Source organism: Silene latifolia, chromosome Y (genome assembly GCF_048544455.1).
Source record: "Silene latifolia isolate original U9 population chromosome Y, ASM4854445v1, whole genome shotgun sequence".
NCBI classification, from domain to species: domain Eukaryota; kingdom Viridiplantae; phylum Streptophyta; class Magnoliopsida; order Caryophyllales; family Caryophyllaceae; genus Silene; species Silene latifolia.
In genome coordinates, this window is record NC_133538.1 from 112,111,742 (window position 1) to 112,183,830 (window position 72,089).

General features: G+C 38.6%; 2 protein-coding genes across 2 annotated transcripts; both read left to right on the forward strand.

The window, feature by feature from the left end:
* Positions 1–15,218: 15,218 nt before the first annotated feature.
* On the forward strand, positions 15,219–41,665 carry LOC141628745 (protein FAR1-RELATED SEQUENCE 5-like). The gene is made up of 4 exons (XM_074441843.1): positions 15,219–15,349; positions 39,882–39,967; positions 40,278–40,888; positions 41,366–41,665. Exons 1-4 carry the CDS (start codon positions 15,219–15,221, stop codon positions 41,663–41,665), a joined length of 1,128 nt encoding a protein of 375 aa, XP_074297944.1.
* Positions 41,666–41,755: 90 nt separating this feature from the next.
* Positions 41,756–42,481, forward strand: LOC141628747 (uncharacterized). Its single transcript, XM_074441844.1, has one exon. It carries the CDS (start codon positions 41,756–41,758, stop codon positions 42,479–42,481), a length of 726 nt encoding a protein of 241 aa, XP_074297945.1.
* The last annotated feature ends 29,608 nt before the right edge of the window (positions 42,482–72,089 follow it).

The following is a 72,089-nucleotide window of genomic DNA, read 5'->3' on the forward strand; positions in this document are numbered from 1 at the left end:
CCCCAGTTTGCTGTATATTTCCCTTTTTGGTTGTATATATGACGGCTTGAGTGCCTTTGCTGCTGGGCTGCGTTGCTTGTACCTGCAGGTTAGCTTTGAACAGATTTGGTAGATGACGGTTTACGCCGTCATGCTGCCGAAATTTACATAGAAATCACGCAAAGCATACGTTTGTATATACATATGGCCTGAATTAGCGCAAAACGAACGACTCAAAGGAATGCAAAAATGCAAAAAGTAAATGCAAAAATGCAAAATTTTTGCCGGAAATGACCGGACGGTAGGGAGGGTTACCCCCTAAAAAAAGAAAAATAGAACCTTATAAGTTAGAAATGAAATGATTAAAAAGAATTGAAAGAAATATATAAATGAAAGAAATATATAAATTTTGAAATGAATTAAATTGGAATTGAAAATTATTTCCAAAAATGAAAAAGTACAAGTGTGGTAAAATGACGAAAATGTTGATATCGCCTCGAGATGCGTGCCCGCGGAATTAGGAAACACGAAATATGGTAATTTCCACGTATTTACCAAAACAATAACCCGTAGGAATAGGAAATTATTCGTCACGGAATTTAGTAAAGATCCAACGCGGAAAATCACAGAAACCATGGTGAGGAAGAGGCGCAGCATGAGCTGCGTCCCTTTGAAGAGGCGCAGCAGGTGCTGCGCCTGTTCCCAGGTGCGTCTGCTCTGGCAGATTTTAGGAAACAGAAATTAGTATAAATAGAGACGTCGGTCAAGCTTTTATTCACACAATTCTTCCGTCTCTTCTTCGACTTATTACATAAAATTCTCAATACAAGCACTCATCATGAATACTTTGGAGATTCGCCTAAAAGAGTGGACCAACGAGTTTTCCAACATGGAGAAATACGACATGGGCGCCTATAATCTTGGATCATTGTTGAGTTTGAAGCTCATCAAGGTTGTCAAACCATTCTTGGATGCTTGTCTTGATTACTGGGACCCGAATTATCATGTTTTTGCGTTCCCTGGAAGCGATATTTGCCCATTCCTTGAATAAATTGCTGCGATTGGTGGGTGGGACCCGGAACACTTGCCCGCCATTCCTTCTACTTCGCAAGGGTATAAGAGCAAATTTAGAGACTTGCTTGGATTGACTAGACTTGAGGTGGACCGCTTAGTGACCTCGAAAGGAGTGCGAATGTTGGACTTCATTGACCGATTCATTAACAGGGCCGACCCCACCGTTTCTTATGTTGCTAGGCGAAGGGCATTTGTATTTTGCTTGTTGCATGTGTATGTCTTCCAAGGGTATGTTGATGAAGACTTGAGAGGTGATCCTCGTCTTTTGGGCCTTGTTGAGCAAATGGAGCTGCGCAGGAGCCCAGCTTGTTTATGCTTAGGAGAGATCCTGTTGGGCTTGGATAATAGGAAAGTCAACCGTGACCTACCTTACTTGGGAAGTCCCGTTATCTTGCAGGTAAAAGAACATTTTCTTCTTCTTTTTTTCTTTTTTGTTTTTGTTTTTCGTTTTTCGTTTTTTTTGTTTTTTTGTTTTTTTTTTGTTTTTCGTTTTTTTTTCGTTTTTTTTTTGTTTTTTTTTGTTTTTTTATGTCTAATACCCGCTTTTGGTAGGTCTGGCTTATGGAACGGCTTCGATTGATCGAGCCCCCAGTTCATGTTCCTTCTTATCATGCTCGTTCGATTGCAATGAGGACCAGGTTGTACATGGTGGACTTCACTCGAGTCTGCGATTACTGGAAGAATAAACTGAAGAGTGATGATGGCCCCTTGATTAGGTTGATTGTACCATGGTGGCACCTCAAATATGTCACTGGAGTGTCTTCTTTGGATCCTACCCGATCTGTGCGCATTCCTGGCTTGGAATTCATGGTGTGCATCTTCCCGGAAAGGCTAATGAGACAGGTTGGACTAAAACAGACGATCCCGAAGCTTGATACCGTCCCGTAGACTGCCATGGCGCTTACTACTGAGAGTCGAAGGGAGTGGGCCATTAAATGGGCCCAAAGGAACATATGGTTCTTGAACTCTTCTGCTAATTCCTTATGGGTGTCGGATTCTTATCTGTGATGGAGGAAAGCTACTACTCCGGAAGAGCGCGAGAGATTGAGGAAGCGCGAGCCTGTTGATTATAAGGTGCGCGAGGTGGAAAAAGAGAAAGAGAAGCATTTGACTGAGGGAGAAGAAGAAGCCGGGTTTCGAGTTGTTCATCCTTCGAAGAAACCGAAGACTTCTCCTGCCGTGGAAATAGTGATTGACAAGAATGGTAAGGCTAGGCCTCGAGAAAGACCATTGGTGATTAGGTCTGAAGCGGCGCAAGACCGCCCGGCTCGAGGTCGTGACAAGAAATATGACAAGAATGACAAGGGCAAGGGGAAAATGGAGGAATAGCCCTAGTCTTTATTATTATTATTATTGTTGTAATAAAAAGGTGGGGTTTTTAGAATCCTAGCCTATTTTTTTTATTATGTAGCGTATTATTATTAGAAAATGAATGAAATAAAAAAGGTTAAATGTTTATGAAACCGTTGTGATTTTCTATTTATTATTCTTGTCGAATTCCAAATGCAATGCAAATGTCCTTCTATTTACATTTTTAAAATAATGGGTTGTATCCCGTGAAGGATTGCCTACGTATTCATTAAAAAATGAAAACAAACCCTTGCGCGTAGTTCGAATAAATGTAAAAGAATAATTGTTCTAAGCAAGAGCTTGTAATGAACTTAGAAAATAAGCATGAGCTTTTGCTTACTCTGAAGGTGCAGTTTAGTTTATTTGATGATATGAGGATGACAAATTTTTCAAAATGCAAGAGCAGAGTGACATTAGCTTATTTCAGCTTGGCCAGGGGCCGTTTATTTAGTGTCACAAGAGCGACATGTGAGGTTACGCGAGGCGCGTTTTTTGTTCCTATTCTAGGCATAGTACCGTTTTAGTTGGTCGAGGTTTGTCGGGTTGGAAAACTCATTGCCATCTAGGTCTATGATCCTAACCGCACCCCCTGGAAGCATTGATTTGACTAGAAATGGCCCGAACCTAATTAGGTTTGAATTTTTCCCGTGGATCGACAGGTAAAAGAGCTCTAACCGATTTGAGTACTAAGTCTCCTTCCTTGATGTTTCTTGGCCTAATCCTTTTGTTGAAGGCTCGTTTGATACGTGCTTGATATGTTTGGACATTGTGCAAGGCGCGTAGCTTACGTTCATCCAGGAGGATGAGTTCTTCATATCTATCCCTCTTCCAGTCGGCTTCTGAGATTTGACTTTCGAGTAAGATACGCAAGGATGGTATCTCTAACTCGACTGGTTGTACAGCTTCCACGCCGTAAGTCAAATAGAAAGGGGTGGCCCCAATGGGCGTCCTAACAGATGTGCGATATCCCCACAAAGCAAAGGGTATCTTGCTCGGCCAATCTAGATAGTTGTCAATCATTTTCTTGAGAATTATGACAACGTTCTTGTTTGCTGCCTCTACCGCGCCATTAGTTTGTGGTCTATATGGCGAAGAGTGGTGATGCCTAATTTTGTACTTGGCTAGCAATTGCTCCGTCTCAGCTTGGAAATGTGATCCGTTATCACTAATGATCTCATGTGGGCAACCGTATCGACAGATGTTGTTTTGTATGAACTTTGCCACGTTTTTAGCCGTGAGACTAGTGTAGGAAGCCGCTTCTACCCATTTGGTGAAATAGTCAATTGCCACTTGGATGAAACAGTGACCTCCTGTTCCGGCTGGCGTTATCTTCCTGATTATGTCGATTCCCCAGGCAGAAAAAGGCCAAGGAGATGTCATCGTGTAGAGCAATGAAGGAGGGACATGTTGTACATTCCCGAAGATTTGGCAATTGTGGCAATGTCTTATGTATTTGATGCAATCGGATTCCATTGTTGTCCAATAATACCCCAAACGTGTGATTTTCTTTGCCATCATGGGCCCACTCATGTGAGGACCGCATTCTCCATCGTGGACTTCTTCCATCACTTTCCGTGCCTGTGAATGATCAAGGCAACGTAGGATTACGCCAAGAGGTGTTCTTTTATATAACTCTCCTTGCATGAGAATTTATTGGGAAGCTAGCAGGCGTATAGCGCGTTGTCCCCTCTTGTCCATATCCGGTGGATAGATACCGTTGAGCTTGAAATTTAGGATTGCTTGGAACAAGGGTTCCTGTGCGATTTCCTCTTCATTGGTGATTTGATGGACATAAGCCGGCTCTAACCGTCGTTCGATACATAAAGGCATTTCCACCATGTCGTCTGGCATATTAATCAAAGATGCAAGTTTTGCAAGAGCATCTGCAAATTTATTTTCCTCCCGAGGTAGGTGTAAATAGGTCATGTGATCAAAGAACTGGGCAACTTGGTCTATTCTGGCTTGGTAAGGTGCTAAGCTTTCGCTTCGGATTTTTCAAGATCCCGTAATTTGATTGATGATCAGGGATGAATCCCCATGTACTCGGAGGTTTTTAATGCCTAAGCTCACTGCCGCTTGTAGTCCAATGAGACAAGCTTCGTATTCTGCAGCGTTATTTATCACCTCGAAGTCGAGTTTGACAGAGATTGGTGTATGCTCACCTTCAGGAGAAATGAGCAACACTCCTATTCCAAATCCCCTTAAGTTTGATGCCCCGTCAAAGTAAAGGTCCCAGGAGTCTACATCAGTTTGGAGTATATCCTCGTCCGGAAATGACCAAGTATCTATTGTTTATGCATCTTTGATGGGATTTTCTGCAAAGAATTCGACAACGGTGCGCCCTTTCATAACTTTCAGGGGCAAGTACTTAAGATCGAACTCTGGGAGCATCAAAGTCCATCTTGCTAGACGTCCGTTGAGGACGGGTTTTTCGAAGAGGTATTTGACTGGATCTATTTTGGAGTATATTTTGATGGAGTAGCTAAGCATGTAATGGCGTAGCTTCTTCGTCGCCTACATAAGAGCGAGGCATGTCTTTTCGAGTTGTGAGTATTTGCACTCGTACTCCAAGAACTTCTTACTAAGGTAGTAGATAGCCCTTTCTTCGCTTCCTACAGTTTGAGCTAGCATGGCACCCATGGCTGTTTCGGTTACTGTGAGATATAAACCAAGAGGTTGATCTCGTTGAGGTGGCATGAGCACTGGTGGTTTAGACAATATCTCCTTTATTCGATCAAATGCCTTTTGACAATCATCATCCCACATGGTGTGATCCGTTTTCTTGAGCTTCTTGAAGATAGGCTTACAAATCATGGTGAGTTTCGATATGAATCGACTTATATATTGCACTTTTCCCAGGAATCCTCTGACTTCTTTTTCAGTTTGAGGTTGTGGCATTTCGATCAGAGCCTTGATCTTAGAAGGGTCTATTTCTATACCTCGTTGGCTAACGACGTATCCCAGGAGTTTGCCAGATGTTACTCCGAATGCGCACTTCTGAGGATTGAGCCTCATGTTGTACTTTCGTAGCCTTGTGAAAAATTTGCGAAGGTTCGCAATATGCCCTTCTCTGTCCTTGGACTTGACAATCATGTCGTCTACGTATACCTCAACTTCCTTGTGCATCATGTCATGTAAGAGTGTAGTTGTGGTGCGTTGATATGTAGCTCCGACGTTGATTAACCCAAACGGCATTACCGTATAGCAATAGGTTCCCCATTGAGTGACAAAAGCGGTCTTATGCATGTCTTCTATGGCCATCTTGATTTGGTTATAACCCGCATACCCATCCATGAAGGATAGTAATGCGTGGTCTGCAGTATTGTCCACCAATATGTCGATATGTGGTAGAGGGAAGTCATCCTTAGGACTTGCTTTGTTTAAATCTCTAAAATCAACACAAACACGGATTCTCCCATCCTTTTTGGGTACAGGTACTATGTTGGCTACCCAGTCAGAATACTCGGAAACTTTGATGAACCCGGCTTTGAATTGCTTATCGACTTCTTCCTTAATCTTGAGAGCCCATTCTGTTCTCATTCGGCGAAGTTTCTGTTTTACAGGCTTGAAACCTGGCTTAATGAGAATTCTATGCTCGGCGATATACCTGTCGATCCCTGGCATGTCTTTGTAGGACCATGCGAAGACGTCTTTGAACTCGTGTAGGAGGTCTATGAAGTCGGCCCTTTCGGTAGAGCTCAAGGTAGTCCCTATCCTAAGTTCTTGGGGTTCTAGTTCGGTTCCTACATTGATGGGTTCGGTGTCCTCTATTACTGGCCCCTCTTCCCCTTCCTGTAGTATTTATTTGGCTACGTAGGGAGGTATCTCGATTGGGTCTGAGTCTTAGTCATCCTCAGTATCATCGTAAACAGAATTGCACTCAAGATAACACAAAGAGTAAGCAGAACCTGATTTATTCATATTAAAGTTTGAGAAAAGTTGAAACAAAGAAGCCATCTGATCTGTGGTCAGTGGCGGTAAAGGGACAGTGGTTGGGACATTTCCCAAACTACTGTTACTACTCGAGGCTAAGCTAGGAGAAACAAAGGGAATGAGGATGACGACAGGAGGAGACTCCCTAGTGACTTCTCTAGACTCTGACTCTGACTCCGACTCCGACTCCGACTCAAATTCATCGTCTTCTGGTTCTCCTTTGAACATCTCTCCTTCTCCAGTGGTGAGCTTGAAGAGTCTCCCTTGATTGTTGGTCCACTTGATTGATTTTCTCCATCCTTTCTGCTGATTCACATTTGTTTCTGTGATTAACGCGGTAGGGTTGAAGTGATCGTCTTGTAGTATCATGGTAATGATCACATCCTGCGCGGCTCTAACAAATCGATCCTCTCCAAATAATAGACTAACAGCTTGTTCGTCTAAGCAAGGTGCTTGACAGGCTTTGACGGTAAGAACCGTTTCTGGAGGGATGAAGTAGCAATCGTGAAAGATCTCGATTTCGGCTAGCTTCCTCTCGAGATAATGCCAAGGCTCGGGAAATCCGTGAAAGAGTTCTAGACTTCCTTCCTTAACGAAGTACCCATTTAGGGTAGGGAGATAGGGTCGCATTTGGACTCCTACGTACTTACGCTTTTGAACTTGAGCAAGCATCTCGAGAACTTCCTCTTTGGTGGGTTTGTATGTACCCTAGTCCAAGGGGTATCCTTTTAGAGTTGCCTTCCTTGTATGGTGCGAAGGTGTTTCTTCGGATAGGGTTTAAAGGCATTCCAGGGAAGTATCCCTGGGCTTTCAGTATGTGGTTGACCACCAAGTTGGAGTAGGGATCGTAGTATAAGGGTGCTAATTCACTTTCTATGACGCTTATGCTTTAGAAGCCCCCAAGCTCATATACTGGATCCGCAAGGACTTGATTGTTCGACTTCTTTTCGATTATTGCCTTGATGGGTGACAAAGTGATCGTCACTACTTTGCCATTTAGTGGGATCTTGATCTTTTGATGAAGGGTGGATGTCACTGCTTTGGAAGCGTGAATCCAAGGTCTTCCTAGAAGTATGTTGAAGGAAGCTTCAATGTCCACTATTTGGAAGTTAACCTTTCGTTCAATTGGCCCTGTGGCTATGGTTAGGTTAACGAGTCCTACGACCTTTCGTCGTGTACCATCATATGCGCGAACACCTTGATTGGTAGGGGTCCAATCCGACTCTTTCATGCCTAATTTGTATGTCGTTTTGAGGGGTATGACGTTGACCGTGGAGCCATCATCTACCAAGGTCATTGGCACATTCTTCTTTAGAAAAATGACAGTGATGTAAAGAGCCAAGTTGTAACTAGCGCCAAAAGGTGGAAAATCTTCGTCTGAGAAAGTAATAGGATTACTTAGCTTTGGTGATTCTTGGAAGACCAAGTTGACTACATCTTCGGGTGTGGAGTTATGTGCTACATTTAGTTTGGCCAAGGCTTGCAGTAAAGCTTGGCGATGTGGGAATGAGCTTGCTACCAATTGCCGATCGAAAGATCGCCTTTGTCTTTGTCTCAGTAATTGCTTGAGCAAATGATCCGTGGAGTCATCTTCGTTATCATTTGGTGTGACAACGTTGGTTGGACCATTTTGAGTAGTGCTTTGATATGGACGGCCCGAACGAGTTAGGTGGTCCACATCTTGGTCTTCACCATTCTGGACTATTTCTTTGACTAGGGAGTTTTCAATGAGATACTCGTCCTCGTCGTCATCGGCCCATACTCCGTTGACTGTAGCTAATCCCCTCATTCTCATGATTTCATCCTCCAATTGTGTGATTTGGTCGACTAGTTTATCAACCACGGCGATTATTTCTTGCATAGTAGCGTTTTGAGAGAAGATTAGTGGCACATGCTCCTTAGGTGTTGCGTTGGGGTCATATAAGGTTGTCACCACATTTTCCAATTCCCAAACTTGCCTATCCACAATCCTTGCCCATGTGATGAAGTCGGAAATGGTAGGGGAGATAGTAGAGTAGAACCCTTCATTCTCAATCGCGTGGATCTCATCTTCAATTGGAGAAATGAGGTGTGAACAATCTAAGGTAGATTCTTCACATGTGATCACTAGAATCCCAAGAGGGTTCTGAGTGTTGTTGGGTTTACCTCCCGGTGGTATTGGTAGTCGGCCATCTTCAATCATGTCTTGAAGCACATTTTTCTGTGTCATGCCCCTTGCCCCTATGGTATTCACAGTACGAATTCTCGTCCCAGAACTTGGATTTCTTTTCGGGTTCGGGAGTAGGTCCTATGGGTTGGAGTTTGCCTTGCTTCATTAACCTCTTAAGAGCGTTGGAGTAAGTGTCCCCAAGATTTGTGAATTTCCTTGGTGGGGTACTTTTCTTTGATGGCTCAAGAAGGTTAACTTCATCGGTCTTGCTAGTGGAGCCGTATGAACGACTTGTTGAGCCTTGATATCCTCGACCTACCGTTTTGGACAAGAGCCCTTTACGGATGTCATCTTCAATCCTTGTTCCTAGTACGGTTAAGTCCTTGAAAGTTTTGATGTTTTGGTATCTCAAATGATTGGCATAGATGGGTTTGAGATTGTCCACGAATTTCTCCACAAGGGTAGCCTCATCCGGGCGTTCAACAAGTTGAGTACTAGTCTTCCTCCACCTACTTAGGAAGTCGGTGAATCCTTCTTTGTCATTTTGGGTAAGAACCTCTAGAGTGCGCATGTTAACTTGGATCTCGGCATTATCCGCATATTGCTTAGCAAACTCGATCGCGGCATCTTCCCAAGAAGCGATCTTCTTGTGTTCTAAAGAGTAGAACCATTGCTTTGGGATGGTGTCAAGAGATGAAGGAAATATCCTTAATAACATCTCGGGTTTGATGCCTTTGATAGACATATAATCCTTGAAGGCACGGATATGGTTCAAAGGGTTCTCGTGCCCCTTGAATTTAGGGATATCCGTCATATTGAAGTTGGTTGGCAATTTGGAATTGACGGCCTCATACTTGCGGTTGTTCTCCCTATAAATGTCATCTCCTTTAAGGTACATCAATTTCTCCTCTAAGTATTGGAGTCTTTTCTCGGCTACACCCATTCCCATGGGAGGATTTTCATCTTTGGATTTACTCGCGAAGTCACCTACTACTTCACTTTCTTGAGGAGGCAACCTCCTCTCTACGGCGTAGATCCGACCCTCGATGGTGTCAAGGCGATCATACACTTGGTCTTGAGTAACTTGGATTTGAGCTAGTGCGGCTAGGATTCGATCATTACCATCTTGAAGTTGATTGAAGTTAGCGTCACTTTCAGGCATCTTGAAAACTGGATAAGAGATCGACGATGAATCAAAACACGATCGACCATTCTAACACACTTGCAAAGAGAAGAAATGTTTTGACTCTTGAAGTGGGTGTGTGACACTTGTGTTGAGTGAGCTTTGAAAAAAAGACGAAGTTTTGAAAATGTGTATCCTAGTCAACTATAGTGTAGTTGTAGGAGTGGACTCAGAGTGAGGTTTTGGAATGGGCTTGGGCCCGAATTTTGACTCGACAAACGGACAGAGTTTTGACTGGGTTTTGCGCTAATCAAAGGCCTTTTTCGAAATTTCTGTTTAAAAAAATGGTTTTGATTTTTACAAAAATCGTCATGGTTTCGTTTAGAAATGGTGATCACGTAAGGTACAAACATTCATACAAGCATTATAACGGGATGCTGAGTGCATAAAAAGGGTTTTGGTTTAAAGGGTGGGTTGCCATACCGAACAATCAAACCCGAAGTCTGTGGAGAGGCTCGTACCAAACAAGAGTAAGGCCGATTCCTAGTCCATTTCCTCAAGTAGTGAAGGTCCTTGATACAAACAAGAGTAAGCATCATGGTATGGTTGACGTCAATCGCTATCCATCCTGAGGCCCAAATAAGAATTAGGACCGTTTAGACGGGACGATTGGTCGAATGGGTTGGGTTGGGCCTAGGAAGGCCGAATAAAACGGTCTAGGAAGACCGAGTTATGAAAACCGACAATTGTCTTGTACAAATTATTCCCTAACCTTGTTCAAGTTTTACCCTTGGCTACACGTAAGTGTATTTTCCCCAGCGGAGTCGCCAAACTGTGGACAACGGGGCCCACGGGGGCGCTTGGGAGAGAGAACAAGCGTTTACATTTTGTGGAGTCGCCACCAATTTTTATGGGAAATTGGAACCGTTCGAATACCTCGTGACATGTCAAGAAACAAAGTAGAGACATGAACACCAAGAACTCGTTACCCTTAGCATTCTATGTCTAGAATGACTCTCGTGGATGCCAATGAACACGGATGTTCACAGAGATCTGGAGTAAGGTGTGAGGGTACGTATTAGGAAGCTCTTTTGATCGAACACCTAATCCTGCCCGCCTCGATAGCGGCCTCTACTAATGATTAGGGACATCATCTATACTCGATATATCGTCGATTATATGCATGCAATGCAACATCCAAGTTTTAATCCTAACATGTGAGAATTAACTAAGTCGGTTAACAATTAATTTAGCATACAATTGGGTCGAAGTAGGGATTTAGATTCAATTACATGTGAAAACACGTAAATAAATCATACAAATGCGATAAATATTACAATGATAGAAAATTACAATAAAAAATTACAATAATTACATCGGGTTTCATTGATTTATGTCGAAAATACCTTTGAAATGGATAATTTGAGAAAAAGAATAAGAGAAAGAATTAACGAACGAATTAACGAACAGATCAGTGGGCGATAATACGAGTAATAGTCAATTATACGTAAGCTAATTAAACTAGGTCAAACAACAACGGAGTTCAGAGACAGAACTCAACCTGGAACAGGCGCAGCAGGACTGCGCCCTCCGGAAGAGGCGCAGCAGATGCTGCGTCTGTTCTAAGGGTGAGTTCTGGCTGTGAAGCCGGAACTGCAAATCGTTAATGTAAATTGGTGATTTTAATGGATAATTAATATATTTACTCGAATGAAAGTGATTAATAGGTTGTTTACATGTGATTAATGGCCATAAAAGCAATAAAACATGGATGAGACGGATGCAAACGGATTATTTACATGAATGAACGATTGATTAGTGAGATAGGTGAACAAAATAGGTTAAACAAGATGAATTAATGACAAATTAATGACGAATACGACAAAAGACAAATGAAAATATATCAAAGATAGAATTCCAGAAACCCGATATGAACAAATCGAATTCCTACAATCCGGGTTGAATTTAAGGACGAAAACCCGCAAATACGAGATTATAAGGGATTTAAGTCGGATTTAATGATGAATTATACGTGTGAATGAATGATAAATAATATACATGAAATTATTAGACTATTGTATCGAAGAATTAAAGGAAACAAATGAAACAAACAAAGATTGACGAATTACAGAGGACGAAGGAAGAAGAAAGGAAGCAGGAACTGCGGCAGCCTCACGAAGAGGTGCAGCAGGAAATGTGCTCCTTCGAAGAGGCGCAGCAGTTGCTGCGTCCTTTCTCGACGGTTTGTCTTCTGGAAATCCGTAAAAAGAGGTTTTAAAGCACGGTTTTAGAAATCGGTTTTAACAAGTATTTTCGACATAAACCTTACATTAATGATGATACAAAAGTAAAGAACAATAAATAAAGAAGGATTTACACCCTCGGACTTACATGTTTGACAAAACGAGATGAACTAAGTTATCGATTAGTGATGCTCGACTCGAATGTAGACGAAAGTGCTCTCGTAAGAGGAAAAACGATTAGATTAATTAAGTTGATTGATGTGGAGTTGGTCAAATTGGTCGGTCATGCAAACGAGGCTGGTACTCAGAAGGATCCGAGCTTACGTGGTGGAATGTTCAAGCACGTAGAAAGAATGCAAAGGGAGAAGAGAAAGGCGGACACTCGCGTGAGAAATACGAGGAGCGAAGGCTCCTATTTATACTACTCACACGGAGGAATAGGGTTTTTCGGAGAAACTTTGGAAGTGAATCTCGGAAAGATATGAAAAAGATACGAAAAATATGCAGAAAAGGACCTGGGAAAAGGCGCAGCAGTCACTGCGTCTGTTCCCAAGTTGTTTCCTCCTGCGGAAGAAAGATTTCCGTGTTTAAGTTATGGAAGGACGGAATAATTTGGTTTTCCTTAATATTTTGTATGAATATTACGGGAAATTGTTTACCAAAGAATAAAGATTGTGAAATAATTATAAAATACGGAATAGAAATATCCGGAACATTCCAGAACATTCTGACTCGGGATTTTACGGTTATCAGAAAATGGAGACGGTTTTAGGCCCGGACTCCAAATGTACTCTAATTACTGTCAAAACGACCGTATCGGCACGTAGATGACAATTAAGAGGTAGACATTAGTGTTTAAGCAATCACTTGACGATAAACTTATGAACTGTCACAAATCATTCCGCGTACCAAACATGCGGCCCAATCATCACCGGGTGGTTTGCGAGAGGTGCAGAAATGAGGTATCTACAATGCTAGATTGGTGCAGCTCCCACCATCAATGATCAAGTTGCATACCCCACCCTGAATAGTACATCTACTCCTGAAAATAAGGGATCTTTGACCCTCCTCCAAAGGTGCCTGTTGAGAGTGCATTACCCTCCATAAAACCAGACTATGGCCTGTATTAGGATGAGCCAAGACCATTTCCTGGCTGGGTTCCTCCTCAAGGGTTGTCTTCTCATTCACTGGCTCCTACTCATACTCAACTGAACCCTCTCTTTCCCACTCCTCTACTTCCATTGCTGTCAATGCTCTCTTGGAAGGAAAATCCTTCCTGAAAAATGGCCATACCCTTGGCATTGGAAGCATTTAATCTTTTCTTTGGTCAGAGGTGGGTTGGACTTAGGGAATATGGGTGCTTTCCCCTTGTCTCCTCCTGTTTGGGACACTGGTTTAGGTGCCTCAGCAATTTTAACACCAGTGTAGGGTATATAGACAGGTTTAGGTTTAGGTGTGGCAGGTTTAGACTTTCCCATTTTCTCCACTCTGAGTGCTAAGTTGACAACATCATCATATGATCACAATGGTTGCATTCTAACCTTAGTAGCAATTTTTTTATCAAGCCCTTCTAAGAACCTAGCAATCCTTTGCTCAGGCTTCTGATTTATCTCACACTATAAGGTTAGCTGCTCAAACTCCCTTAAATAGGTCTCAAGGGGTCTCTCATCCTGCCTAAGCTTAGACAACTTAATGAACAGATCCTGGGTATAATCTTTGGTAACAACCTTATCCAACAATTTCTTTTTAAGCTTGAACCAAGATTTAATAGATTCCTTCCCTTCCCTTAACCTCTGATGTTTAAGGTTATCATACCATAGTGATGCATATCCCTTTAATTTTAACAGAGCAACTTTACAAGTCTTAGCATCATTGTAATTCTTAAACTCAAATATCTTTTCAACATCCCTAATCCATTCTAGTAAGTCATCAGGGTTAAGACTACCAGAAAAATCAGGAATTTCTACCTTTAGATGCTTGTCTGCTTGTTCAAGAGCCTCCTCTTGTGTTTCGATTCTCTCCTCTGATTATGATTCATATCCATGTGGTGGTTGTCCTCTCCTTGCTCCCATAAAGAAGCATGTACCTCTACCTCTTCCCCTGACAGGTGGTTGTCTTCTTGGGTCATGGTTTGGAAACCTCTCAATCACTACATGAACAACATTGAGCATTGTATCTACATTTCCTGCAAGAGTTTCTATTCTGGTTTCAATTCTAGCAAGTCTCTCTTCACTCATGATTGTTTTTGTGTTTTTGTTGTAGGTAGGGATAATGAACTGACAGCTTCTCTCAACCCAAGACTAACACAAAGGTGGAATTGTGTTAAGCCTGGCTCTGATACCAAAAAGAAATATAAAACCTAGGGACATGCAATAATGCAGTCTGGGTTGCAGGACACTTTAAAAATATCAAATGACTTTGGAAAATTCTGAATTTTTGTGACAAATAAGTTTTAACATTGATCTAAAACTGTACCAAATTTCATGAATTTAGAAGGAATCTAGATATTTTTAGTATTGACTGAAACAGCCTGAAATCCTGAGATTGCAGACAAAGACTCAATTTGAGTTTAGAACCTGTTTTGTGTAATGAAAAGATATAGTCAAGGCCTTAAATTCCCACAGATGATTCACAGGAACTTCAAGACATTAACTTAACAAATTTCAGACTCAAATCCACAGTGAACAAAGGATTAAATTTTGAACTTTGCTCAACACAACTAAACTGAACCATAGATAGGCACAAGTTTAACTTAATGGTGCCAAACTGACTTTGATCAATTAACCACAAAGATCATAGGTTAATTATCAGGCTAGGTTTCCAAACTACAGTTTAACACAAGTTTGAAAGAAATGAGATAAGTCTCAAGGCTAATTTTTCATTCAAAATTAATCTGCTTTCATCAGTTGAGACATAGGTCCTTATATAGGTCTTGTCTTTGAGTTACAACTCGAAACCTAACAATCCAAGGGCCAAGATTCAATCTAAGATGAGTAAAAACTGTCTTAAATATATTACAAGATGGAAATAAAATTACTAGGTGAAAATTAAAACAACAATGGGTAAAAACAGACTGAATAAAGCACGGAATGTTGTCCTTGTCAGTTGTCTCCTTATGCACAGGTTACTGTTGCATTGGCTGCTAGCAAAGTCAAGGCTTTTTGTATCGTTTCCACGAAGGCTTTTGAGGAGAAAAGGAGCAGTGGTCTTTCCAAGACAGTCCTACAATTCCCTCACCAAAAATGGAAAGTTTGCTTTATGCTTTATCAACTCTTCTCAGCAACATGTGACTGATTCCTTGGTTGTTTTTCTGTGCTGTTTTTCCTTTGCTTTTCCTTGGTTGATCTTGGATGTTTGAGACTCTTTGATGGAATTAGTTGAGGCCTCCTCCAGCTGGCCATATAGACAGCTGAAAGCTGGACCTGGTGAACCTTTTGACTGGTTGAGTTGGGGGTGGATCAGTGGATGTTGCTTGGACTTAGTTTGTGGCTTGGTCAGGTTTGGGAGCCCCTGATCCAGCTCCTGCTGCAGTAACAACTTAAAATTTATTGCTGAAAGGTGCCGAGGATTGATACGGGAAGATCACTGGAGAGTTAAGTTGGAACACACTTATAGAGAAGCTAATAGAGCGGCTGATCACTTAGCTAATCAAGGCGTATATACGAGAACCATTCCTGCCCATTTAGATAGTCCGACGAACGAGCAGCGATCCATCCTTAGGGAGGATATTTTTGAGGTTGCTATTCCCCGTGTAATAGCTAGTAGTTAACTTTTCGGGGCTTCGCCCCTCATTCGTACCAAAAAAAAATAAGAAATGAAGAATTAGGAGAGAGAATGAAGGATGAAGAAATAAAAGATAAGAAAGAAAAGATAAAGAAGGAACCAAAAGAATAAAAAAGGGTGCCCTGTTGGGATTAAAAGGTCAATTGTGGCCTGAGTTCAATACAAGTTAAATGACGTCAAAGATGAGATTTATCTCAGTTAAACACTAGGATAGATTAATATGAGAATAGAGGGCTTAAGTTGAATTATTCACATGAAATAACCGTTTCTACTAATGTTATTATTATTATTGTTGTTGTTGTTGTTGTTGTTGTTGTTGTTGTTGTTGTTGTTGTTGTTGTTGTTGTTGTTGTTGTTGTTGTTGTTGTTGTTGTTGTTGTTGTTGTTGTTGTTGTTGTATTTAGGGTATTTTTATATTTCTTTCTTTATACATTTAGATTAATCGATTAACCCTTAATCAAAATCGGTTAAAACTTAGTCAAAATTGATTAATCAAACTCGATTAATCAATTGGATGAACCCTAATTCAATTCGTCAAAATCAATTAAGCCTAATTTCTTTCAATTAATCAAAACCTAATTCAATTCTATTAATCAAATTGATGAACCCTAATTCAATTAATCAAAATCGTAAACGTATTTTTAATTCGATTAATGAAATCCTACTCTTAAACAAACTCTTCATTTCGCTTAATAAAAATCAAATTTTATATGAAACTTAATCAAAATCAATCAATCAATTCTAGTTGAAGGAAAAGTAGATCTATATACTTACATATTCATATATGTTATAATTTAATTTGTCATAAAATTAATGATTGATCTTATGCATGCAAACATTAAAACAAAATAAGGAAGAAACATTGTTTTTACATTGTGATTTTCGGTTTAATGGGCACAAGAGAGATCACCTTTCTCTCTTGTTCTTGAGCTTTCCCTTTTGGATGAACTAAGACCCAAGTGTAGGATCTCTCCCAAGGATTTATACCCAAAACTTTCTCTTAATTAAAATTAATATTATAGATACTAGTACAATATTAATCTTGTAGAAAAATGACCCAAAACAATTTGGTTTTAATCTCCCAAAAACCGGTTGGGAGAGAATAGGAGAGGAAGTATTTTCTCTTTCTAAAATCTTAATTTTTGATAAGTTAGAATGAATGAATAATGCACACTCATGCATGTAGTGTATATCAAAAAATATAAGACAAAAACCCTTTGCCTTTTCTTTGGTAAAACCGTGTAGGAGGGAAGAGGAGGGAAGAAAGGAGACCCAATGCATGCTCTTGTTTGCCTTCACAATGCAAACTAGGGTTGCATGGGTAGGCTATTAGTGAATGATTATGTTTTCCACTAATTTAAACAACACAATTTTAGCCAAAACCTCCCCTTAATTTCGGTACATACATAAAATGAAATCCATTTTATTTTTGTCAATTTTGTCTTATGTCACATGTCATATGTTACATAAATTAGTTATGTATTTTTAACATATTAAAAATCAACGTATTAATAAAAATACGTCATATACAAAAATCGACTTAGTAATTCATAATTACTTGTACCAAAATATTTTACCAATTTACAAATCACAATAAATTGTATTTATAATAATTCATTCAATTTTAATTATTTCTTTAAACATAATTTCATCTGAGTAATGATACAATTCAAATACTCAGACCGTATCTCATTTTATTCAATTTCAATGTGATACGTAAATTTTACTTCCAAAATCGTCTGTCAATTTTCAAGTAATTTAATTAACTCGTAACGTTATACGATTAATTAAATGATCAATTAAGAGTGTTGCCCTATAGGTATGACCTAGGGGATCAATCGATCACCACCGTAAATGCACGACGAATAATGTCAAACTCTAGTCACCAATCATTACCGATATATGTTGATCAGTTGACAGTAAAATATTACTTCCCAATTGTATTCTTTATAATGAGACTTAAACATGTGATCATCATGATCAACAGTCGTGATCGCATTATTGTCGGAGGACACATATTCCAACACTAGTAACCCTAATTCAAACGTAATTCATTTATATTAATCCTAAATTATAGCCTTAATATGAGCCACTAATTACTTTCCTTCATTATCCTAATTGGATTAAAATTGAACCCCTCATTCGAAAATACTTGACCTTAATTCGTCAATCAGTAACCCTAATTTGAATAAGGTCCCTTATTCGAAAATAAGTTATCCTATTTCAATTAAAATTGAACCCTAATCGAATATGAATCGGTTACCTTTATTGAAATGAAAAATGAGTTCGAATAGACCTAACTTGAGTTGATGAACAAATTGACATTGACATAATTTGAATGAAACCCTAATTCGAATGAACAAACGTAATCATAATCATATTCCAATGAAACCAAAATTCAATTAACCCTAATAAATCAACTTTATCACGATTGACTTAAAAAAAACGATTTGATACAATTGCAATAAGGATTTAAATCGTATTTGGTATGATCTGAGTTGGACATACTGACATTGACATGCAATACACTTAACTTTTAATAATTTTGGAGCATCGCTTCTAATGTTATGTTTGGCGATAAAATAAAATTTCAAATATTTTGTTTTTCAAATTTACAATTTTGGTTCAATATTGAATTTTTGGTTGTTTTTGGTTATTCAGGGTTTTAGATTTAGGGTTTAGGATTTGGGGTTTTTAGGGTAATGAAAAGACGCCATTGTGATATTTTTGAAAAGTTGTTATTTTATTTGAAGACGTGGAAAGTTATACCGATCATTGTTTATATATACTTATTTATTATGTATAATAAATGTCATATGTTATCCCGATCATAGTTAGAATGCATTAATTTAAGAAATAGTGTGCTAAATTAGCCCGAAAGTATCCTGACCATAGGTTACACACATTATTGTACACAATGTGTGTATTAGTTATCTCAACCATAGCTCAAAGTCCATCTTTCATGTAAAAATACGTACTATAACGTATACCGATCTTACTTCAATGTCGATATATCATGTAACTACGTAGCATAACTTATATCGACTGTCATTCATGTAAGTTCTTTGGAAGACTTCCTCAGCTAGGATGGTCTTATCATACGGACATGGTTTATCGAGACAAGCATAGTTCATATTTAATAAATCCTCGATGTCACACCCCATTCTTATCCGGCCAAGGTAATTAGGAAATGTTACCATCTTGGTTTTCCGAGGCAATGAAATCGAAATTACAATTAAGAAACTCTTTAAATAAATAATAAGTTTAGTGATTACATAAACGTAAACAAATGAGTAAATGACATACAACTCGTCTATGGCTATATCATCCACCTAGTGGCTTTGTACTTGACTCCAAAGTCTGTAGCGCGGCCCGTATCCCGATCATGTCAACAAGCAACACCTGTACTCAACTTTCTCTCCATATTATCGAAAATATCATATGGATCGACACAGGTCACCCCGGAAATAGGTGATAATTACACAGACACACAACACGTCAGTTTCAATAAATAAAGTGAGACACGACACAAAGTGTGTGAGTATGCAACATGACTATGATATGAATGAGACGCTATCAAACAACCACCACGCCGGTACCGAGACACGCCCAGACGTACCCACAACCACCGGTGGCAGGGACACGCCCACGACACCACACCACACAAATAGGTACCGGGACACGCCCAGACGTACCGGGCCCGAAAGCCAACCGGGTCCCCTGCCAGACGTCGTGTCTCAACTACACGAGTCCCTTCGTACTCAAGTCATTAATGTGCACATCCCTCTTGGAGTGGAAAGTTCCAAGAGGCGACCTGAGCGTGAGACGGTCTCCCAACCGTCTCACATCTCCTCAACAAGAAGTAACCAACACAAATCGTCATGTCCTCCAATATACATGACAAACACCATAAAGGTAAGATATCATACAATATGCTACTTACCGATTTATCATGATACACATTCCCGAATACGATATGCAATACGACTCATATAATGCAAGTAATGACAAATGACCCACTAACAACATACAAATTATTGAAATTGAGTAGGATAAACCTACCTTTTCGCATACTCCGTAAGCAATCCGAATAATAATAATCTTCTACCCAACCTGTTGGAGTATGTGTCCTCAACAATAGTGCGATCACATGTTTAAAATCTCAAATTAAGAATACGTAAGGGATGATTCATTTATATAGTCAACTGATCAACATTAATCGGTAGCGATTGGCTTTCTAGTGTTTGACGTTACTGTCGTAGGACGGTAGTGGTCAGTTGATCCCTTAAAGTCACACTTATAGGATGATTCCCTAATCAGTAAAGTTAATTAGTTGTATATTGATACAAGTTAATTAATTCCTTAAATAAGAACAATTTATATTTATGAGTTGGATTTTTTATCTTATAGTAATGTGATTAAATAAGATTCAATTTAGTGGATTAATATATTAATTTACTAAATTATGTTGAGGTTTTATAAATATTTCGAGGTAGAGGTAATTAGTTAATTACATTTACAAGAGATTGTAAATTTAACTAACTAGCTATTATGGGACCCACACTACTACAGATACAGGCTATAACAACGTTTAAAAACCGGTGTTATATAAAATAACGGACGTTGTTAAAGCGTCCGTTGTAAAAGGTTTTAACAACGGTTGGTTTTCTTAAGCAACCCGTTGTTAAAACTATTAACAACGGTTTTAAGTATAAAAACCCGTTGTGGAAAGTGTGACTCAATTTTGGTGGGAAAGTTATAACAACGGTTACTTTACAAATAACCGTTGTTATAAGTAAAGACAACGGGTTGTTTCTACATAACCGTTGTTGTTTGTTTTTACAAAATAAAAAAAAATTAAATTAAATATTACTAGATGCATGCATAATTACGGGGCCCGTTATAATTCCGATGCATGCATTATTACTGCCATCCCTGCATATGAATGGACAATATATGGAATGAGAAGGGTTTACATAAGATTTGAAGCAGGGAGATATGATGATTATGGCACAACTTCCTAAACATGCATATATTATATTAATTAAAAAACAACTCAAAGGACACATTACTTAGTATAAATACATACATTATCTCAACCACCATTCCATTATCTCACTATCTTCAAACCCTAACTGCTAAAACAATCTCCAAACCCTAATTAATCTTTCAAACAACTCCAAAGTTCATCAACAAAATGAACGATTACATCCTTAAAACTCTTACTATGACCGAGAACAACAACAGCTTCATCCGCCGGTTGCTCCACATCGAGGACAATTTTAGGAGCTATCTTGTGGATGCTCAAGCCGCACTCAAGGACGCCAAAAGAAATGGCTTGACAGAGCGTTAGCTTGTTGCGGCTATATGACGATATAGAAATCTGGCCAACGAAACCTCCAAATAGCTAAGGAGGAGAGGAGGGATATCATAGAAGAGAATAAGACTCTCTATGAAAATATAAGAATTGCATTTTTAGAAATGTAATTCTTTTTTTAATTTATGTATTTATATATATATATATATATATATATATATATATTAATGAATTATTAATTAAGTTTATCATGCATTCCTCTCTATCATCTTGCTTCTTCTTTGTTTTATTTTATTTAATTTGTTTTACGAGCTAATTAAGCGAATAACAACATAATAATGATCGATAAAAACCCATTATACATGCAAATGAAATAATTAAAAAAATAAAATAATGACGATGAAACCAACAGTGACGGCGAGATTTACCTGATAATTAGAGAAAGTAAGAGACGATGAAACCAACAGTGACGGCGAGATGATAAAGCGACGATGAGAAAGAGAGAAAGAGACGATGAGAAAGTGTGTTTGCTGTGTTTGTGTTTGTGTTAGGTTTTGTATGTGTTTTGTGGCTGTAGCTCATCTGATCTGTGTTTGTGTGGTTTATAGTATGGAAAGTATTGACAACGGTTGTTAAACAACAACCGTTGTTAAATAAGTTTTAACAACGGTTGTAAAACAACAACCGTTGTTAAATAAGTTTTAACAACGGGTTTAAAAATACCCGTTGTGATTAATTTTCACTAACTTTGCGCCAATTTTGCGCCAAATTATTAACAACGGTTGTGCAAATTTGACCCGTTGTTAAAACTTATAACAACGATTATATAACCATACCCGTTGTAATTAAGTTTAGTAAAAATCGCGCCATACATTCTACAACGTCTATTGTGATTTTCGTGCATAAACGTTGTTAAAGGGGCGTTGTAGTTGCCTGGATTTGTAGTAGTGCCATCATATGTTGATATAATGGTAAAATATTACTCAATAAGTTGAGTGAATATATGTTTATTAATTTGTCACATAATTTTTGTATGATCGAATTAATATTTAATTATGTAAGATAATAAAACATAAGACTTATAAGCATTTGTGGGACAAATATTATAAGACAAAAATGAACCCATATACAACTCAAGTGTACCGTCTAAGATGGTAGCTTGCTTGAGTTTTTGGTTTTGTCATTTTCTTGTTGGAAAGATGCTCCAACATCTTATGACATACTTCACTACCTAGCCTACTACCTACACACAAAAGCATATTGTATAAGACACATAGGAGAAAACCAAAATGCTCTATGTAAGAGCATTTGGACGGTAAGAGTGATGAGAGGAGAATCATTTTTGTTCTTCTTATTTTATTCTATCATTCTCTAAAAACATATACATGAAAATCCCTCTCTCATACTTATTTTCTTCTCTCTAAAACTTGAGAAGTTTTGATCTAAATTGTTCAAAAATACTACTAATATTATTAATGTAATATATGAGTATTAGTAGTCATTTTTAAGGTAGACTACTAAATATGTATCTAGCAAATATTATTTAGTAGTGATAAGGGCAATCTTGGGTGCATCTCTTGAGAAGGGTTTCTATATTTGAGACCAAGGTTGGAGGATCTTCCATTGACATTTAAGCTCAAGAACAAGTGAAGGTATGAGACCTTACTTGTGCCCATTTTTAACCATTTAACAATGTAAGGAACATGGTTTTCTTCTTTATTTCTTTTAGTTAGTTATGCATGCAACTCGATCCACATAATTATAAATTATAAATAATTTATAAAATGATTAGATAAGTCTAATATGGGTATATGAACCTAACAATTGGCATCAAGGGCTTTGGTGTTGCATGCATAATCGGTTTAGTTTTTCCGAATTAAATGTAACTTAATTAAAAATAGTTATTTTGTGATTTATGTGATAAAGCCACGAAATTATTTTGCATGTAATATATTCTGGTTCTAAAACATATTTAGATCATTTTGATGATTTATGGATTATTATTGCTTATTTTAATAATTTTTAGTGAAATAATTACATTTTATTGAGTAAAATGAACTTTTATTTACTAAAAATAGTTAAGCTTCACTATTGGACGTGATTTTTTAGTATGACCTCACATGAATATTTTATGTATTCTATGTAAAATTTCGTATTAATGTGATTAATATTTCATGATTTATGATTTTTATGTAATAAAAATGGCATAAATAGAGGTTAAGTGACTAAAAATAGTTAAACTTTGAAACATGCCATAAAATTTTAATATGATGTCACATGAATATTTTACATATTGTATGTAAAATTTTAGATAAATGTGATTTATTATGCAAGATTTATAATTTTAATGGTTAAAATGATATAAATAGTGACTATTTTTAGCAAAAATAGCAAAAATAAATTTTATGGCATAAACTTTTTCCCTAATGTTGTATATTTGATATGAACATCAGATCTAAAGTAGCATGATTAATTTTGATAGATTTCATATGTTTATTGATTTTTATGTGATAAAATCGATAAAAGGGCAACTTTATTAGTCATAAAATGAAATTCGAAATTTTTGGTTGAAATTTTGCCATTTCCAGGTTCTGGAAATTATTTAAGAATGTTCAAAATTTTGATTTTGATTTTTCCATAATTTTTAGGTTTAATTTGGAATTAAATGGTAAAAGTTATGTTTTATACGATTTATTAATGAAATAAATTATAAATATTTTTTGGGAAAAATTTTATTGAGTTTTTTGAATATTTATAATATTCCAGTATTTAAAAAATTGTTATTTCGAATTTTTCAAATTTTTATGATTTATTGGGAATTATTTCATTATTGTTATGATTAAGAGATGGTTAATAAGCAATAATAGAAAACCGAGTTGAATTATAGTCAAAAATTGAGAAAAGACTAATTTTTGAGTCCTAAGAAGGTTAGGATAATTAACTTGGAATTAAATTTGATTTAAGTATTGATTTGTGATTTTAATAAGTTATTATCACGCATTTCCATAAAACCGGATTATATACGATATAAGGTTTAAGTAGGGCGATTTGGCACATTAATTTGGCATGTTAATCACATATTATAATGCTTTATATTTCATTATTGAATGTCATTTTTGTTTATATAATTTTGAATTATGTAATTTTATCTTAGTATGGCCTTAGTTTTTAATTGATATTACCCGTAATGAAAGGGAATATCGATTTGGTTGTAATTTTAATGTGATTTCGCATCACCGTTTTATAATTTAATAGATTTAAATTTTATTACAAATGTATAATAGGAATAGCCATTTATTTTTATTATTATTTTGTAATTCCGGAGTTTCCTAAAGACGGAGCCATTCGGAAAGGAGTTCCGGTCAAGACGGTGTTTGCCTTGGGAGGCGTGTCACATGAAGTTCAAGGGACCAAAGGAGTTGGTTTCCGAATATGTAATAGATTATTTGATTTTCTATTTTAGGAAGGCCATACTAGGAAATTATTTTTTACTTTGCACTTCTTTTAATATGTTGCATGCATTGCCAAATCGCCATAAACAACACATGCATATCATATCGAGTAATCGACCGTGTCAATTATAATTATCAATAATTCAACTTTTAGCTCACTTTAAATTGATAGATAATAAATTGACAAAGCCTTTACTTTTAAAAGATTTAGACTTAGCCTTACCAAATAGTAGGAGCCCATGAATCGCAATTTCATATAGGTACAATACGGTGTTGAAATATTATACCAGGGTGCTTGCTTTGACGTTGGATAAGTGGGGTAATTGTAATACTATGGTTTTATGAGTCTTTGGGTACTCTATCGAGTGGGGCTTACTCTGTCGAGTAAGCATGTTTTGATTTACGAATCAGTGTTCTGCCTGTAGGGTACTCAATCGAGTAGCCTTGGTACTCGATCGAGTAAGTGTCACTCGATCGAGTATGTTAGTTAATCGATCGAGTAAGTCGGTTAACGGGTTATATCTCGATGGGTTTTGTTAATAATGCGAATTAGTATTTATATTACGCCGTCATATTTCATAAACACTTTTATAAACCTAATACACTAAAAAGAGATTGCAAACTACGTTGTTCTTCCTATTCGCATTATTGGCAAATCCCGGAGCTAGAGAGGTCGGATTTCATCGTTCTTTATATCATTGTGATCCTTGCGTCAAGGGTAAGTCCTACGTACCATTTTTATACATTTGGTTAAGGTTGTTTAAACCCTAATTTTGGGATTGGGGGTTTTCTATGTTTATGTTGATGTGGTAGTGATTGTATGATTATGTGTATAGGAGGAGGGTTCGTAGAGGTAAGGTTTTGAGACAGCTGCTAGATCGTCTGCTGTTTGTGTTGCATTTCAGATAGGGTTTTCCTACTCAGTATTAATTACATATGTGTGGTGATTGTGCTATAGTTAGTGATTGTTGATTGTTTTAGACGGTTGTGATTTCATATTGTTGAATGTTTCAGACGGTTGTTGAGGTTGTATTGTGATTACTGTTTATCTGTTTGTGTTCTTCAGGGTGCATCCCTGGCTGAGTGAGGTTACTTGCGGGAGTTGCTTCACGCCATTGATTCGCCTCCTGTGGAACCCGCCACAGGAGGAATGTGCACATTACTGAACATGGGTTTATCGCTCGATGGAGATGAGCGGGGGTTAGGTGGGAACGGCTGCGGTCCCCCACTGGCGGCAAGGAGTACCTGTTACGATGGGTACTCTGGCAGGGCTACACACTTTAGTGTGTAGTCAGTTGTGTGGAGATTGGAGATGGAGACTGGAGTTGTGTTGAGCTGTTTGAACTGTTTGTGTACTTGTTTCATTGTGGCATTGTTTTTTTGTAATTAGTACTGACCCCGTTAAATGTTTTAAAAACTGTGGTGATCCATTCGGGGGTGGTGAGCAGTTATTGAGCAAGTATGAGACGATGCGCATGGGATAGCTGGGATGAGTCACTACGTTGCAGTTTAGGAGTCTTCCGCTGTGTCGAACTTTTGTAGTTGTCTAGTAGTTGACAGTTTTGAGAACATTGTATTTCCTTTTATCAGTTTTTAGAGTTTGGCTTGTATCACTTAAACTTTATTAACATTTAAATACGTTTTGTTATTGTCTATTTGAGTATCATGGCCTCGGGTGACCGAGATGGTGACGTTCTCATACCTTAGGTGGTCCTGGTAAGGCACTTGGAGTATGGGGGTGTCACAAAGTGGTATCAGTGTGACGATCCTGAAACCTGGAACCAATGAATCTAATGAACATAGGGAGTCAATTAAAATAAACCCGGGGTAGAAGTTGTAGGAGCTAATACAAAGGCATGAGAGACGTCCTAAAGTCGCGAACTCGCCCTACAATTTTGAACCGGTCACCATGGGATATGAGTCGGGATCGCTATGTGTTTATCTTGTGAATTGTGCATATTTGTAGCAAAGTTTGGTATGAATCGGTCGATGTATGTATGTGGAGAATGGGGAATGTGTAGAGAAAGATGATAATGAAGTGATTTTATACATTATTGATTGAAAGCATGATAAGTTGTTTTACGATATGGCATTATAGAAATATGGAAAAGAAGTTTGTTTGGTTTGAGTTATACAATATATATATATATATATATATATATATATATATATATATATATATATATATATATATATGTGTTGTTGGTAGTGTTGTACGAGTTTATATAGCTGAAAGTTTGAGTAAGAGCATGAATAATTGGTGGAAAAAGAAGAGTAATTCTTGCATGATAATATGATTTATGATTAAGCATGTTGTATGATGAAAGTGATTTTATAATGTTGTTATGCTAGTAACATGTGAATAGAGGACTTGATGTCAAATATTTGTGATTTTGTTTACATAAAGTTATAGAATAAAAACATGCGGGCAATATATGATGGGTAAGTTGAATCATATATGTGCATTGAGTTGTTTGTTCCGTGGCTTTTGAAGATAGTAACATGTGGATAGGGATACTGATTTTATGAGTATTGAGTTGTTTTTGTCTACCTTGTTGTTGTTTAAGTTGTTTGGAAGTGTAAATCAAGTAGTTGTGTTTTTCGATTATAGAGAGGTTGTCTTCAAACTGTTATAACCTGAGATGTATAAATGATTTTGATATAATTCCAATTGGAGGTGATAACTTGTTCTTTTAAGATCCTAACGATAGGTCACACACCCAAAACGACCAAGAAACGAGTGAGTTATGACCGTTTTACGAAAATTGGACAGTGTTGAGAAATGCATGGGGTACTCGATCGAGTGGCCCCCACTCGATCGAGTGCACCTCTTTTTACTCGATCGAGTAGCCCTTACTCGATCGAGTAGTCCTGGTAATTTATTTTACGTGATTCTGACCTTCACCCACTCGATCGAGTAAGTCACTCATTCGATCGAGTGGCCTGTACTCGATCTAGTGACCCCTGTTTTGGGTCATATGCTTATCTTATGACTTTGTTGCATATTATGTTTGATTCAAATGTGTTATTTCACTTCGTTATGCATTGTTTTACGTATATAATGGTCCTGATGCGTAAGTTACCCAATCTTATGATGTAAAGAGTGGCACCTATGGTGATTATGAGTTCGATGGGGAGGACATGAGTTGTATGTGGTTGTGATAGATAGTGGAAAAAGAAAAAGAAGGATTGGTAAGGCTTATTAAGGCATGGAGTAGGTTTTGTGAGAAGAGATGAGTGATATGATTGTGTGTTGAGTAACGTAAAAGTAAGTGAATGCGGGGAAGGGATGATGTGAGTCTAAGGAACGTGAGAATGAAAAGATTAGAAGGAAGGATGTGGATAGTAGCAACTTGAGATGTTAAGGATTATGAAGGGAGAGAGTTATAACCGGGTTGGTTAAGAATATATGTAATGGAAAGATCGTTGTAGATAGATGGAAATTATGATGTATTAAGAGCTTAGATTGAGTTATGCAGCGATGTGGATTTGTTGATTGAGATTCAGTTTGGGGAATTTGGTTTATCAAGAGGTGGAACTAATTTGTGATTTCCTTGGGCATTTAACAGTATGAAATGAGTTTTAGGATTAAAAAAAAAAAAGATGGAGTGGACTAACCGTATAGATTGATTGGTGATAAGTGTGAGTGATAGCATGATAAGAGAAGATCCATGGTAAGAAAGAGTGAGATAATATCGATAAAAAATAATGGGATTTAAGTTTTGGAGCAATGAGAAGGTAACCGGAGCACTAAAGAGTTAGATAGAAGTAATAAGGAGTCGAATTATTAATTGGTATTGTTGAGTTTAAAGAGAAAAGAAGGATAAAAGTAAGCTGAGAAAATGTTGACCGGAGTTATGTGATATAGAGGTAAGGAGACGTCGAGATGCGTGATGCGATCATGAATATGTTAGTTAATGGTTATATAGGAGTTTCATGACAACATGATTAGTCATGAGTTTTGAGGAATTAAGGGAGTAAGAGGTTGATAGAGTATCTGCACGATATGAGATTTTGGTGGAGAGTTAGATGACGATATAGTTAAGGATAGTATTGGGAAGAATATTGAGGTAAATTTTTGTTGATAGGTTGATGTTCGTTATTCGGGAAATTAACCGAAGATAGGAAAGAAACCGTGATGTTTAATGATGAGTGTAAGAGGCTTGATGTCCGAACGATGGCAGTGTTGAGGGGTTGTCACTAGTGGTTAAGGGTGATGATAGATAAGAAAGATAGCAATTCTAAAGAGGTTGATTTTGTAGAGGCCGGATTGATATGTATGGTTGTGAGGAAGTATAAGACGTAGTCTTAGGAGGCGGTTCCTGGTAGTGAGTGATAGCTGTATGGTTATGTATGGCAGAAGGTGCTGGTTATGTGAATGGAAGAATGTGTTATGAGGGGCATACGAGTTAATCTCAAGCAAGAGGTAACCTTTATCAGGAGGTAACTTACGTGATCAGGATTGACTAGTTGGAAGTGATTACGGGTCTATGATGTGTATAAATGTTTGTGTGAGGTTCTGACCTCACAAGAAGTAGTATGGTGTGATAATTATAAAGTTGTTATCTGAATTTTCTATATGTTGAGTACAGTAACCTAATTGAATAAAAAAATGATTATAATTTGATTAATATGGCATGACTAGTTATAATTGTATGTGTATTTATAATACATGTGTATTCCGTGAAATGGTAAGGATGACGTTCATGAGATTCTTGTCTGTTTGTTCCGCATAATATGTTGTGTTGTGATTTAGTAAAGCAGTTTTGAGTAAGTTTTCTTGTCCGGAAATTATACTGAATCAATGTTTGTGGGAATTGTATGTGGTTGTGATGTCTATCGATGTGGTTGTTATGCCTCGGGTGGTGATCCGGGCACGGTACTTCGTGTTGTGATGCAGGTATTTTCGTGCTACGGTGCGGCTGTTGGTGACGGTGTTGCGATGCCGTCATCGGTTGTGGTGGAGTAGGCGGGATGATTACGATACGAGTTTTCGAAAGTACATACTAGTTATACATAGATTGTTGTTTATTTACTGTTGTTCCTTGTGAGTTTCGGTTAGACATATAGACTGTTGTTTTGTTTGTTGATGTTTCTTGCTAGTTTCAGCTTGGGAGTGAGGGTAGAATATGGTATGAAAGAGAGTTGTATATGTTTTCGTTGTTGTCATAGTATAGTGATATTCTGTTGATGGGACACAGTTGACAGAAGTTGTTACAGTACAATTGATCTTGTTGTAGATGAGGCATTCGTGCACATAGTCATGACAAGTGATTCGTAGAATATGTGTGGTAATGATCTGAAAGCTACAGATGGTTCATAATATTCCGTTGAGACAGTGAGTGTAGGGTGTTGGGAATTAGTGTCATATTAAGTTGTGTATGAGTTTTGCGGTAATGAAAGAAAAGAACTTGAGGATCTAGTGTGAGCGCATGTAATAATTGTGGACCATGAGTTATGAGTATGGAGATAGGTGCAGGTATAGAGAATTATTTCATTTTGGCAGTAATAGGGAACAATTGAAGTTTTGGTTAAGCTAAAGATTTTGAGGTATAGGTTAGGTGGTGTGACGAGTGAATTGAATTATGAGAATTGTTTAAGTAAGAGAGCCTTAGATATATGCATGGCAAGTGTTTAGAGTATAGGTGGTTATCTTTGACATGCGGTGGTGATGGGGATAATGAGAAGAAATAGCTAGGATTTAGTATTAGTGAGTTACGAGGACGTAACATTCATCTTAAGAGGAGTAGGATGTGATAAAAGAGATTTTGATGGTTGTGCATATGTTAGTATAATTGGAAGTAGAGTGTTGGTGTAGCATAAAGGATGGATATTTGTTCTGATTGATTTTATTAAAGGTCATGACCGTGCTTGTAGTAGTTCGATGTTTAGGAATGGGAGAATATTTTAATAGTGTTGACAGTTGGATGATGATGTTATGAGTGTGAGTAAACTTCGAGGACGAAGTTCCTTTTAAGGGTGGTAGAATGTAACATTCCGTTTGATGTTTATGGGTGTCTTGGTTTTGGATTTGCTGGGGGATAATATGTTAGTGAAACGGAGCTAGCAGCGTTTGTGGATGGTAGTTGCTAGTGTATGGAGTTAGTGTCGAGAGAGGCTATAATGTGGTGGATACGATATCGTGAGTCATGTTGTGGAGGTAGACGTAGTTGGTGGAGTTGGTGTTGAGAGTTCATGTTTTATAGGTTGGGTTTTCGTTTGAGTTCTTAGCTATGTTGTTGTGTCTTGGTCGAGTTTGTGTGTTTGTTTTGAGTATGGGTTGAACTTCGGGGACGAAGTTCTTTTGAAGGAGGGAAGACTGTAATAATACGGTTTTATGAGTCTCCGGGTACTCTATCGAGTGGGGCTTACTCTGTCGAGTAAGCATGTTTTGATTTACGAATCAGTGTTCTGCCTGTAGGGTACTCGATCGAGTAGCCTTGGTACTCGATCGAGTAAGTGGCACTCGATTGAGTATGTTAGTTACTCGATCGAGTAAGTCGGTTAACGGGTTATATCTCGACGGGTTTTGTTAATAATGCGAATTAGTATTTATATTACGCCGTCATCTTTCATACACACTTTTTATAAACCTAATACACTCAAAAGAGATTGCAAACTACGTTGTTCTTCCTATTCGCATTCTTGGCAAATCCCGGAGCTAGAGAGGTCGGATTTCATCGTTCTTTGTATCATTGTGATCCTTGCGTCAAGGGTAAGTCCTACGTACCATTTTTATAGCATTTGGTTAAGGTTGTTTAAACCCTAATTTTGGGATTGGGGGTTTTCTATGTTTATGTTGATGTGGTAGTGATTGTATGATTATGTGTATAGGAGGAGGGTTCGTAGAGGTAAGGTTTTGAGATAGCTGCTAGATCGTCTGCTGTTTGTGTTGCATTTCAGGTAGGGTTTTCCTACTCAGTATTAATTACATATGTGTGGTGATTGTGCTGTAGTTAGTGATTGTTGATTGTTTTAGATGGTTGTGATTTCATATTGTTGAATGTTTCAGACGGTTGTTGAGGTTGTATTGTGATTACTGTTTATCTGTCTGTGTTCTTCGGGGTGCGTCCCTGGCTAAGTGGGGTCACTTGCGGGAGTGGCTTCACGCCCTTGATCCGCCTTCGTGGAACCCGCCACAGGAGGGATGTGCACATTAATGAACATGGGTTTATCGCTCGATGGAGATGAGCGGGGGTTAGGTGGGAACGGCTGCAGTCCCCCAATGGCGGCGAGGAGTACCTGTTGCGATGGGTACTCTGGCAGGGTTACACACTTTAGTGTGTAGTCAGTTGTGTGGAGATTGGAGATGGAGATTGGAGTTGTGTTGAGCTGTTTGAACTGTTTGTGTACTTGTTTCATTGTGGCATTGTTTTTGTGTAATTAGTACTGACCCCGTTAAATGTTTTAAAAACTGTGGTGATCCATTCGGGGGTGGTGAGCAGTTATTGAGCAGGTATGAGACGATGCGTATGGGATAGCTGGGATGAGTCACCACGTTGCAGTTTAGGAGTGTTCCGCTGTGTCGAACTTTTGTAGTTGTCTAGTAGTTGACAGTTTTGAGAACATTGTATTTCCTTTTATCAGTTTTTAGAGTTTGGCTTGTATCACTTAAACTTTATTAACATTTAAATACATTTCGTTATTGTCTATTTGAGTATCATGGCCTCGGGTGACCGAGATGGTGACGTTCTCATACCTTAGGTGGTCCTGGTAAGGCACTTGAAATATGGGGGTGTCACAGTAATAAATAGTTATTACACTTCAAAAATTTGGTTGATCTCAACGAAGGTATTTTGCGACCGTAGCCGCAATAGGTTCGAGCTAAAGATGAACGTAACGTAAATTTATCGACCGAGAGTTCCAAATGTAGAATCAGTTAAGAGGGTTAACCCACCAAGTTGTATTAGTAAAGGTTGTAGAGGGACCGTTGTCCCACAATCGAGCTAGTATGTATTTGGATTTCGGAATCATTTATATAATTGGGTGGAGGTCATTATATAAATGCTAGAACATGATAAAATGTTTTAGATATAACGATGAATGTTTAATTTTCCCACTATTTCATTGTTTTTAATGTTGTTCTATTTCATTACTGCTACTCATATGTGATGTCATTCGATTGTAGCACGAGTCTCCGCTAAACCACTATTGCTAGCGACAAAGAATATCTTTCTAATTATGAACCGTATCATAGGTTGTGGACTAGCTCCATAGGAATCGTTCTATTCCATAGAACTCCATAGGAGTTGTCCTATGCCATATAAGATTAGCATCTTAAATTCCTAACATACCTATGTATGATTTCTTGTGAAGAAATATAATTAGAAGGTAATGATTAGTCAAAATATGTTTTGATAATTCTTCTATACATATGGTTCAAAAGTCCTATTGCACAACCTAAACACTTGTCATCAAGCACTTAAGTAGTTAAGAACATGACAATGTTAAATTGGTAAATTGATTTGTTAGAAATTTTGATTGACCAAATACCACAATAGAGTCCATCCTCGTGAAGGATTAAATAGGAATTTATATGAAGAAAAGTCTTCATCAAATAGAAATTCTTGAAGTGAGTGGGAGCAATATGAAGTAAAGTTCGTATTTTAATTGTTAAGGATAGAACTAGGCTCGAAAGAGAAGGTGTTAGGCACTACAATAGAGACAAACCCCAAATGAGTAAATATCAAGGAAGTTGGTTGTGTGACTTCAACATATTCCTTCTTGAATATCTATGACATTGACATTGCATTATTACCAAATACCACATCATGAGTATTTGATACAAATTTATGAATTTCATAATATTTGGCATTATCATGTGATGACTAGCAAGATTAAATTCAGAAATTTACATGAATGGAACTAGGGTAGTTGTCATTTCATCCATGGACATATAAGTGTTATAGTGTACGCATTTTAGTTTTGTATTTAGAAATGTACCTCAATAATTGTTATGATGTACACTAACTCTAAATAAGAATATAATTCAAGTTTTTATATAAAACGCAAAGGGTTTCTCTATATGCAATTAAAACAAGCGGCGTGCCCCAACATACCACGATTAAGTTTATAGTGAGACCATACAAATCAAGTTAATTATATTCAAAATAGAAATAAAATGTCATATTTATAAGACTCAAATTGGTGATCCCAAATTATTTCTCATTTCTTGATTGAAAATCGTATTAAAACTAGTTTTGACTAGTATCCCACACCATTTGATTATGAATCTCATGAAATGTGCGAATCTTGTACTCAAAGAAAGATGTGAATAGAATAAGATATTCACCATATTTACACTTCGAAGTGTATGGTCGAATACAATTTCAATCAGAAAAGGTTATTATTTCTTCATCTCTTTTACCAACGAACTAGGTAGATAGTTGGTATCCACTTAATGAGGTAAGAAGAGAAATTATTTAACCTAGAGATTATAAAACCAAAGTATAAGTGCTTTGTTAAAATGGGGAACAATAAAGTGAAGACTTTTATCTGTATGAAAAAGAGTGTGATATCGTATCGCAAGTTCACTTTCATTATGATATGATTGAATCTTTACATTACAGTTGGAGGTAGTTTCTGTTATAAAATTGTCTAGCATTTAAATTTTTCACTAAAATAAAACATGATTAAAGAAATCATCTACTTTTCATATGAGATATGGTTAGGCATGGTACCTAAATTGTAACTTGTTTCGATAGTAAACACGTGCTCTCTCTTCCTACATGATCACGAGAACAAAGGGTTTGTGGCTCGTGATGCTGTCTATTAAGAAAAGAGGATTATTTCTTAAAGACAGAGTGGGAGAAAATGTTCAATAGCCACAAACTGAGAATAAGACGTAGAAAGATGTTCCTTCTTGGTCAAAATCAGTAATTATTTCTTCGAAATCTAATGTGGACAGGAGTCATGTTATTTTTTGAAAGTAACAAACCTTTAACTTATTAAGATGCTTTATCTAGTTTCAACTCCGCAAAAGTCCGAAATGAGCATAAACATGAAAATATTTATTTAGTTTGGTTGGTTGGTGACAAAGGGTTTTGCACGCAACAACAACGCCTCATTGAATTCAGATATAATTTGACAGTTGGATTTTAAATCATCTTGCATGAGTTTTGAAAATCGCAACTATCCTAAGGTAGGATGAAAACTTAAGAATAAATCTTAAGTAGATGTCAAAGAGTTGAATTTTATGTTTTGGTCCTGAGTCATGTGATACTTTTCTCGATTTGTCGAGTAGTTCTGTTTTTACATGGAGTTTAGTGGGAGTAATATGATGTTACTAGTCTTATATGTAAGGGACATATTGATCATTGTGAATGATGGAAGACTTAGGAGAATAATAATACATCTCTAAGGTATCCAGACCTATAAAGATAGTTCTAAGAGGATATTAGCGTTAAATGAACATTCTTATGTTAATAAGAATCTTCACAAGTTCAAAAGTATTGAACATGTAGAAATTGAATCCACATGCTTCCGCTGCGGGATTAATTCATTATGCTAAGATGTATCACCATTCTTAAATTTCTTATACTTGGAGTATGACGAAAAGTTACAAATCGAATCTTTGAGAGAAGTCTCTATATAGCCACATAGTTCATTAGTTAGCACTCAGGAAGTACTAAAGATAAGAAGCTAAGTATTTAGAATTGAGATGGATTTATGTGCAAGGAGTTACACAAAAACCATATTCTAAACACATAAGGATGGTTAGAGAACCATCTTGGCTATATTATTTAAGGAGGATATCTGCGAGAAATATCCTAGGCAGTTGAACAATGAGATATACACAACGGAAATTGAGTACACTTGCAATAATGAGATATGCAAGTAGGAAGGGATGATATTAGGATTCGGTTTTATGAATTGGAGGAACTATGGTAGTTCGTTCCAAAAACCAAAGGTCCTATCTCCACACACTGTGAGGATAGTGGGAGTTATTCAAAGGCAAGATAACCTATGTCCAGATTGGATCTAGACACGTACTCAAAGAAGTTCTCATAATACAAGATTATTCATAAGAATGGGAAATAGTATATAGTAAGGTTAGGGAAGGTGCAAAGTATTTCTAAAACTTGCTAACCAAGGTTTTTTCATAGGCTAAGCATGATAAGTTATGCAATTTCAATTGAGTTGAGATGTATAGTTATATACAATATTATGTATGGATTATAGATTATGTAGTAATTGATATGGTATCAATTTTACATATGTGATAATGCATTCATCGCTTGAGTTTTATTAAAAACTCTTTTATTACTTTGTTATATCCAAATAAGTTGTAAGGACAACGTTGAACCCTAATAAAGTGAACTGGATTAACATAGTATTGGCCCCTAATTGCTTGTATGAGGTGACGTCTCGAAGTGGCTAGAGTGTGATGCAATTGATGGCAACTTCAAGTGCCATAGAGTCACAAGAGATGACTAGTCGATCACATAGGCGGACTGTATAGGACACTCTGTCGGGCAGTGACCGCTTATAGAGTTCTAGAAATTCATAAAGCCTGGTTGTGGCGAGAGCTACTATAGTATTCTTATGAGTCGATTCTTTTGACTAGAGACTATTCGCCCAAGTTGGCACAAGTTTTTGATTGGCTTTGATTTATACTTTACGACTGTCGTAACTGAAGTCAAATGAGTATATTTTGGCTCATGATGAACTGTGGCTATACGAAGGGAATAGTGCGATAGGAATTGTCCACCCCCTTCTCACGGTTGTTAAAAATCTCAGGGCCACTCGAGGAGTAGTGAACTAAAAATGCATGGCCACGCTCGAAAGGTATCTACGGTAGATAATTCCGGTCAGACAGTTACTCTCCAGATCGAGGAGACCAATCAAGATATGATCAAATGCAAGTACGACCTGCAAGACACCTTACATTGAGTGGGAGATTGTAATAGGACAAGAGAATTGGTGACGCACACTTGTCTCGGACAAGTGGGAGATTGTTGGAGTATGTGTCCTCAACAATAGTGCGATCACATGTTTAAAATCTCAAACTAAGAATACGTAAGGGATGATTCATTTATATAGTCAACTGATCAACATTAATCGGTAACGATTGGCTTGCTATAGTTTGACGTTACTGTCGTAGGACGGTGGTGGTCAGTTGATCCCTTAAGGTCACACCTATAGGATGATGCCCTAATCAGTAAAGTTAATTAGTTGTATATTGATACAAGTTAATTAATTCCTTAAATATGAACAATTTATATTTATGAGTTGGATTTTGTATCTTATTGTAATGTGATTAAATAAGATTCAATTTAGCGGATTAATATATTAATTTACTAAATTATGTTGAGGTTTTATAAATATTTCGAGGTTGAGGTAATTAGTTATTTACATTTACAAGAGGTTGTAAATTTAACTAACTAGCTATTATGGGACCCATTATATGTTGATATAATGGTAAAATATTACTCAATAAGCTGAGTGAATATATGTTTATTAATTTGTCACATAATTGTTGTATGATCGAATTAATATTTAATTATGTAAGATAATTAAACATAAGACCTATAAGCATTTGTGGGACAAATATTATAAGACGAAAATGAACCCATATACACTCAAGTGTACCGTCCAAGATGGTAGCATGCTTGAGTTTTTGGTTTTGTCATTTTGTTGTTGGAAAGATGCTCCAACATCTTATGACATACTTTACTACCTAGCCTACTACCTACACACAAAATCATATTGTATAAGACACATAGGAGAAAACCAAAATGCTCTATGTAAGAGCATTCGGACGGTAAGAGTGATGAGAGGAGAATAATTTTTGTTCTTCTTATTTTACACTATCATTCTCTAAAAAATATACATGAAAATCCCTCTCTCATACTTATTTTCTTTTCTCTAAAACTTGAGAATTTTTGATCTAAATTGTTAAAAAATACTACTAATATTATTAATGTAATATATGAGTATTAGTAGTCATTTTTAAGGTAGACTACTAAATAAGTATCTAGCAAATAATATTTAGTAGTGATAAGGGCTAATCTTGGGTGAATTTCTTGAGGAGGGTTTCTATATTTGAGACCAAGGTTGGAGGATCTTCCATTGACATTTAAGCTCAAGAACAAGTGAAGGTAGGAGACCTTACTTGTGCCCATTTCGAACCATTTAACAATGTAAGGAACATTGTTTTCTTCTTTATTTCTTTTATTTAGTTATGCATGCAACTAGATCCACATAAATATAAATTATAAATAATTTATAAAATGATTAGATGAGTCTAATATGGGTATATGAACCTAACACAACCGTCACCTAAATAAAATAATTACGTACATTTAATTACAACCTAATCTAATTAAATTATAATATATAATTTAATATAGTTAAATTCAAATCCCGACTCAATTACCCGTTAACTACATGGTTCGAATCCCGACTCGTACTCCTCACTAAACATGGCTCAAACCGTGACTCACTCACACCCACACATACTCCCTCCTTAAGCACGACAACCACTGCCACCTACCACCACCTGCTGCTACCACCGTGGGCCAACACCACCAGCCATGGTGGTCCACGGCCAGCACCTCCAATGGCCAGCAACAACTGCATTAACAACATAGCACCACCGCACAACCCACGCATACATACACAACACACCTTTCAAATACCACCAAAACTACCACCACCATTCGCACCATTGCAACTAGCCTAGCCACGGTGCATCGTGGCCCTGCCTAGCACTCTTGACCACCACCAGATCCAAGCGCAACAACACCCACATGGCAACAACAACAACAACAACAACACACAACTTGACACCCTCCCAAAACAGCCCGCTTTCTACCACCTAACACCACCTAATTCACCACCCATGACCACCACCGTGCTCCCCTCACTACCCACAACAACCCCTATCCTTAGCCACCCTAGGTCAGGCTGCAAACGAGGGTCAAAAATCCATCTTATGACGGTCACACAAAGTAGCAACACAAGCCCTAATCTACTCGGTCAAACCCATTTTTGGGCAGTCAACGGCGGGTTAAGGGTAGTCAATGACGGGTCAAAGATGAGTCAAGGTCGAGACGGGTCTACGATATAAATTAATTAATATATAAGCTAGTTTAAGACGGTCTTACCTTACGATCTCGAGGCGGAGGGATAAAAGACGGTCTTCCATTCTCCCTTTTCTTTTCTCTCTTTCTCTCTTCTTTCTCTCTTCTAAAATCTTGGATGAGGATTGTGTTGTGATTTTGTGAGTGGATAAGGTGAGTGGATAAGGGTAGGGTGGAGTATATAAGGGTAGGAGGATAGTATATATATATATATATATATATATATATATATATATAAGGTCGAGAACCTGTGAGAACCACCCATATAATGAGAATCATGAGAACCACTTAACAACCATTGATCTAATAATACACAAAGCTGAGATTAAGTCAACCAATCCAAATCTTACGTGCCTCCCCCCCCCCCCCCCCCAAAAAACCCCGACTAATCTCATCATTCTGCCAAATTTTCTTTTTCTCTCATCTTACTTTCTCTCTCTCCGACTATTAAAGCTTTCCACCAGCACGACATGCTCTTCGACTATCAAATTCACTCTCTACAATCGATCATCACATTCTGAACGATAAATTCTTCCACAATCAACCTTTCAACGCTGCTTCAATCAATGGAGCCTTTTAATTCGAGGTAAAATTTCGATATTGATGATCTTTTTTTGTGAAATTAGTTGAATTAGTCGATTAAATTAGTTGAATTTAGGGTTTGATTATCGTATTAGATTGTTCGTGAAATTAGGGTTTGATTTATCGATTAAATTTCTGGATTGATGAATTATGCTTCTGAATTTAGAGTTTCGTCAATTAAATTGGGGAAACTGAGAAATTAGGGTTAGGGAATTTGAGAAATTACCTAAATTTGTTAAAAATGGGCTTGATTCATCGATTAAATTTTCTGGATTGATGAACTTTGGTTCTGAATTTAGGGTTTTGTCAATTAAATTAGGGAAACTGAGAAATTAGGGTTAGGGAATCTGAGAAATTACCTAAATTTGTTAAAATCGTGAAATTGGAGACTCTTTATGTGCATCTAAAACCTGTTTATGAGCATCAAATTCATGTTTTGGTGCATCAAATTACGATTTTGTGAATGAGATTGGCTTAATTCAGAAATTAGGGTTGGAGAAATTGAGAAATCACCTAAATTTATTGAAATCAGGACATTTGAGACTGTTTATGTGCATCAAATTCATGTTTATGTGAATCAAATTCCTGTTTAGGCGCATCAAATCGTGATTTTGTAAATCATATTGGCTTAATTGAGAAATTAAGGTTGAAGAAATTGAAAAATCACCTACATTTGTTAAAATCCGGGACTCAATTTCATGAATTATACTGTTGTATTATTACTTATTTAATTTGTGACGTTTCTTGTTGCATCAATAATGACAACTGCTCAATACTATTAAATACTTCTTCAAATGTAATTACAAATGAAGGACCATTATTGAACTAAATGCAGCTCAGTTTGCACTTGCACTTGAAGTTGAGATTCCCGAGGTTGTGACTTCTGAATTTATTCAAGGTATATTCAAAGTTCTCTTTTGTTTCATGACTGTCTTTGTTACAAAGGGGAAAATAAGGGAACTGTATATTAACGCCACACAAACTGTATATTAACCTCACACAAACTGTTTATTAGGAAACAAGATTTTACCTAGTTCATGCATATATGAGCTTATTTAATGCACATATAATGCTTTTATATGCATGTACAAGACACAGAATAAGATGTGGTATACCCGTGGGGTCTGTAATTGAATGTAAATGGTGGGGCAGTCTACTTGAATTATCAACATAACATATTTCTTACTTTAGTTTCATCACATATGCAGAGAAAGAGGAGGTAGAGGAGACAGAAGCTTCTTCAAGCAACACAAATCGAATATTTGAGTATCCTATTCATCTTAAGCCTAATATTGGTATGGTATTCCCTACTCTTCAGCTCGGTATTGAGTTTTATGGATCATATGCGAAAGAGTGTGGATTTGTGACTGGATTAGGATCACAAAAAGATTCAAAGGGCGTCATTACGCATAAAGAATGTTTGTGTAATAAGGCTGGGGACTGTGAAGCAAAGGGGACACAACAACGGAGGCAACGAACTAGGATAGGATATTCTGCGTTGATTAAGTTTAGGCGAATTGATAAGGGTCAATACGAAATTTATGATTTTGATGAAGGTCACAATCATATGCCACAGACACCCTTAACAATGGTGCATTTGACGCAATTGAGAGAATTGAACATTATTCACAAAAAACTGATAGCTGACAACTCGAAGCTTAACCTAGGTCCAGTTAAGTCCTTTAGGATATTGAAAGAGTATGTCAGAGGGTATAAGAATGTGGGTGTATCATTGGAAGACTTTAAAAAAAATTCAAGAGACATTAAAAAGTACTTAAGTGAAGGTGATCCTCAAATGCTTATTGAGCATTTTATGAAAGTAAAACACATGTGTCCATCGTTTTACTTTGACTTTGAGGTAGACTCCCATGGCAGATTGTCACATATTTTTTAGGCTGACCTTATTAGTATAAAAAATTATATGCTATTTGGGGACATGACATCTTTTGACACTAACTTTAGGAAAAACAAGTATAGAATGATATTTGGCCCTTTCACGGGGGTAGATCACCATAAGAGATGTGTGATCTTTGGTGCTGGGCTCATTATTAATGAAAGCAAAGAGTCATTTGCCTGGCTGTTTAATAAGTTCTGAGATGCCATGGGGGGTCGTCATCCAATTTGTCTGATAACTGATGAAGATTCAGGGATAGAAGAAGGAATGAAATTAGCTTGGAAATATAAGGTCAAACATAGGTATTATATGTGGCACATATTGAAGAAACTGCCAGAAAAAGTAGGGCCTTCAATATGTAAAGAAACCGAGTTTTTAAAGGAGATAAACTCATGTGTTTAGGGTGAATATGTGGAACCACATGAATTTGAGGAAAGTTGGACAAGAATAGTTGAATTTCATGGGTTGCCTGAGAATGGATGGCTTAAGGAAAAATATGGCATTAGGCAGATGTGGATTCTGGCATACTTTCGCGACCTATTTTTAGTAGGTTTGATGAGAACTACCTCAAGGTCTGAATCAGAAAACCACTTTTTTAGCAACTTCACTAATCCTAATCTAACCCTAGTTGAGTTTTGGATGCGATTTGAGAGTGCAATGGATGTGCAACGATGGACCCAATCTAAACTCATTGCACAATAAATATATCTTCTCCCTCGTTATCAACTCCTCTTGCTCTTGAAAAACACGCAGCAAATACTTACACGCCCAAAATCTTTTACGAGTTTCATGATGAATAAAGCTGCTTGCTTTTCGTGTGGGGTTGGGGATAAACAAAAAGATGATAACCATGCTATTGACTACATAGACATCATAGATCAAGAAAGAAACAAAACATATGTGGTTGGTTTCAAGATGGATGAAGTGAAACTGGTATGCACTTGCAAGAAGTTTGAAAGACACGGAATACTCTGTCGACATATTCTGTGTGTCCTTAAAGATCGGGGATTTAAGAGAGTTCCAAGTGAATATCTACTTAGTAGGTGGAGCAAACAAGCAACTTGCCAGCCAATCTTCAGTTCTGATGGGCAGTTACTTGCTGATTGCAGGGCAATGGATGTACATAAAAACAAAATCACTGAATTATGGTTGGAATTGTTCACTTGTGTGTCACTAGTTGAACAGAGTCCTGTTTATTGTGATGAATTGCTTGGGATTTTTCGTGAGTTCAAGGAAAGGATAAAAAATGTCCCTGATGAAAGTGGCAATAGTGGTATTGCAAAGGAAAAGGACAAGAATGCTGAAATTGGGATGCTTTTAGGAACAACCATCCCTAGCGAGATTAAGGTTTTGCCTCCAAGGCAGTGCAAAAACAAAGGCTCAGGAAAAAGGCTGATCTCACAAAGAGAACGAGCTGCAGAAGTGAACAAGAAACCTCTAAGAAAATGCAGGGCTTGTGGGGAGATGGCGAACCATGATAGTAGAAATTGTGACCGAAGGACAACCGACATTGAGTAGAGTAATTTTTTTGTAAAGAATATTTAAAGCATTATTGAATAATTCAGGACTTTTTATTTTATTTGATAGATGTTGGACTTGTTTTCTGGAGTAAGAGGAATGTAACACTTGTTTAAAGTGTGTTTTCTGGATTTTTTTACTAGTATCGTCTAATTTTCGAATTGATGAGCTAAGCAGGGGAAGACAAAGTTGTTATTCTGATTTAGAGGATATAAAACAGGAGTTTTCCTGGTACCATTATTTCATGCATATACAGCGTTATTTCATGCACGTACATAGTTATTTCATGCACCTACAACGTTATTTCATGCACATATTAGGTGAGTATTAAGAAACACGAAGGTGATTAAATGTCTTGATTTGAATCATCGTGTACGACAAGTCTGGTAAAATGAGAGTAGCCCAACATTATACCGTCATTGTTTGTTTGGACTTGTTATGACATTATCTAGTTCAATGTGCTTTAACAACGAATTGACCAACATCAACAAATAATGTATAGCTTCATGTGATAAAAAATGAGAATAACCCAATACTTAGATATGATTAATTGATGTGGGCTTATTTCAATTTAAGCCCGTCCCATCAGCATATTAGGCGAGTACTAAGAAACATGAAGGTGATTAAATGTCTTGATTTGAATCATCGTTTACGACAAGGTTGGTAAAATGAGAATAGCCCAACATTATACCGTCATTGTTTGTTTGGACTTGTTATGACATTATCTAGTTCAATGTGCTTTAACAACGAATTGACCCAACATCAACAAATAATGTATAGCTTCATGTGATAAAATATGAGAATAGCCAAACACTTAGATGTGATTAATTGACGTGGGCTTATTTCAATTTGGGCCCGTCTTATCAGCATATTAGTCTTGTAATTTTGGCTCACTTTTGAGGCCTGCGTTATGTTTATCGAGTCGTGTTAGTCATATTTAAGACGAAAATCAGTAATTTAATGTGTAATGATCAATATAGGTTATGGTTATTTCATGCATGTACATGGTTAATTGATGCACCTTCATGGCTATTTCATGCACGTAAAGCGTTTTCTAGTGCATGTATAAGACAAGTATTAAGAAACCGGAGAAATGTGATCCACCACTACATCCTTCTTTTCTACCACATCCCCAACCGTCGAAACTAATAATAAAATTCCAAAATTTAAATTAAAATGCAATATTTTAAAAGTTCACTTAATATTACTTTAAGATTTGACCTTGGACACATGACTTACATATTTCATGCATGCACACTGTTATTTCATGAACATAGAACATTTTTTAATGCATGTACGATGTTAGAGAGATTTCCGTACGACCTTTTCGTTATCCAATTTCGAAAATGGTCTCTCGTTTTTGTTGCCTCATGACATGTTTTTTCCAGAATAAGTCCTGAAACATGACTTCATGTCTTACACGACTTACATATTCCAAAATCAAATATGTAGTTTCAAGACTTGGTGTATTACATATTCAAGAATCTAACATATACTAAGAATCTAATATTCCATAGTCTACACAAACTAAGGAATTAGATCAAAAAAATGCAAGGCTCGTTGTTTTGAATGTTGGATTAGGTTCTCTGCCACTCCCTTTGCACATCACTCGACTCAAGTGTTTAGAAAATAACACCTACCAATAATCCTACAAAAAAGGGGGGGGGGGGGGGGAAATATTGTTACGTAAATGTCACTCCTAGACAGAATCTAATGAAAAGAAGATTAAAAGGAGACAAAATTAAAATTAGGCATTCAAAAGTTCTTGATATTTACCTTTCTCTTATTTTGCTCCCGTTTGATAAGTTGTGCAATCATACTCTCAGCATATTCATCCAAACCCTACATATAAATTTCATTTGACAACAAATATTGAAAGGCTTGAAATAAATATACTGAATAATGTTCACAAATGTTTGTTGAAAAATTTATACCTTGTAACAACGCTCATCTGTCCATGATGCTTGATCACACAAATTTTCTAGCAACTTCAACAAATAAACTCCACAAGCATACCCGTTGTTTTGTCGAGACACATTCACAACCACCCACTAAAAAAATTTAATCTCCAACAATGTTGTGTATCTCGGAGAGTCTCTTACGATGATCTCAAAAGCAGGCAGAAGCTATACAAAAACAAGACAGTGAGTGATTGTGATTGTGGTATAAGGGTATTTAATACACATACAAGGTTATGTCATGCATAGACAAGGTTATTTCATGCACATGAAGATTGCCAACAGTATTCTTATTCGACAATGCATTTTGGAAAGTCAAAAACCATTGAGCTGCCTTCCGTATATCATATATACAATTGAATAAACTCTCAGCTAAATGTGGCAACATAACTTTCAAAGAATAACCAATCATGATTTAAGCAACAAGGGTATTTCATGCACATAAAGATCACCAATAGTATTTGCATTCGTAAATGCATTTTTGGCATTAAAAAACTGTTGAGCAGCCTTCCGTATATCATATACTGATAGGAGCAGCTACGTCGTGGCGAGACGCCATAATAAGTCAGGGTCAGCATGTTTTTTTGCAAAAAACTAATAAATTCTCTGAAAATATGCACAGTCCAGATTGCAAAAAACTAATAAATCATACCTGATCAAGTAAATATTTACGTCTGACATGAGGGTGCCTGGGTAGGTTGAGTCGAGTATGAAGTTCATTCTTTTTCTGAAGTCAACAACACAAGCAAACAAGTGTTATCTTTCCACACAATAAGGAAAGAAAGCCTGAAATATTACAAAGTAGTCAAGTTGGATGTATTGACTTCGAATGAAAAAAAAAAGTGCATGGAAAAAAAAAGTAAGAGAATGTTTATTTACCAGTTGGGTTATGTTTAGATTGAGGGGCAAGTAGTCAAGTAGGATGTATTGACTTCGAAACCCATTTTTACCGACAATTTCCTGAATTTTGAGAACATTTGTCAAAATTCTTTGTAATTTCAAAACACAAAAATAAGCATATAGACTCAATAAGGAATATGAATACCTTTATTATTGTCGGAAAATACACAACACTTGGGTTTCCAAGTGTCGTACGAATACCAACAGCATCAATAACCATATCCATTACCCAATCCTGGCAGCAAGGTCTGTAATGCGTCTTGGGTTACTTGCAACCAGTCGATTTCTACAACGACCTTACTAATGATGCACATGTAATAAATTAGAAAACACTGAACAACATAGAGTGGACAAAAACTAAAGTTTTAAAAAAGCTGTTGTAATACCACGGTTTTCTAAGTCTTTTACTCGGCCGAATATGGCTTACTCGGCCGAGTAAGTGTGTTGTGTGTTTCTGGACAGTTTACTGCCCAGGAAAACTCGGCCGAGTATGGGAATACTCGACCGAGTAGAGGATACTCGGCCGAGTATACCCTATACTCGACCGAGTAGAGGATACTCGGCCGAGTATACTCTATACTCGACCGAGTATCCGGTCTGACGGGTATTAATTCCGCGGTTTGATTTAGAAAGGATTAGAGTTATTTGGGACACGTTTTACAGTTTCTAATCATTTCTAAAAAATCTAAGCAATACAACGTAACTCTAATCCTCTCCAAATCTCTCTCTCAAGCGCGCGGATCGTTCCTGAGTCTAGTTCATCCTTCGTTGCGTCGATTGTGTCGGTAAGCCTTTCATTTCATAAGTTCTATTGATTTATCTTTTAGGGTTTTGCCCTAATTTGTATTTGGGGGAAAGGGGTTTTTGCATATGGTAATTAGAATTATGTGATTGTTGTTAGTTTGAGAATTCGTAGAGGAACCTTTCTAGCTTGCTTGTGTATCCATTACAGTTTGGGCTAAGGTAGGGTTTCCCTACTCGGTTTACTATTTAATTGATTTAAGATTGTCTTGTGATTGTTGTACGATTGATATTATGATTGTCTGCTATTGTTGGATTGGAGTTGGGTGTTGGAGTTGTGATGGTTGATGGTGATGTTCGCGAGGTGCATCCTCGGCTGAGTGGAGTCACTTGCGGGAGTGGTTTCATGCCCTAGTTTTGCCCTCCGTGGAACTCGCCACTGGAGGGGATGTGCACATTAATGGACAGGGTTATCGCGCATTGATGAGCGGGGGCTTAGGTGGGTACGGCTGCGGTCCCCCACTGGCAGGGCTACACACTTTAGTGTGTAGTCAGTTACTTGATATGATTGGGAGTTGGAGGTGGATGATGATCAGCTGTTTATCTTATCGTACTTGTCTTATTTTGATTATGCAGTAAACTAATCCCGGTAATTGTTTTAAAAACCGTGGTGATCCATTCGGGGATGTCAGAAGTTATTGAGCAGGTATGAGATAGTTTGCGCGATGGATAGCTGGGATGGAGTCATCACGTGTCACTAGGGTCTTCCGCTATGTCTTGAACTTATATTTCTTTCAGTTGGTTTGATATTTTGGAACAGATGTATTTTACTTTACAGTTTTGGGTTTTGGATTTGTAATCAGTTAAACTTATTTAGCTAAAGTATGTTTCTTTATGGTCAATTTGATATACATTGCCTCGGGTAACCGAGATGGTGACGGTCTCTCATGCTAGGGTGGTCCTGGTAAGGCACCTTGATATGTGGGGGTGTCACAAAGTGGTATCAGAGGGACGATTTTGGAACCTGTAACTAATGAGCCCATTGATTATAGAGAGTCAAATTAAAATGAACCCGGGTAGGAGTTGTTAGGAGCTAATGCAAAGACTTGGGAGACGTTCTAAAGTCGCGAACTTGCCCTACAACTTTAAACCGGTTACTATGGGGTGTCATGGGATCGCTATGTATTTACTTATGTTTATATGAATATGTTGGATGGGTGTTATGTGGTTAAATGGAGGTGTGGTGGAAAAGATGAAGGTAATTGTTAATGATAACATGAATAGTGGTTGAGATCGCTACTAGTTTACTATTGTCTTTATGCATATGATTGGATGAATATGGTGGATGAATATATTGGATGAATAAATGGTGTGAATGCGTTGTATGAATATGATCGATGAATTGGTTTGAAAAGATGAAGTAAGTAATTGCATGAGAATATGAAATTCATGTAGAAAACATGTTTATGTGATGGAAGAGGATTTTCTACTGTTGCTATGTTAGTAAGACGTGTATAGGGGATTTATGTCGTATATTATGTTATTGTTTTGACGTAAAGTTGTAGAATAAAAGGATGTGGGTAGTACATGATTAATAAGTTGAATATTGTATACGCATGATGGGTGCTATTGTTTGGCTTTTGTAGATAGTAACATGTAGTTAGGGATACTGGGTTTATGAGTATTAAGTTATATTTGTTTACCTTGTTGTTTAAGTTGTTTGGAAGTAAAAAAAGAAAAATCTAGTAGTTATGTTGTCCGATAATAGAGAGGTTGTCTTTAAACTGTTATAACTTGAGATGATATATGATTTTGATGTGATTCTAATTGGAGGTGATAGCTTATTCTTTTGTTATTCTAACGATAGGTCATCACACGCCCAAAATGACCAAGTAACGAGTGAGATATGACTGTTTTACTAAAAATGGACGTTGCTGAGAACTGTGCCAGTACTGGACCGAGTATGCCATACTCGGCCGAGTATCTTTCATACTCGATCGAGTAACCCTTATTCGGCCGAGTATTATTTCCGTGATAATTCTGTTCAGCTTTTGGAGTCGTGAACTCGGCCGAGTAGTTTCATTACTCGACCGAGTGTCCTGTCCTCGGTCGAGTACGTCATGCACTCGACCGAGTATCTCTTTGGGCGGCTGTTTTGAGTCGAAGGCTACGTTCTTACATATGTTTTGAGTAGTAGGTTATGTGCAGATGTATGTTTTGGGTCTTAAAGCATTCTTTTATATATGTGACGATCTTGATACGTAAGTTACCAGATGCTATGATGGGAAGAGTGCTGGCTTATGGGGGATAGTGGAAAAAGGAAATGGGAGATTTATGAGCTTATCAAGGCAGGGAGCATGTTTTGTGAGGTGGTGAGTGATATAGTCGCGTGTTGAGTAATATAAAAGTAAGTGTCTATGGGCAAGGGTGAAGTAAGTGTAAAGAAACGTGAGAATGAAAGATTGAAAGGAAGGATGTGAATAATGACAACTTGAGAGGTGTAAGGATTTATGGAGGGAGATGGCTATGATTGTGTTGATTATGAATATATATGTAATGAAAGGTTGTTATAGAGGGATGGAGAAGAGGGGTATATAGGAAACTCAGATGGGGTTATGTCGCGACGTGGATTTGTAGATAGTGACTGAGTTTGGAAAATTGGATTATCAAGAGGTGAGCCTAGTGTGTAATTCTTTGGGCAATTAGCGGTATGAGGTGAATTTTTGGTTTTAGGGATACGAAAGGGAGACACAACTAATTGAAGAGTAACTGTTAGTTGTGTAGAATTGATGGTGACAAGTGTGAGTGAGTAGTAAGATGAGAGATGATCAGTGATAAGAAAGAATGAGAAGATATTAATATGAATGAATCGGATTTGAGTTGTGGAGCAACAAGAAGGTAACCGGATTACTAAAGAGTTAGGTAGAAGAAGAAATGAGATGATATTATTAATTGGTATTATTGGATGGAAGTAAGCTGAGAGAACGTTGACCAAAGTTATGGAACATAAAAGTAAGGAATCGTGGAAATATACGACAACATCACGAGTGGGTGTGAGTTAATGGTTATATAGGAGTTCAGGACGACATGTTAGCCATGAGTTTCGAGGTATTAAGGGAATAAGAAGCTGGTAGAGTGTTTGCACGATATGAGATTTTGGTGGAGAGTTAGGTGACGATGCAATAAAGGATAGAATTGGAAATAATGTTGACGTAAATTTTGTTGATGGATTTGATGTTCGTTATTTGGGATGATAACCAAGAGAGGAAAAGGATTGTTATATTAAGAAGTGATAGTAAGGGAGTAGTTGCATGAAAGATGGTGGTGTCGTAGTGTTGTCACTAGTGGTTAAGGGTGATGTTAAATAGGGAAGATAGCCATTCTAAAGAGGTTGATTTTCGTAGAGGCCCGGTTGATATGTATGGTCGGGAGGGGGTATAAAATGTGATTATAGGAGGCGGGTGCTAGTAGTTGAGTATTAATGGTATGGTTACATTGTCGGGAAGTGGTTGTTATGCAAATGAGAGAATGTAATAGTAGGGGCATAGGAGTTCAGCACGGGTGAGAGGTAACCTTTATCAGGTGGTAACTTACGTGATCAGGATTGGCTAGTTAGATTCGATTATGGGTCCATGATGTGTGAGGTTCTGACCTCACGAGTAATGGTATGGTGTGATATGAGTCGTTATATAAGTGTTTCGCGTCATATTTTATACTTGTATGTGTATGTATGATTTCGGTAAGTGACAGTGTGAGGTTCCGGCCTCACGAGTAATAGTATGGATGATATTCATAAGGTTATTATTTGTTATTCCATGTAATATGTTGCGTTGTGATCTAGTAAAGTGGTCTTTAATGAAGTCTTCCGATCAAATAAGTTGTACTGAGTCCGTGTCTATGGATTGTATAAGTTGCGATGACTATCGATGTGGTTGTTGTGCCTTGGGTGGCAATCTGGGCACGGTACTTTGTGTTGTGATACGAGTATTTTCGCGTTGCGGTGCGGCTGTTTATGGCGGTGTTGCGATGCCGTCATCGGTTGTGGTGGAGTAGGCGGGATACTTATGAGATGAGTTTTCGAAAATGTATACCAGTTATATAGATTGTTATTTTGTTTATTGCGGTTTCCTATGAGTTTCGGTCTGCACATAAGGACTCTTGTTTTGTTTATTGATATTTCTTACCTGTTTCGGCTTGGGAGTGAGGGTAGAGTATGATATGGAAGAGAATTGCGCATGTGGTCATTGTAATCATGGTATAGTGATATCCTGTTGATGGGACACAGTTGTGAAGAGTTGTTAGAATACTTTCGATCTTGTTTTGGACAAGGCATTGGTTGAAATAATTGTGACAAAAGTTTTGTGGAATGGGTGTGCGCTGAGCCAGAAGCGGCAAGTGGTTCGTAATCTTTATTGGGACATTGAGTATAGGGTTTTGGAACTTAGTATCATGTTAAGTTATGGGTGAGTTTTGTGGTAATAAAAGATATGAACTTGAGAAGCTAATGTGAGTGTGTGTAACAGTGTGGATCGTGAGTTAAGAGGTATGAGGACTGTTAGAGAAAGAGAGCCCTAGATATAGGAATGCTTATAGGTGTTGAGGTTATGCTGGGTTATTGTTGACATGTGGTGCTAATAAGGATTATGGGAGGTATAGCAAAGGATCTAGCATTAGTGAGTTACGAGGTCGTACCATTTATTTTAAAAGGAGTAGGATGCGACAAGAGAGTTTTGATACGTGCCTAATGTATAGTCTTTTTAGCCTACTTCAGCACGTATTTCTATGCATTTCTATACTGTTTATATGGTATTTTGCCCCGAATTGGCTACTTTGGTGTATTTTGTCCTTTTTGTAGGGATGATCGCGAAAGTAGTGGAACCACACTCCTTTTTGTCCTTTTTGCATGCATTTAGAGGAGACGGGATTGTCCCAGAGTGAGACACTGTACTTTGAAGCGTCATGACACGTATTGCGAGGCACTTGGGTGAAGACGTGAGCTGAAATGAAGACATAGTCACTCGATCGAGTTGTTTCTCAGTCGATCGAGTGGTTTCTACACCCCCTGATGGTCGATCGAGCTGTTCTTCAGTCGATCGAGTAAGCTGCACAAGACCAAGTCCTCGATCGAGTAACCCATTGGTCGATCGAGTGACTTTTGCTGAGAATTTGGTCGATCGAGTGGTTTAATCCACTCGATCGAGTGGTCTTTATGAGCATGGGCTTTTAATTAGTCCGTGTATTATTTTGTTCCGCAAAACTTTAGTACTTTTCTATTTAAACCTAAGTTAATTAGGTTAATAGCTATCTTATCTTTTAATCGATCAAACTCTTTTACTGAAATCTTAGTACGTAGCTTTTCTTTCCTTCACTGTTACTTTTCCTTGGGATTATTATTACTCGGATTCAGTTGTTCTTTACGCCGGATTCGCACTGATTGTAATCCTTTCTCTCCCTTTATTAATAATAATCAATTGTTGCTTTAATTTCTCATTGTGTTCTTATTTTCCCTTTGCCCTAATTTTCATTATTGCGATTCATTGTTTATTCATTATGTTTTCTGCTGGAAATTTGTCTGCTGTTAGTTTAATTACCGATATGAGTAGCTAAACTCCCTTCATGTTGGGATTAGGGAATCTGCGGTAGAAAGATGACGATTTAGTAGATGAATTAGACGAATTAGCTACGAGACTCTGTCACTATAGCAATTTAACTGTAATTCCCGACCTAGTTGAGTGCACGCTTCTATGTCACCCATTAATCTGGCTAAAATTAATCCTGGATCGAAAGATTGGACTAAATAGGCCTGCTATAAACAGTAGACTACCCTAATGAGGACGAAAGTTAAGTTAGTGGTATTTTAGGATAGAAAGTGGACCGAAAGGACCTTTTAACATCCGTCTCACATTAGTTCGTCTGAGTCATTTACAGCTGAGTTATTGGACTACCGTAGTGAACCGAAATCCCGACATGTCCCTCTCTTCTTGATAGTTTAATCATATTTTATTGCTTTATTTACTCTTTGCCTTATTTCTCTTCCCTTCAGACTTCGTAGTTTAAAACCAATTTCAAACAAACCCCCAATTGTTACCATAGGATTAGAAATAGACAGCTATAGTTACGTTACCTCCCTGTGGATTCGATACTCGATTTGCCTCCGCTACATTTTAGTTGAGACCGTTAGGTTTTATCTTTGATAGGGTTGCGATAGCCGTGTCAAATTTTGGCGCCGTTCTTGCAGGGAGGCAATTGTTCAAATTATTAGTTGCTTTATTTTTAGTCCTTTTTAGTCTAAGGGACACCCGTTCCTTGGACTATTCTTATTTTCTGTTGTAGTTTCTTCTTATGCGCAGGTCGCAAGGTGGTCCACTACTACCATTCGATCCTGAGATTGAAAGATCTCTGCACGTAAAGAGGAGATTGTTTCAAGATCAACAGTTAGAGGAAGAATCTAGTTCTCGTTCCAACTTTTACGAGAACGAACTGTTCGAGGACAACCCACCATCTTCTCCAGTTTCTAATTCATCAGTTGAAACCGTTATTTTTCCAGACTTTCCCGAAATGGCCGAAGAAGCGACCATTGGCAGTCATTCTGAACCCACAGCTGAGGATCTTTACAAAGGGTTCGAGCTACCAGGGGAAGCTCGGAAATTCGAGCCGAAACCTTTCTACCTTAATATGGTTGAGAAGAATCAGTTCGGTGGGGCTGCAAACGAGGATGCAGCGAAGCACATGGAGACTTTTATTGATTACTGCTTCTCCATACCCCCACCTGCTGGCGTGACACAGCGTGATCGGATAAAAGAAACCTTGTTCATCTTCTCACTCCGCGATCTTTGCGAGGGAGTGGTATAGGGATTTGGACCGAGCTGCTCACGGCATAACTGATTGGAATTCATTGGCTTTAGCGTTCTATAAGAAGTACTTTTCTGCATCGAGGACTATTGCCATTAGAGCTCAGATAACGAGCTTCAAACAAGGGCCTGACGAGAACTTTCACGAGGCATGGACTCGATTTAAGAAGCTAGTGCTAACCATACCGCACCATGGTTTCGAAAAGTGGAATCTATGCAATCATTTCTATAATGGATTGTATGACGATCAGAGAGCCATTTTGGATGCTGCAGCCAATGGCCGATTTGCTGAAAACTTGGGAGCAACCAAGGGGTGGAAGATCATAGATGATTTGGCCATCCATAAGGCTGAATATGGGAACTCGAGAGGAAATCAAAGAAGAGCTGCTGAGTCTTCTTCTGTCGCTGCACTTGAAGCCCTCACTGCAAGGTTTGACAAGTATGAGCTAGGAGGAGCTTCCAAGGGGGGCATGTACCAGGTTAATGCTGTGACAGACGGTCCTTTCGTCTGTAGAAGATGTGGGGGAGAGGGACATGTTTCAGATCATTGTCCCAATTCCTATGAGTCATGCGCTGCCTTTCAACATTACAGGCAGAACAACAGTTACTACGAGCCGAATGTCCACCCCAATTTGAGGTGGAGCAATCAGAACGTGCTCAACCCCACTGCTCCTCCAACCCAGCAACCGTACATTCCTCCACACAAGAATCAACAGGGCTATCAGAAGCCTCCTTCTTTCAACCCTCCTAATCAAGGTACATCATCTCCAAGTGGGGTGAGTGAAATGAGCGAGTTAAAGTCTATGATGCAGTCCATTTCAAAGCAATTACAACAAAAGGACGCGTCATTCAAGGCACTTGAGACTCAAGTTGCCCAACTTGCTGCAAATCAATCCTCGAGAAAGCCGGGTCAATTACCGACTTAAAATGAGAAGAATCCAAACGAGACGGTAAACCTGATAGAATTGAGAAGCGGTCTTTCTTATGAGGGACCAAGTGAAGAAATCGGACCCTAGGGAAGCCATTACGATGGTGAACTGTGTTCGTTAAGAGAAAAGGGTCACACGACAAAAGAACTACTCGATCGACTAAAATCTGGTGTTCGATCGAGTAGAACTGAAGAAGAAGACCCTCGATCGAGTGATTTTTCCACTCGATCGAGTGAACAGGAGGAGGAAGTTGGTCGATCGAGTGGAAATGTTACTCGATCGACTAACATTTAAGAAGAAACTCCTCGATCGATTGAAGAAGCTGTTCGATCGAGTAGTATTGATGACGGGAAGCTTATTCGAGAGCCTGCTAGTGCTCGTTTAAGCGAGAAATCACCGGAAAGACCTCGTTCGAGAGGTAAGAAGCGCCCAAAGGATACTGAACTTGCTCCGGAGGACACTTTGGAAGCGAGAAATAAGGGACTCGAGATACCAATCACAGTTCCCTTCCCGAGGCGGCTGCAGAATACCAAAGTTAATCAACAGTTTGGCAAATTTGTCTAACTTTTGAAGAGGTTGGAAGTCTCCGTACCGTTCACTGAATTGCTGACTAAGGTACCCTCTTATTTAAAGTTTATGAAAGAAATTTTAACACGTAAGAGGACTATTAATGACAGTGAGACCGTAGCTTTGACTGAGGTGGGGTCAGCCCTATTTCAAAATAAGTTACCCCCTAAGCAATCAGACCCGGGTAGTTTTTCGATTCCGTGTCATATCGGTATGCAGTTGATTGATAATGCGCTATGCGATTTAGGCGCTAGCGTAAGTGTCTTACCTTTGTCTCTGGCTAAGAGACTTGGTTTGACAAAACCGAGTTGCACCAACATAATCGTCCGGATGGCCGACCGTAGTCTATCACGGCCATTAGGTATAGTAGAAGACGTACTGCTTCGGATCGGGAAGTTCTTTATTCCCGTTGATTTTGTCGTCTTAGACATCCCCGAAGATGCACACACCCCTATCATTTTAGGGAGACCATTTTTGTCCACCGCCCGTGCGCTTATAGACGCGGGGGAAGACTTTCACCTTTCGGGTAGGGGATGAGGAGCCGATTTTTCATCGCCTAAGTTCCGGAGAGCCCCCATGCAAGCTCAGCCTTGCAATGCTCTCTCTTCTATTGTTCCTAATATTGACACTCCAGATGAAAATTTGGAGAATATTGTCATTATTGTTAACTCTCCGCCTCAAATTGAGAGCAAGAAGGAGGAAAGTTCGTCTGCTTTTCCTTGCCGTGTACGATGAAAGCAATAAAGGAGTTGTCAAAGGGCGTTGTGCAAAATCGTTTGTCAATCAAACTGGAAGTAAGGATGCCAAGGAAGATGACAGAGGAGCAAGGACGAAGAAAGTTCGAACTTACATAGATTGGAACTACATTCCTCCTACAAGTTGCAAATAGTGATTCAAGCTCATGGAAATCAAGAGGTCGGTCGATTCTTTGAGGTGACATCCTCCAGTCAAAAGCCCACGAAGGGGCTACTGAAATTTGATGAGAATTAAACGGGGAAATGCCCCGTGTAACACATTGTAATCGATTGTTGTTTGAATTTCTTTGAATTTGTTTTATTGCGTTTAATTAGGACAATTAGTTTAGACAATTTTTAGCATAGGCGTAAGACTATAAACTGTGTTTTTATTTGGTATTTTGGGAAACTCTTGGATATGTTTTTATGCAGGTTTGGGGAAGTTTCACGCAATTCAAGGAAGAAAAGACGAAAATTCAAGAGCCTACGAGAGGAAAGCCTTCGATCGTGTACTTTCTGTACTCGATCGAGTGGAAAAAGGGTCGATCGAGTAGTCCATTTACTCGATCGAGAAAGGCCAAAAGAGGAACTGGTCGATCGAGTGCATTGTACTCGATCGAGCAACAGGGACATCAAAAGCCCTCGATCGAGTGATTTAAAACCACTAGATCGAGTGGTATGAACAGGACACGGGAGTTTTCTAAACTTAAACTCTTTATTTCCTTTTCTAATTCATTTCTATCCCTAATTCCGTCTAACCCCCCTCCCTAATTGTGATTTCCATTCCCCCAAATCCCCATTTTCTTGCCCAAATCACCAAATCCGCCACCTACAATTCCTTCCTTGCATAATAATCTTCAAAAGCCCCTTGTTTCCCCCCCCCCCCCCTTTTGTGCTCGTTTTCTCGGTATTTAAGGGGATTTAGGGTTTGCGGTTTTAAGCTTGTTAAATCGCCATTGTTGCTTGTTTATTGGAAGTTTAATTGCAATTGTAGGATCATTCTCACCAAGTAAGCATTCCTTTTACCTTTTTTGCATCTTAATTTCAATTACTTTGATTATTATGAGGTAAAAATCGAATTAGGGTTTGAATATCCATATTTAGTCGAATTTTTTCGACTTAATTGTGTTTGTGTGCCCTTGTTTAGCTTGCTTGATGATCATATCTCAATTCCTCACTGTTTTCACATGTTTAGTTCGAAATTTGCGCGAGTTCCCGCGATTAGGGCTTCTAAGTCGAATTTTTCGACCGTCGACGGCTATATGCTTTCTTGCTTGTTTAACTTCGCTTCTTGCATACTTGTTGCTCAGTAGTTAACGCTTTTTCCGTCTCCTATCGCCTTTACATGCTGTAAATCATTGGGAATCATGCTCGTGAGTCGAAATTTTTCGACGCTAGGGACTTACATGCTATCATGCGATTTTTCATGCTTTTTTTAGTCTCCGTTAGCAGTCATTACATTGTCATTTTATCATCACTCACATACTGTACTTCGAACTTATTGAGGATTGTTGGATTTTATCTGCTGAGAGTCGATTTTCTTTCGACTGATAGGGCCTTTATGTGCTGTCACATGTTGGTTAACGTGTTGTTTTAACCACGGTTAGCAGCCGTTTTTCTTATCATGCCCTTAACCATATTGCAGGATGGATACTAGTTCTTTGCCTTCTACTAGTACCGCTTCCAGTCCATCCTCGAGCGAGTCAGTGGCCCCTGCTGTTGCCACTAGCTCTGCCTTAGTCACCACGGCGCCTTCAATTTGTTGTTTCTACACCGCCAGGCCCTTCTCTATCTTTGGGTCGAGGAGCCACGCCTCGATTCCCGCAACCCGGTATGCTTGCCAAAATAGCCGATTAGCCCTTACTTCCACCCTTCGAGGTCTGTTGTTACGGAGAGGCCGCTCTCACCCCTTTACCAGGGATGCCCACGGATGCGTTTTGCTTCCGCGGATCACCGGACTCGGTTATCCGCTTTGCTTCGTTGCCCTCTCTCCTCTACCCGTTTCCTTGCACGGACCGACCTAGAGACCTTAGGGATTTATGAGGAGGTTTGTAGTTTGTTGAACGGACGGGTATGTCGGGTCGATTACCATGCGGAAGCTGCTATTCGTATCCCTACATACGAGTTTTTCGATTCCTACTCTTTTGACACCGACTCTTACGATGCCAACCACTCTAGTCCTTGCATTCACTTCCGACTTCGCAATGAGTCGCACCATTGGACTTTGGCCAGGTTTGGGGAGGTTCTTGGCCTCGTTAGTGACGGCCCCACCGACCCACCTCGGGATCTCCTTCACCACTGGGGCGCGCTTTCTCACACTCCCTTCCCCGCACGGAAGGGAGCCCACGTACACTTACCTACCCCCGTTACTTCTTGCGATCGATAGGAGAGACCATCTTTGGGCGACTGAGCCCAATAACGTGACCAACACCGAGCTAGCGATCCTCGCGGGTACCTTAACATTGACTACGGTACCCGTTTGTTCTAAACATTGCCTATTTAGTAGCTCGGATTGGAACGGGATTGGGACAAGGGTCAAGACCGCCGTTGTGTCCGCGGCGGGCTAGTGACTAGGATTGCCCGCCACCTTTACCCCACCGAGCCTGGACTTAATGCGCCTCAAAAGCAGGCTTACCTTGATTTGGCTGCCATGGCTGACTTCGCCTGGTTCCCAAAGACGAAGGGCGCGAGGACGTGGAAGATTTGTGGTTCCACGTCTGTTACCTTGCCGTGGCCTACCCTTCCTCCACTTTTACCGCTCCCGACTGCTGCTGAGGGAGCGAGGCCACCTCCACCCACTTACCACCTTACCTTCACCCCTCCTTCTTCTTCTAGGAAGAGGAAGCGGGAGGCCGGATATTCATCTACTCCTCAGGTTCAGACTCCGGCTCAGACTCAGACTGGACCCACACAGACTCCCACGCCTGCACCTCCATTTACCCCTCCTCCTTCTGGTTCGGCCTTGCCGGCCAATTTTGTTTGCCCTCCTGTTTTAGGGGCGCCCGAGGTCATGGACCAAGGGCATCGTGATGCCCTGCTTCTGGATATGTGAAGGTACCTTACTGAGATGAGACGGGATATGGCATTGGCTGTATTCCCGCTCTACGAGTTCCATATCCGAGCACGACGACCGATTCCAGAGGGGTGGCCGCATCCCTCCTTCTACCGATACCCAGAGGGTGGGTACCCTCCACTCCCCTCTGACTCAGAGGACGAGGCGGAGGAGACACCGGTAGCACGAGAGGTGCGGTTGCGGGCTGAGCAGGCGGCACAGCGAGCTGCCAGAGAGGAGGCGAGCGACCCCCCGTTTACACCAGGTCCGGAGGATGTGGCTGGAGTTGACGATTAGAGTTTCCCCTAGTTTGTTGCTGGTTTGGGAAAACCGTTTTGTTAGGTCGGAGTACCATGGAGGCGGCGACGACGACGAGTAGCTACTGGTCTACTCACTTCCCCAGTTTTCTGGCTGGTTTGGGGAAGTTCGTGTTTTGTATGTTCTCTTACTCTTTTTATTTCGTCTCCTTTATTTTTATTTAGTTGGTTGTATATTCCCGTTCCCCATTTTTCTGCTGGTGTATGCTTGAGGACAACGAGGGCGTTGTCCGTTTTGGTTTGGGGAGGGTATTGCATCCTTTTGAGTCTGCATCTGCATTTGTTTTGCATTCACGTTTAATTTTTCAGCTTGCATTGTTGTTTATTTTCAATAAAAAAATCAAAAACCCAAAAAAAAAATTAATTAGAAAAATTTCAAAAATTCAAAAACATTTCACGTTTACTTTTGCATATAGGTTGAGTCGGAACGGTAGATTCCCGTGATGAAATTGCACTATAACTTGTCATTTTACTTGAACCTTGCACTTTTATTGATAGTTTTTAGCCTTGTCATACGCATAATCTATGAATTTCTGTTCAAATATAAGCTGATTGTTTATACTTGACCTATAAACTGGCAAACTACTTAAAAATTCTGAGTTCTAGAGCCATAACTGGTGACATTCATGACCAGTTCATTAGGAATTTTGAGAATAGTACTCCTTGCATAGCATGTTCATCTCATTTGCACATTTATGACATTCAATTTCTCGTAAAATGCACATATTCGGGTTTGTGGTCGGTGTCACATGCAGGGAGGGTCTTGCAATTTCCCCTTTCTTTATATCTTTCACCCATTTAGCTCTACATTAGCCAAAACTTGCCTTTTTGACCCATTAGCTACATTCCAAACTAAGCCTGCCTAGTCAAGCTAGTCAGTATGTTCTTTTGTGGTATGTTTTCCATTGCAGTTTGGTCCGTAATTCTTGTTTGGAGTTGGTGTTTTTATTAAGGAAGGAGGAAAGAAAAAAAAAATATTGAAAAGAAAGAAAACATGAAAGAAAAAAAAAAAAAAAAGGAGCTGGAACGAAAAAAAAAAGAAAGAAAGAAAAATTGTGAAAATAGTTGTGCCCTTTTGTCAGAGTTGAGAAGATGTTTGAAGACGTACAATCGACAAGGGTTGTTGTTTCAGTGAGTTATTTCAGACGGTGTCTTTAAAAGGGAAGTTTGTGACCGTCTGACTCCTCCGTTCTATCCCATATTTTTTGAGGAGATTGTGCTTTGAGTCTAGTGAGTTTTGTGCCAAGTAAAGGGCACTTGTACTTAGTTTTCAGTCAGTTGAGATTCGGATGGTTACATTATGGTCATGTTAGGAACTAGCTTGACGCTTTTACCTCTACTTTTCCATAACTTATTTTGCCTTTTTCTCACCTGAACCTCACTATTCCCATATTATTTGCAAACTCTCGGCTGTGACGGACATTATCGGTTGGAATTTGTGCATTAGTACTTGAATTGTCTTTCATTTTTGTTGCATGCATGTTATGTAGGTCGCAGTTAGGTGAGTGACTATCTTTTCTTCTCTCTTTTACATACTACATTTGCCCTTTGCTTCATGAGAGAAGAGTGACCACGTGAGAGTCCAGTTTTGTTGATCTTGCAAGGTCGAAAGGTCAGCTTTATTTCGAATGACTTATAATTCGTTTTGCGTCGTCCGCTTGGCTTTAACTGTTGATTTTTGTTGCATTAAATTGGTTCGAGTAGACAAGTTAAGCTAGCTCTGAGTTATCATTTCCGTTCCATTAGTTTAGTTTTGAGTTTACTCGAGGGCGAGTAAAGGTTTGGTTTGGGGAGATTTGATACGTGCCTAATGTATAGTCTTTTTAGCCTACTTCAGCACGTATTTCTATGCATTTCTATACTGTTTATATGGTATTTTGCCCCGAATTGGCTACTTTGGTGTATTTTGTCCTTCTTGTAGGGATGATCGCGAAAGTAGTGGAACCACACTCCTTTTTGTCCTTTTTGCATGCATTTAGAGGAGACGGGATTGTCCCAGAGTGAGACACTGTACTTGGAAGCGTCATGGCACGCATTGCGAGGCACTTGGGTGAAGACGTGAGCTGAAATGAAGACATAGTCACTCGATCGAGCTGTTTCTCAGTCGATCGAGTGGTTTCTACACCCCGATGGTCGATCGAGCATTCTCGCGATCGAGTAAGCTGCACAAGACCAAGTCCTCGATCGAGTAACCCATTGGTCGATCGAGTGACTTTTGCTGAGAATTTGGTCGATCGAGTGGTTTAATCCACTCGATCAAGTGGTCTTTATGAGCATGGGCTTTTAATTAGTCCGTGTATTATTTTGTTCCGCAAAACTTTAGTACTTTTCTATTTAAACCTAAGTTAATTAGGTTAATAGCTATCTTATCTTTTAATCGATCAAACTCTTTTACTGAAATCTTAGTACGTAGCTTTTCTTTCCTTCACTGTTACTTTTCCTTAGGATTATTATTACTCGGATTCAGTTGTTCTTTACGCCGGATTCGCACTAATTGTAATCCTTTCTCTCCCTTTATTAATAATAATCAATTGTTGCTTTAATTTCTCATTGTGTTCTTATTTTCCCTTTGCCCTAATTTTCATTATTGCGATTCATTGTTTATTCATTATGTTTTCTGCTGGAAATTTGTCTGCTCTTAGTTTAATTACCGATATGAGTAGCTAAACTCCCTTCATGTTGGGATTAGGGAATCTGCGGTAGAAAGATGACGATTTAGTAGATGAATTAGACGAATTAGCTACGAGACTCTGTCACTATAGCAATTTAACTGTAATTCCTGACCTAGTTGAGTGCACGCTTCTATGTCACCCATTAATCTGGCTAAAATTAATCCTAGATCGAAAGATTGGACTAAATAGGCCTGCTATAAACAGTAGACTACCCTAATGAGGACGAAAGTTAAGTTAGTGGTATTTTAGGATAGAAAGTGGACCGAAAGGACCTTTTAACATCCGTCTCACATTAGTTCGTCTGAGTCATTTACAGCTGAGTTATTGGACTACTGTAGTGAACCGAAATCCCGACATGTCCCTCTCTTCTTGATAGTTTAATCATATTTTATTGCTTTATTTACTCTTTGCCTTATTTCTCTTCCCTTCAGACATCGTAGTTTAAAACCAATTTCAAACAAACCCCCAATTGTTACCATAGGATTAGAAATAGACAGCTATAGTTACGTTACCTCCCTGTGGATTCGATACTCGACTGCCTCTGCTACATTTTAGTTGAGACCGTTAGGTTTTATCTTTGATAGGGTTGCGATAGCCGTGTCAAGTGTGATGGTCATACAGGTTACAATTGGAGGTTTGAGTGTTGGTGTAGAATAAGGATGGATTTGTGTAATGGTCGATTTTACTACAAGTAATGGCAGTACTTGTAGTAGTATGATGTTTATGAGTGTGCGTAAACTTCGAGGACGAAGTTCATTTTAAAGGTGGTAGAATGTAATATTCCGTTTTGGTGGTCGATCTTGTTTGGTGGATTGTCTAGGTATTGAGTTGGCTAGTGAGCGTTATGGGAGTAAGACAGAGTTGGCAACACTTATGTTGTTGCTATTCGATAGTTTTATGGAGTTAGTATCGAGAGGCTATGCTGTAGTGAGACGATATCGTGAGCCGTGTTGTGGAAGTATACATGGTTGGTGGAGTTAGTGTTGGGTGTTCATATTTTATAGGTTGGGTTTGAACTTCGGGAACGAAGTTCATTTTTAAGGAGGGAAGACTGTAATACCACGGTTTTCTAAGTCTGTTACTCGGCCGAATATGGCTTACTCGGCCGAGTAAATGTGTTGTGTGTTTCTGGACAGTTTACTGCCCAGGAATACTCGGCCGAGTATGGGAATTTTCGACCGAGTATGGGAATACTCGACCGAGTATGGGAATACTCGACCGAGTAGAAGATGCTCGGCCGAGTATACTCTATACTCGACCGAGTATCCGGTCTGACGGGTGTTAATTCCGCGGTTTGATTTAGAAAGCATTAGAGTTATTTAAGAAGCGTTTTATAGATTCTAATCATTTTACAAAACCTAAGCAATACAACGTAACTCTAATCCTCTCCAAATATCTCTCTCTCAAGTGCGCGGATCGTTCGTGAGTCTAGTTCATCCTTCGTTGCGTCGATTGTGTCGGTAAGCCTTTGATTTTATAAGTTTTATTGATTTATCCTTTAGGGTTTTGCCCTAATTTGTGATTTGGGGGAAAACGGTTTTTGCATATGGTAATTGGAATTATGTGATTGTTGTTAGGTGGAGAATTCGTAGAGTAGCCTTTCTAGCTTTGCTTGTGTATCTCATTTTAGTTTGTGCTAAGGTAGGGTTTCCCTACTCGGTTTACTGTTTAATTGATTTAAGACTGTATTGTGATTGTTGTACGATTGATATTGTGATTGTCTGCTATTGTTGGATTGGAGTTGGGTGTTGGAGTTGTGATGGTTGATGGTTATGTTCGCGAGGTGCGTCCTCGGCTGAGTGGAGTCACTTGCGGGAGTGGCTTCATGCCCTAGTTTTACCCTCTGTGGAACCCGCCACAGGAGGGGATGTGCACATTAATGGACAGGGTTATCGCTCGTTGATGAGCGGGGGCTTTGGTGGGTACGGCTGCGGTCCCCCACTGGCAGGGCTACACACTTTAGTGTGTATTCAGTTACTTGATGTGATTGGGAGTTAGAGGTGGATGATGATCAGCTGTTTATCTTATCGTACTTGTCTTATTTTGATTATGCAGTAAACTAACCCCGGTAATTGTTTTAAAAACTGTGGTGATCCATTCGAGGATAGTGAGCAGTTATTGAGCAGGTATGAGATGGTTTGCGCGAGGGATAGCTGGGATGGAGTCATAACGTGTCACTAGAGTCTTGTGATGTGTTTTGAACTTATATTTCTTTCAGTTGGTTTTATATTTTGGAACATATGTATTTCACTTTACAGTTTTGTATTTTGGATATGTAATCACTTAAACTTATTTAGCTTAAGTATGTTTCTTTATGGTCAATTTGATATACATTGCCTCGGGTAACCGAGATAGTGACGGTCTCTCATACTCGACCGAGTATCTGGTCCGATGGGTGTTAATTCCGCGGTTTGATTTAGAAAGGATTAGAGTTATTTATGATGCGTTTTACAGTTTCTAATCATTTTTACAAGACCTAAGCAATACAACGTAACTCTAATCTTCTCCAAATCTCTCTCTCAAGTGCGAGGATTGTTCGTGAGTCTAGTTCATCCTTTGTTGCATCGATTGTGTCGGTAAGCCTTTGATTTCATAAGTTCTATTGATTTATCTTTTAGGGTTTTGCCCTAATTTGTGATTTGGGGGAAATGGGTTTTTGCATATGGTAATTGGAATTATGTGATTGTTATTAGGTCGAGAATTTGTAGACGACCTTTATAGCTTGCTTGTGTATCTCATTGCAGTTTGTGCTAAGTTAGGGTTTCCCTACTCGGTTTACTGTTTAATTGATTTAAGATTGTATTGTGATTGTTGTACGATTGATATTGTGATTGTCTGCTATTGTTGGATTGGAGTTGGGTGTTGGAGTTGTGATGGTTGATGGTGATGTTCGCGAGGTGCGTCCTAGGCTGAGTGGAGTCACTTGCAGGAGTGGCTTCACGCCCTAGTTTTGCCCTCTGTGGAACCCGCCACAGGAGGGGATATACATATTAATGGATTGGGTTATCGCTCATTGATGAGCGGGGGCTTAGGTGGGTACGGCTGCGGTCCCCCACTGGCAGGGCTACACACTTTAGTGTGTAGTCAGTTACTAGATGTGATTGGGAGTTGGAGGTGGATGATTATCAGCTTTTTATCTTATCGTACTTGTCTTATTTTGATTATGTAGTAAACTGACCCCGGTAATTGTTTTAAAAAATATGGTGATCCATTCGAGGATGGTGATCAGTTATCAGGTATGAGATGGTTTGTACGAGGGATAGCTAGGATGGAGTCATCACGTGTCACTAGAGTCTTCCGCTGTGTCTTGAACTTATATTTCTTTCAGTTGGTTTGATATTTAAAACAGACGTATTTCACTTTACAGTTTTGGGTTTTGGATATGTAATCACTTAAACTTATTTAGCTAAAGTATGTTTCTTTATGGTCAATTTGATATACATTGCCTTGGGTAACCGAGATGGTGACGGTCTCTCATGCTAGGGTGGTCCTGGTAAGGCACCTTGGTATGTGGGGGTGTCACAACTGTATGGTCAGTTAGAACTTACTCCTTATGTGCCCGAGTTTTCCGAATATAATTGATCAAGTGTGCATCTGTATATCCATCTTGTGGCACTTGATTCTTGGGAAAAGGGGAAAATAAAAGCTCCTTGATTAACGGGGAAAAAAGGAAAAAGGAAAAACGGAAAACAAAGTTACTTAAGATTTCGCACTACCGAATCTGACCGCCATTTTTATAAGCCTTTGCTGTAGCCATCACTTGAACTTTGTAAGAGTTGTTTTGCCAAGTTAAAATTTTATTGCAAACCCTCACAATGTAACGTTTAACATCAACTCTCTAAACAATAACAAGAACAGAAATCAACATCAGTGCCTTCATATTAAATGCGCATACAATGCTATTTCATGAAACTACAACGCTAATTGATGCATCTTTATGGCTACTACTGTCATAAGACTTAGTTAGAAACACTAGATAAATAGGTGAATTTAAATACATACTTACTTCCTTTAAACCCACCTTTGAACCAAAGCGTGCCTTAACCCCGTTGTACATCTCCATATAACGCATGAGGTAGATTCCAGTATGACGCTCCACATCTATGTCAGAGTGCGGAAGATACAACTTAGGCACCAAAGACCATGCAGATGCCAGCTTTGGAATCTTACTTGAAAGCGTAAGCAACAAGGTCTTCTGATAAAGGAAAAACAATGACAAGTAAATAATCTCTCACAAAAATTAGACGAAAATCAGCCACTTTATTGCCAAAAGATCTGAAGACATACCACAGATTTAACATGGCGAGAATAGTCAGTTGACGAAGGCATCAAGTGCATCACTTCTAACAAGTTCTTCGCAACATAGTTACAGAAAAGGCGACAAGGGGATTTACGATCTCTGAGTTTGTTTCGCTCATTCAAATAATCACACCATAGAGAAATAACATCTGTATGAACTCGACCACCAAGAAGCAAACTCTTCATATGACTTCGTGTGAGAGTCGTGCCCACATGGCTAAACAAAATCTCCCTATACAGTTATGAAAACATGAAGCCTTAGTGTTAGATATAGAAAATATAATACATATATGCTGAATAAGATAAGATAAAAAATTATAGGAGAGTGACACGTACTCTTCATCTAAGTCCTCTGAAAATGCATAGTCCCCTACCAGTCTTTCTGACTGACTCAAGTCACGAACCATGTCCACATTTATGATAAGGAAAGGAGACCGGTAAACATCCGCGACCTTAACACACCTCTTAGGGAGCACCCTCTTAGTTTGCAAAGTCTCAGTTGGGGACTCTTCTACTAGGGGAGAAGTGGGCGCAATTGATAATTGAGAGGAGATAACTACAGGCGATGGTTGGGATGGTTGGGACGAGATCAGAATTGGCGATATTGGCGATAAAGGACGAACTACTAGAACATGTTGCGTAGTTGATGTGCTTGCATGAGGAACACTTAAACCAGCCCGCAACCTCGACTCAAGGATCTCTTGAGAGGTATATGGTGCATCATCACCACTAAAAAGGTTGAAAGATGGTGTAGCACCCCCTCATACCAAGGTACCTTACCAGGACTACCCCAGTATGAAAGGCTGTTACCATCTCGGTTGCCCGAGGTTAGTACATATCAAAAGCAATAGTCCCAAACATATTTATTAAGATACAGTAAGGTATTAAAAGTTACAATGTTCCAAAATCCAAAAATGTAAAACCAAATGCTATCAAATATAAAACAAATGCTAAGACTCATGATGGTGATACTAAATCTGGCGTGACGACTCTCCCATGACTGCCCCAAGCTCACCAAATGCATTACCTGTCACAGCCTGCTCACCATCTCCGAATGGATCACCGCAGATTTTAAAAAACAACAACGAGGTAAGTACTGCTCAATTAAAATAAGACAAGGCACAAGTAACTAGCTGATCATCCTCCATCCCCAGTCTCCCGATATCATACAGTAACCGACTACACACCGAAGTGTGTAGCCCTGCCAGACTACCCATCGCAACAGGTAGTCCATGCCACCAGTGGGGGACCGCAGCCAATCCCCACCAAAATCCCGCTCATCAACGAGCGATAACCCTGTCCCTTAATGTGCAGATCCCCTCCCGTGATCGGTTCCACGGAGGGCGAACTAGGGCGTGAAGCCACTCCCACAAGTGACTCCACCACAACCAACACAAAAACATCACAACCACCACCAAAACACCAACACTCCAATGATCAGTAGAAACGGGCATGCGCAATACAATCACATCTTAAATCAATTAACAGTAACTGAGTAGGGAAACCCTACCTTAGCAACAACAGTAGTGAAGAGAATCAAACAACTAGAACGACTCTTATACGAAGTCTTTGCCAAAACAATAATCACATAACACAATTACTAATTGCAAAACCCCATTTCCCCAAATACATGATTAAAGACAACCCTAGAAAATAATCACCAACAATCAAGGGAATAAAGACATACCGACGGAGGAATAAAGGATTGAATGTGATTGCTACGATTATCCACACACACATAGGAGAGATTCAGAGTAATTAGAGCGTCGTACGATGATTAGGTTTTGTAAATAGTGTTTAAGAAACTGATTAACGAAATTATATAACGCCCTAATTACTCCCGAATCAAACCGCTGAAATATTACTCGCCAGACCGGATACTCAGTCGAGTATATAGTATACTCGCCCGAGTATCCTCTACTCAGTCAAGTATTCAGTATACTCGGCCGAGTGTTCCTCGGCAGTAGCCAAACAGACTACACAACACGCACTACTCGGCCGAGTAGGCCATACTCGGTTGAGTACCAGCCTATAAAATCCATAGTATCTACTACAAATACAGGCAACCACAATGGCCATTTAACAACGCTTATTCACGAAAATCACCAAAAGACATTATAGAATGGATTGCGCGAAATTTTACTAAACTTAATTACAACGGTTATGTGTTGTTAACCGTTGTTATTGGTTTTAACAACGGGTTAAACTTTCACAACCGTTGTTAATATAAAAACTAATAACAACAGTTTACTCTGTAATACATTATAACCGTTGTTAATAATTTAGCGCAAAATTAGTGAAACGTAATTACAACGGTTATATTAGTACCCGTTGTTATTAGGTTTTAACAACGGTTGTAGACGCAATAACCGTTGTTATTGTTGTTATAAAGATCTAAAGAACAAACGCCACGTACAGATCGCTTTATTCTGCTATACGCTATAAAACACAAACACAAGCTAATACTGCTACACATATATCATCCTCCATTCCTCCCTGATCGTCTCTCTCTGTCTTCATCTCCGTCACTGTTGTCACCGTCTTCTCTCCCTCATCATGTTTATCAATCAGGTATATATGTTTCTTAGTTATTAACTATTTCCGATTAAGATTTTCAAGCTATATATAGATATAGGATTGTTCAATTTCCTGACCTATGAATGTCGATTATTTTTGAATTTGTGAATTTGTTGGGTTATTATCTAATTTGTTGATAATTTAGCTTAAATGATTTCCTGAATTTCGTTTATTTGTTTGCCTATTATTGGATTTTCTGAATTAGTTGCCTATATATTACGAATGTAGAAAAATGACTCGAACTTGGATGATTGCTGCAAATATGAGTGACCCCAACTATAAGGATGATTTAGCAGAATTTTATGAAGTCGTTGCGATTTTCTTATTAACTATTTCTTATTAAGATTTTCAAGCTATATATATATATGTGTGTGTGTGTATGAAAAGAAAGTATTTGATGTTTTCGTTGTTAATTTCCGGCACTAAACAACCTGGAAAGGATATAGATGTCTATTTGGAACCTCTTCTAGATGATTTGCGAATGTTGTGGGATAGAAGTATTTGATGCATATAAGAACGAAACTTTCAATTTGACAGCAATGTTATTGTGTATAATATCTGACTATCCGGCTTATGGTGACCTTTCTGGGCACACAGTTCATGGGAAAGAGGCTTGTCCATTGTGTGGGGAGGATATCGAGTCTGAATACTTGAAGTCTTCTCATAAGTATGTGTATATGGGAAATAGGAGATTCTTGTATCATGACTATTGTTATCACAAGATGCAGAAAGCATTCAATGGAAGTCAAGAACTTCGTCAACCTCCAAGAATTTTGAGTGGGCATGAAGTTTATCAGAAAGTAAAGTATATTGAGATAGATTATCGGAAGAAGAGCGGCTCTAAATTGTCTACTCGTAGGTATAAGAAAAGGCCAGGCATTACCTCGATTTCATGCACATTGAGAAAAATGTTTGTGATAATATTATCAATACCCTTCCGAATGTTCCCGGTAAAACAAAGGATAACGCCGCAGCTAGGGAAGATATGAAAATGATGGGTATTAGGCTAGAGTTGGCACCACAGAAGAGAGGTAATCGTACATTTTTACCACCAGCATTTTATACCCTTTCACGGAATGAGAAAAAAGAGTTCTCTGCATGCTTGAATGGAATTAAAGTGCCACATGGTTATTCGTCGAACATCAAAAGCCTAGTGTTGATGCAAGACCTAAAACTCACCGGGTTAAAGTCACATGATTGTCACACTTTGATGCAACAATTACTACCTATGGCTATTCGTTCCATTTTACCTTAAAAGGTAAGATATTCTATAACTAGATTATGTCTCTTCTTCCAGTCCATATGCGAGAAAGTCATCGATCCCGATGACGCGGATTCATTGCAGGATCTCGTTGTAACCTCTCTTTGTCAGTTGGAAATGTATTTTCCACCCTCTTTCTTCACTATCATGATTCATCTGACCATTCACTTGGTTAGGGAGATTTTGTACCTTGGGCCCGTGTACTTGAGATACCAGTATCCTTTCGAAAGATTGATGAAAGTCTACAAGGACTATACATCTAATCGGTATCGTCCGGAAGGTTGTATTGCTGAACGCGCTATTTTAGACGAAGCTCTTTCATATTGTTACGCTCATCTCTCCCCTGAGGAGTTGATTGGCGTTCTAAGAATCGTCATAGTAACTGGATGACCGGAAAAGGTATTAGGGGCCGGGTTGAAAAAATTGTGACACGTGAAATGTTGCATTTAGCACACATGTATGTGCTAAACAACGAAGATGAGGTGCAACCTTATATTCAACAACACAAAGATGAGCTCAAATACGATCACCCAAACAAGACCGAGAAGTGGATTGCAAATGATCATACGAAGACGTTTGGAGAGTGGTTTAGGAATATTGTCTTAGAGTATAAGAATCAAACTGGTGATGACATCTCTGCTAGGTTACTACGTCTTGGTTTAGGTCCAAATGCCAGGGTCACCTTTTACAGCAGCTTTGCCATTAATGGATATACTTTTTACACCCGCGAGCAAGATGAGTTGAGCACAATGCAAAATAGTGGTGTGAATTCTGAATTTGAGGCAATGCACTTTGCTACTTCAAAAGATAAAAAGCCTTTTTGGGGAAAATGCCTTTATTATGGTGTTATTAAAGAAATATTGGTATTAGATTACATTGATTTCATAATGCCTTTCTTTCGATGTAACTGGGTTGATAACAACATCCATTGTGTCCGAAAGTATAATATGGGATTTACGTTGGTCAATCTGGGTAAGGTTTTCAATAATAAGGATGATCCTTTCATAATGGCATCCCAAGCTAAATAAGTGTTCTATGTCACCGATCCTATGGATAAGAAGTTGTCTGTTGTACTGTCTATAAGGAGTAGAAGGAGTACTGCATCAGATAATGGCGATGATGATCAGGATGTCGTTTTTGAGGGAATGGATCACTTTACCACTGTATCTTATTTCGACGATGTTGACACTGACCATGAGGACACTGAAAGCATCTATATGCGTGATGACCATGGTAAAGGTATTTGGGTTAACGAAGAAACTATGACATCCAAGAAACGTCCCCGATCCTGAGATGGTCTATAATGTAAGTTATTAGCTTTTATTTTTATTTTTATTTTTTAAATATATATATATATCTTCCTTTTAGTTTTTTTTTCTTTTTTTAAATAACTATCTCCACTCAATGTTTGCATTTAGAACCGCATATTTAATACAAACGTAAAGCAATCGATACTCTCAACGCTACTTATACAACAAGATCGAAATCTTACAAGACCATAGGGTTACACATTACCTTTATTTAAGTTGCCTTTTCATACGGCCCACGACATCGCTTATGATAGGCGGATACAGACACACACAGTTTGACACTCAACAAATAACACACGATGTTTGCTTGGAAGTTTCAAATTACAGAACATACGACACATTTTGTAGGGGTTTTAAGGGTACATTGCATGGAAAACAACAACCTGGTTGTAGGCATCGACGCTTTCTGAATCGGGCCGATCGCGCCCATAAAAATGGTCGCATACGGCACTTGGACATAGTCCACGGTATTCTTCAGAAGCTCGGCATCCTCGTCTGTGGCTACCCAGAGGTATGGTTCAAGTGTTGATCTATTCGGAGCATTCCAGACATTCCTGCCATGGCCTCTGAGTTGAAACATCATGTCAAGCTTAAATGCTGATTCTGCATGTACGGGTGATGTTCCAAACTGAATGAGTAGACTCCCTTTGAATCCCCATGGCTCCCATTGTGGCTTAATTCTGCTGACCGAGTATCCCAACTCAATAAGCTTATTCCTCAAAGGATTAAAGCTTTTGACAGCAAATTTTCCATTGTCTATATCTATGTGGCCTGGGGCATTCATCAGGACACAGTGATATAGACGACCATCATTTTGAGTCATTTTCAGACCAGTAATTTGATGGTTTATTTGTGAGTTGTGGGGAGCTAATGGATACTGAGCTAATGGGATGCCTCTTTTCTGAATTTATAGCAAGTTTGAGATGTGTTGCTGGAATGTATGTTTGTTGTCTTTAGCTTTTGGTAGCCTTAAAAAGCCAATAGAAGCAATGGTCATTGTTAAAGATTCCCAAATTTGGCATGGTAAATACTGTAGATATGCAGTATGCATGCTGTTGTTGTTGTCTTATTTTCTTAATCTTATTATTAGATGTGGATGCTGTTGAAATTGTTGATTAATGTTGCAGTATATAGTGCTTCTACTGTTACAGTTATTATGATGCTGTATTGTTACAGGTTTGGACTATAATGCAATTACAGTAATTTTTTTTTAAAAAAAAAGAGTTAAACAATAACAACGGTTATATTGACATTACCTGTTGTTATTACTTTCAACAACGGTTGTAGTACTTCTACCCGTTGCCATTGCTTTTTTTAGACATCCATTTCATTTTGGTGCAAATTGGGTGAAAATATATTACAACGGGTATATGTTAACCGTTGTCATAACTTTATTACAACGGTTGACGTTTATTGACCCGTTGTTATTAACATATCACA

Excerpts from the sequence above, each read along its gene's own strand:
- LOC141628745 (XM_074441843.1), top strand. The coding sequence starts at position 15,219 with ATGGAATTAGTTGAGGCCTCCTCCAGCTGGCCATATAGACAGCTGAAA. Across the intron at positions 15,350-39,881 it reads TTAGTTTGTGGCTTGGTCAG|GACCATTATTGAACTAAATG; the intron begins GTTTGGGAGCCC and ends TTACAAATGAAG. Across the intron at positions 39,968-40,277 it reads GACTTCTGAATTTATTCAAG|AGAAAGAGGAGGTAGAGGAG; the intron begins GTATATTCAAAG and ends TCACATATGCAG.
- LOC141628747 (XM_074441844.1), top strand. The coding sequence starts at position 41,756 with ATGAATAAAGCTGCTTGCTTTTCGTGTGGGGTTGGGGATAAACAAAAA.